The sequence below is a fragment of the Papaver somniferum genome, chromosome 2 (genome assembly GCF_003573695.1).
Source record: "Papaver somniferum cultivar HN1 chromosome 2, ASM357369v1, whole genome shotgun sequence".
In the NCBI taxonomy this organism is placed as follows: Eukaryota; Viridiplantae; Streptophyta; class Magnoliopsida; order Ranunculales; family Papaveraceae; genus Papaver; species Papaver somniferum.
The window spans coordinates 88,712,436-88,784,524 of record NC_039359.1 but is presented as its reverse complement, the minus strand read 5'-3'; the positions used below and the strand labels follow the sequence as shown (position 1 = coordinate 88,784,524).

The 72,089-nt window shown below is 36.2% G+C and overlaps 4 protein-coding genes and 2 long non-coding RNA genes across 15 annotated transcripts; 3 read left to right on the top strand and 3 right to left on the bottom strand.

The window, feature by feature from the left end:
* Nucleotides 1-2,753: 2,753 nt before the first annotated feature.
* LOC113348336 lies at nucleotides 2,754-5,183 on the bottom strand. Of its 2 annotated transcripts, none has more exons than XR_003359578.1 (5): nucleotides 5,028-5,183; nucleotides 4,581-4,788; nucleotides 4,185-4,448; nucleotides 3,679-3,907; nucleotides 2,754-3,399 (listed from the first exon to the last, which is right to left on the bottom strand). It is a non-coding gene; the product is annotated as an uncharacterized LOC113348336 (long non-coding RNA). The 2 variants fall into 2 exon arrangements; XR_003359579.1 differs by having other exon boundaries at nucleotides 2,754-3,153.
* A 435-nt stretch (nucleotides 5,184-5,618) lies between these two features.
* Nucleotides 5,619-6,350, top strand: LOC113353684 (late embryogenesis abundant protein 7-like). The gene is made up of 2 exons (XM_026597208.1): nucleotides 5,619-5,738; nucleotides 5,851-6,350. Exons 1-2 carry the CDS (start codon nucleotides 5,679-5,681, stop codon nucleotides 6,196-6,198), a joined length of 408 nt encoding a protein of 135 aa, XP_026452993.1. The 5' UTR covers nucleotides 5,619-5,678; the 3' UTR covers nucleotides 6,199-6,350.
* Nucleotides 6,351-29,850: 23,500 nt separating this feature from the next.
* Nucleotides 29,851-34,175, top strand: LOC113348335. 9 transcript variants are annotated; one of them, XR_003359577.1, is made up of 14 exons: nucleotides 29,851-30,149; nucleotides 30,289-30,365; nucleotides 30,480-30,535; nucleotides 30,690-30,740; nucleotides 30,905-31,025; nucleotides 31,120-31,203; nucleotides 31,307-31,454; nucleotides 31,770-32,166; nucleotides 32,504-32,620; nucleotides 32,803-32,909; nucleotides 33,112-33,206; nucleotides 33,286-33,333; nucleotides 33,586-33,657; nucleotides 33,893-34,175. It is a non-coding gene; the product is annotated as an uncharacterized LOC113348335 (long non-coding RNA). The 9 variants fall into 9 exon arrangements; XR_003359573.1 differs by having other exon boundaries at nucleotides 30,905-31,028; XR_003359574.1 differs by having other exon boundaries at nucleotides 30,905-31,203; nucleotides 31,770-31,968; nucleotides 32,507-32,620.
* A 20,188-nt stretch (nucleotides 34,176-54,363) lies between these two features.
* LOC113351580 lies at nucleotides 54,364-56,549 on the bottom strand. The gene is made up of 4 exons (XM_026595536.1): nucleotides 56,531-56,549; nucleotides 55,586-55,669; nucleotides 55,265-55,329; nucleotides 54,364-54,588 (listed from the first exon to the last, which is right to left on the bottom strand). The coding sequence occupies exons 1-4, from the start codon at nucleotides 56,547-56,549 to the stop codon at nucleotides 54,439-54,441; spliced, it is 318 nt and encodes a 105-aa protein (XP_026451321.1). The 3' UTR covers nucleotides 54,364-54,438.
* Nucleotides 56,550-60,611: 4,062 nt separating this feature from the next.
* Nucleotides 60,612-61,376, top strand: LOC113353683 (late embryogenesis abundant protein 7-like). Its single transcript, XM_026597207.1, has 2 exons — nucleotides 60,612-60,770; nucleotides 60,875-61,376. The coding sequence occupies exons 1-2, from the start codon at nucleotides 60,711-60,713 to the stop codon at nucleotides 61,277-61,279; spliced, it is 465 nt and encodes a 154-aa protein (XP_026452992.1). The 5' UTR covers nucleotides 60,612-60,710; the 3' UTR covers nucleotides 61,280-61,376.
* Nucleotides 61,377-61,829: 453 nt separating this feature from the next.
* Nucleotides 61,830-68,731, bottom strand: LOC113348334 (kinetochore protein NUF2 homolog). Its single transcript, XM_026592058.1, has 11 exons — nucleotides 68,503-68,731; nucleotides 68,200-68,418; nucleotides 67,821-67,911; nucleotides 67,554-67,733; nucleotides 66,462-66,551; nucleotides 64,896-65,003; nucleotides 63,932-63,985; nucleotides 63,384-63,498; nucleotides 63,116-63,273; nucleotides 62,924-63,019; nucleotides 61,830-62,144 (listed from the first exon to the last, which is right to left on the bottom strand). Exons 1-11 carry the CDS (start codon nucleotides 68,673-68,675, stop codon nucleotides 62,091-62,093), a joined length of 1,338 nt encoding a protein of 445 aa, XP_026447843.1. The 5' UTR covers nucleotides 68,676-68,731; the 3' UTR covers nucleotides 61,830-62,090.
* Nucleotides 68,732-72,089: the final 3,358 nt, after the last annotated feature.

The following is a 72,089-nucleotide window of genomic DNA, read 5'->3' as shown; positions in this document are numbered from 1 at the left end:
CTGAGATTATAAATTTCAGTAAGCATTGTTGATTGCAGCAAGTACCACTCGGGAGAGTTGGAACTTCAGTTATATCAAGGTACTACAAAACAAGCGAAACAGGCATTATGTACATGTTATGAAAGACAAGTTTGAACCACAACGATTCCCCGTTTAAAATGCTACGACTAAGATACTTTCAGCTACTAATACTAGTCATAAATCTGTAAATTACACACATTACATGTACATTTCCATCGGTCTGCTTCAAGCTAGAAATACTGGAAATCTGGAATTCTATCTACATGAATGAGATACCAGCATAAATATCGCAGCTCCTAAAAACCTGCGTGAGCGTAGCAGTAGTTGAATTGAACAAATATCCACTGATAAAACTTAATAACTTGAATAGTATCTATTATTAACCACAGGTATTTGTCAGGAACTTAACAGTAGATACTAAATAAATGTCAGGAACCAGATTTGAACTGGTGACACGAGGACTTTTAGTCCCCTGCTCTACCAACTGAGCTATCCAAACCCTTATTGAGGCACCATCCCCATCCTACTAGAAGCCTTGGGTATATGTCATATCAAGAAAATCGAAAAGCATTTCAAAATCTTGCCCAGGCCCTGGAATTTCCGGAATCTTCAGCTGATGAATATTACCTGATCGAAGTCGAATAATAGGATGCACAAACTAACTAATCGAATGCATAATATTTTGCTGCTTTTCCTCCCATGATTACCCATCCTGCAGGAGATTTTCCTATATTTGATTTTAAGTATTCTTGAAATTCACCGGTACCTTCATATACACCACATATAGTTACTCCTCCTTGAGGAATGAAGGATTTCAGAGAGAGGATGTTCTCCACTTGAGCGTGCAGCTGATAATCCATGTACGGGCACTGAATATTATCATCCTCGCCAATTCCACAGCCTGCGGAGATCCCTTTCTTCTTAGATTCAAAATATCCTGGATTTTCTTAGAAATGGAGAGGGAGCCTTTTACAACCTTGATATGACTCATTCTGGGGTTCCAGTATATAAGACAATCCCCATCAAACCAATACACTAACACATTATCTGACAAACCCAAATATACGTGTAGGAGGGGTAGTAGTCATTGTAGCCTCGAAGAAACTACTGTAGGGGGGTGGTAGTAAGGCTTCCTTCTTGAGAGTTACCATGAATCTAGACTCTTTGACCCATACTTGCTTGACCTTGTCCTCCAACAAATACAGATGTACCTTGAATATACAACAACAAAAATCACCTTGATCATTATCACAGTCACGGTGTCGATGATGATACTTTTTGTTTACTAATATCTTCTCAGAACGTGCAACACAAGGATATCCTTTAAACTCCAGAAGATGATGATCCAATAATGTTATACGGTGACGATCAGTCGATACGGGTGTAGTTTATCTAGTTGGTAACTGAATGAACTGTATCTTCTCGTTGTGCATGTCAAACGAAAGAAACATTTCCTCAATCTCATTATTATTATCATTAGGAACTCCATTCATATTACCACCACCATTAGGAGGAACTCCATTAAGAACTACATTACCACCGCCGTTATCATCAGGATATCCATTCATATTGCCAGCACCGGCATCACCTTGTTCTCCTCCTCCTTGTTTATAGTTCGTTATCCTCCACAAAAGGTCATTCCCACAAAGGGTGGCTGATCTTTGATCTTTTTTCCAAGCTTTTGTTACCATTCTCCTAGGAAAAGGAGAAGAACCAGGTGGTGGTGAGATATTAGAATTTCTAGTAACTTTCGTTCTCCATGAATTAGTTCCCAATGTAATAATCATGCAAACAAACACCTGCTCCTCTTCTTCCTGTGAGTTACAGGTAGTATAGATTATTACAATCTTATATTCTTTCGATAATGAATCAAAACCAAAACCATGACACAGATATTCAGTACCAGTACGAGGAATGAAACAAGTGAGGGAAAGCGTTTCACCCCTAACAGGGTTAACGACATTTACTCCACCATATCCCTTATCTCCACCATTACAGTAACCTACCAGTTCGGTTGCTATGGAGAAATTTATGCCCTTCAGTAATTCAATATCAATAAACACATTATCATCCTTGTAATTGTCTAGTAAATCGAAAAAACAAACACTTACCCCACCATCAATATCAACATTAAGGAGATTGAATACGAGATTCTTACTTTTCTTAAGAGCAAAGTGTCGTGCAGCAAATCTTGTATCATTGAAAATAGAATTGCACCATAACTTACTTACAGTGCTGCATCTGACAAGCGCCCAAGCTGGTAATCTCGTCAAAACCTCATCGATTATTAATTACTCGGGAAGAGGATTTTTACCTGGAAGAAGAGGAGTAGATTGTGATAAATTTTTGAAATCTCTCTTCATCTTCTTCTTCTTGTACTTTTCTTCATCATCAATTATGCTGGTAGATTTGTGCTTCTTTACTACCTCCATAACTTACAAAAAAATAAAATAATAATAATATTTCAGCCAAATTCAGATTCAGGAAGCTATACAGACCAGAAAGAAACCCTAAAACTAAACTTATATCTCTGTTGCTTTTGCAACTTCTAAGACTATTTGGTTTAAGAAACCGCAGAATATCAGTAGAAAAGCCTGTTACCAACCAGCTTGCTGATAACTACGGCAGAAGGGATTTGGTCTTGCAAGGTTGTGAACAGCAGGACTCTCAAGGTTGCCAAGTTTGGTGTTCAGAACAGGAACAGCCGACACCTAAAAGACTGCCAACAGGAAGTAAAGAAGGTCTCATATTAAATTTTGTTCAGTTTAAAGACAGTTAATACTTCTCAACATGTTATGGGTTCTGACATATTTGCCTTGGAGTTTCAATATTCAAACTAGGTTTATCTTGGAGGAGCATGCTGCCTTTTAAAGAAAGAAAAAATTCTATAAATTGTAGTATTGTACAATGCTCAGGAGAGTATGGAAGACGATCAGACCCCTAAGACCCATTAGGCACAAACTCAGAACATTGATGTTAAAGCAACGTAACGCTCTAATGCCTGACCAAAGGATAAAACCTGACATTTACAAAGACACGTTTGAACAAGAATGATTCTACTTTCCTAATAATCCCAATTACAGTAATGCGGAGTTAGAGGCTGTGGTCTTGAACTTCTTCATGAATGCACCTCTGAAAAATATGAAGCACATGGGATATATTAGTATATATGAAAAACATCAAACAAAATACAGACACAAAATCTCTTGTCCAAACAAGTGGAGAATCTAGAAACATTACAAAGAGCCAGTCTAACCAAAACTTGGCATCAAGCTGCAGAAGAGAGACACGGAGGGAAAGAGGATATTTCTACCCATATTCTATGATCTCAGCTGGTGGAAGTCAGCTTTTCGAGCATCTACTATCCACAATAACGGGCTGCAAATCCCACAAATAATTATGGAGCATAACAATCGAATGAGAAAAGATAAAGACTCTAGTGGATCTCGATACCGACTCTCCATACACTGTTCAAAAAGAGGTGCCTCCTCTATCAATGTGAGTCAGAAACAAGTGAAAATTCTGGAGAATAGGTACACAAGTAAGGAAGAACAGATATAACTCTGCATAGAGCAAGCTCCTCTGTTGCAGCAGGTTTTCTGTTTGTCACTCCACGTCTTTATGCATTGAGAAGATTGGCAAAGCTGAAGTACTCACCTATGAAATCTTCGACATCCTCAAACCTATTAGCTTCAGGTTTCTTTCTTCTTCTTTTTTTATGACTTGCAGCATTGGCCTTAACACCAGCAGTTCTCGTGCAATAACTGTTCCTTGTAACCTGCTGGCAGCACTTGTAACCCCACTGATGATCTTTCCTCCAGGAACCCCAAACGGTTGTATGGTTTCTAGCTTCTTCTTTATACTTACCCCCGGGAATGGCCATCTCCTGCAAAAGTTATAACAGTATGCTTATGTTAAACATTTGGAAACCATTCCAGTTGGCTGCTACATATGCAAAAAGACGGACAATTATCAATTGTGATAAGTAACAAGGTCATCTACAAGCTGTATTGACCATTGATTCGACTGGAATACATTCATAATCTGTTTTCCCAATTGACAATTGCATGAATGGCTCATCTCATCTTTCCCAATTAACCATTGCGTGAATGGCTCATCTCATCTATCAGCTATTTGAGAAATCTCAAAAAGTAACAACTTACAGAAAGATATAGTCCATATCACTGTACGTGAAAAACTTTTTATTGGGATCGGCGTGCATGAATAAAGTGCTTATGCATAGCTCATTATTTCTGAGAAGCCCTAACTAAAAACAACTCAGCGTTTTGCCATTCTTGTAATTCCCCACAGACAGAGTGCATGGACCAAGTTCCTGAGGAGAAAAATCTTCCTCTTCCTCTCCCGCCTCATACATATTACTTAAACCTCTTCTCTTGCGGGACTTTGAAATCCAAACTTCCTCTTCACTAATACAAAGAATATATAGTACGAATTAATAAAAGCAAATGCAAAGATCAATTTGCATAAATAACAGCAATATATAGTACTAATTAATCGATGACAATAGAGAATGAAATTAAGAAAGAATATATACATACCTATCAGAGTCTTCTTCCATATGTGGATCATGTGGTGGAAAATCAATATATACATGCCTAACAGAGTCTTCTTCCGTATGTGGATTATGCGGTGGAAAATCTAGAAATTTTTCCTCTAGCTCAAGTTCACGCATCTTTTCGGTCACACGAGATGAATTTTCCATTGCGGAATTCAATCAAACACCTTTGGCTTCTTCAAACACAAAACCTAAATTCAGACACGAAATTTTATACTTTAAAAGCGGTAAACACCACAGCAGAACTTAAGCTAATCGGCACTGAGAATGAATAAGAAATCAGAAGCCCTAAATTCAAAATCTTCAGAAGAAAAAAACAAAAACAAAAAATCCCTAAAAATCAAAGCAAGACGACCAGACCCTAATTTTGATGACTTGGTTGTTGAAGATTAAATTAGTTAGATTAGAAGAAAACTTAATAATCCCATACCTGTTGGTTTGTGGTTGCGACGCTAGTTTCGAGTAGGGTACGTCTATTCAAAGGTTTCTCGCGCGACCGAGAAAGGGTCATGATGGGAGCGGGAAAGTGTTTTAATACGAGGAATATGATACGGTAAGGTTGAGCGGGGTGAAGAGTCTCTAGGTTGCCGAGTATGGTGTTAAAAAGAGAATCGTATTGTTGGGGTTGTAAGGATGGGACCTTGGGGGCTTAAATTAGCAGATGGGACCTAAATGTTGTATGGGAAAATTAGATTTATGTAAAAATTCAAAAATATCCTTAATTATTTTAATTTATTATCCTTCCACCGTCACATTAACTATTTAATCTAATAAAAAAAGAAAACGGAAGTTTAATTTTTTGAAATGAAGCATATGGGTACTGAGATGCACCCGAGTGGCAAAAGCTGAAACAAAACTTTGATAGTCATTACGGAGCCTTCTACGTGTTGACAAGTAGCAGACACGTGTTGACTTTTAGGACACGTGTTATCAGTCAGCTCATTTAGCTGAATTATAAATATGTAGAGGGAAACACCGGTTTCTCACACATTCTTTCTAATAATTCACAGTTTACTATCTAATTTAATAATTTGTTCCTGCTCACAGTCTACTTCGGTGATCTTCAAGAAGATTAACAAAAATGGATTCCCATGGTCAATCTCAAAGCTACAAAGCTGGTGAAACCAAAGGCCGCACTCAGGTTATCTATCTCTCCATCTCCTTTTTGTGCAATATTGATAAGTATCTTATACGAACGATGTTGTTCATGGATTTTCCGTTTGTATTTTAACATATGATGGATTGATATGCAGGAAAAGACGGAACATGCAATGGACGCAGTGAAGGATAAAGCTAGCCAAGCAAAGGACAAGGCGTCAGAGACTGCTCAGGCTGCCCGAGGCCATGCTCAACAGACAAAGGACAGTACCGCGCAAAAGACATCTGACACTGCCCAGGCTGCCAAAGAACGTGCTGGCGAGGCGAAAGACAGTACTGGCAGTTACTTGCAAGAGAAAACTGGAGCTGCGAAAGAGAAGGCTTCGGATGCCGCTCAGTATGCCAAAGAAACTACCCAAGCTGGTGCGCAAAAGACTGGTGTACTTTCGGTATGGCTGGTGCCGGTGATGATCCCACAGCTGATAGGGATTAGAATCCGGTAAAAAACAATCTACTCTATTTATGTCATTGGGGCTTTTGTGTTGTGTTTGTATTTCTGTTATCCTCGCATCTGCTCATTTTGAGCATGTTATGTTTGTGTCGAGTAGTTTTAGTAATGGAGCCTAGTTAGGGAGCTGTTTGTTTATGTTAACAGCCGTAACTAGGTGGTGGAACTTCAAAAATTCACACTTTGTTTTCGGGGATGTGAACATTTCGTTGTTAATAAAATCCTAAACTTCATTTGAACTTTAAATATTGAAATATATCGAAGTATCAGTTGTTTGATTTAATAATCAAAAATAAGGAAAAATCAAATAATCAAAAGTTATTGAGACTTGGCTCCTTTATAATGGAAGTGATCGGTTTGATGAAACGAACGAGCTTCTCATATCTCCACAACAGCAACAAGACAAAAATTTGGAAAAACGGAGTGAGTTACGTGTTCAACATGTTGCCCTTAAAACATTGGTGCCCGATTACATTCAAGAGTGATGTTATAGCCCTCACAGGACAGATATCTCCAGGACAAAACATCCTTACTACACCTACTACTAGCATATGTGGTAGATGCTCAACTTGAGCTTGGCAACTCCGAAAAAATCGTGAAGGAAAATCGCGAACTTTTAAGAAACCCTATATAATATTTTTCCTTAAGGGTCCCTCTGAATATAGATCAATTCTTTTCCCATAGATTTTACAAAATATTTTCTCTTAGGGGTCCCTCTAAAATATAGATCAACACCTTTCCCATAGATTTTACAAAAATAGTGAATTTGTTTATATAATTGACAAATACAACTTAAGAAGAAAAACTCCCCGATGTGGGACTAAAAGGTTTATATAGTTTATTAAAACTACTAAAAATTAGAAACTCCACGATGTGGGACTAAAAAGTTTCATTCACAAAATAAAACAATAAATTATAAATTTTTATTAAAATTTAAAAAATATATTTTTTTATTAATTGTTTTCCAACAATCCCCACATGAATGAAAACTCAATAAAACATGAAAACACAGATAGATCTTGGTAAATCAACATCCCAACCTCACGATCCAAACAGACTGATCGTGCAAGTGTTGAAATCATACTACTAGTCATTTCTACGTCCTCTCCCTCACACAAAAGTGTGTTGACCCCAGGGTCATACTATGGATTGCATAAATCATAATAGTATTGAGAGCTTTCATCTTTAGTTCTCACATGGTGAGACTATATGTATCTTTCACCAAAGTGAAAAAGCATGAACTAGTGAACCCTTAGTGACCTTTAGGTCCTAAGTTCCAGTAATACCAAAACCATCAAAACGAAAATCATATACAAAGCGCAGGAAATACCATTTTAGGCAGAGGTGTCCATGATGTCTTGAACCTTTGCTTAGTGAGATATTACCGGAATTATTTGCTAGAGACAGTGAACTATGTCTTGAACTGCTAACATTTGATGTAATTCGTGATAACAACCACGGGTGATATCTCCAAGATTGCTGCCAAGCTCGTGTCGTTTTGTCCAATTTGGCCCTGGACATATCTTGTTTCTCAGAATGCTCTAGAGAATCAAATCTCATATTCTCATAGGAAGCGGCTCACTTCCTCATTCAGATAGTGAGTTTCCAAAAAGAGTGTTACTGCTACACCCCACTTCAATCTTAAATTGAAACTATAGAACTCATTAAGACTTCTCAAAAGTCATCCTTCACATGCAGTCACACTATCACGTCTACACCATAGGGAAGGGATAGAGAATAAAATTCTCTGATAGTGTTTACCTTTATCCACCACAAATTAGTTGTCTCATTCGAAACCTTGATCTTGGGATCTCCATTCAGCAAGGTTGAGTATCCTTCATGGCAATTTTAATTTATGAGCTTAAGCCCCTTCCCCCTCGATGCATTTCTAACTATCTCTTGGGATAAACCTTTCGTCAAAGATTGCGCGATATTCTCCTTGGACTTTATCCAATCAATGGAAATAACGCCGATTGAGATTAGTTATTTTCAGCTTTAGCTATTATATCTTGGCTAACACAATGTATAGATATAGCTGGCACAGGCCTATGCCAGAGAGGAATGTCTTCTAAAAAACATCTTAGGAACTCGGCCCCCTCTCGTGCTTTATGTAACTCAATACTCTCAGATTCCATAATGAATTGAGCAATATATGTTTGTTTGTAAATCTTCCAAAAACAAACCCTGATGCTAGAGTGAAACATATCCACTCGTAGACTTAGACTCCTCTGAGTCAACTATCCAGTTTACATCACAAAGTCCCTCAAGGACAGCAAGATACCTTTGATAAATCAAATAAAAGGTAATAGAGTATTTTAGGTACCATAATACTCTACTCAGTGCATCTGAATGCTATTGCTCTGGACTATAATTATATCTACTTAACTTACTCACAATATAGGCAATGTTTGGACTCTTACAGTTCATTAAATTCATCAGACATCCTATAACTCTTGAGTATTCAAGTTAAGATACTCCGTTACCCTTTTTTCTTGAGTCTACATGAATAATCGTACGGAGTACAAGCATGCTTAAAATCACACTGATTGTATCTCTTAAGCACAAATTCAAAATATGAGAATGACAAAGACGACATATGTTAGATTATTTTCTAATCCTCATCCCTAAGATTGCATCAACAGGGCCTAAGTCTTTCAAGTCAACGTTCTCATTCAGCGCATGTTTTTAGTGGAATTAATCACATCTATGTTTGTATCAAGTATAAGCATATCATCAACATACAAGCATACAATCACACAGGCATCCTTAACAAGTTACTTGTAAATATACTTGTCAGATTCATTAACTTAAATCCACTACACATTATCACATGATCAAATTTTCCATGTCACTGTTTACGTGCTTATTTTATAAACCATACAAAATTTTGTTCAACTTACAAACTTTGTCATCATAACCTTTCACTACAAAGTCCTCAGGTTGGTCTATGTAAATTTCTTTATCTAATTCACGATTTTAGAAAAGCTGTCTTAACATCCATCTGATGTATCTCTAATTTGTTTATGACAGCAATAACAATTAGCATCTCAACGTAAGTAAATCTCGTCACATGTGAATAAGAATCAAGGAAATATACACCTTCTTTTAGTTTATAGCCTTTAGCTACCAACTTAGCCTAATATTTTTCTACAGTTCCATATACCTAATGTTTCCTCTTAAAGACTCATTTACATCTCATGGTCTTACTCTCTGGAGGTAAACTATAAACCTCCCAAGTCAGGTTCCGACGGACTGAGTCCATTTCACTAAATGAAGCTTCTTACCAGAATGGGGTTTCAGTAGATATCAAGGCTTCTTTACAAGTCCGGGCTTAGACTGCGTAGGCATGTTATGAAGTCGGCTTCATAAGAAGTCTCAAGTCTAATTGTTTTACTTCTCTTAGGCTCAACCTTAACTTCATCTTCCTTTAAGATAAGTTCTGACTATTTGAAAATAAATCTAGGGGATCAACAACACATCTCTAATGAGGTACAGGTTTAAGAATAAACATGTTCAAAGAACTCAGCATCCCTAGATTATGTAATAGTATTCACAACAAAGTCAGAAAAATCACACCAAAGTATGAAAAATCAGAACACACAACCAAAAATCTATATGTAGAAGTATACTCAGCATACCTTATATGAAGACACAATCACATTTTTGGTTTCTATCTAGTTCTTTAGGAAGAGGAATGACAATCTTAGTCAAACACCCCCACACTTTGACATATTCATAAGAAGGTCATCTACCTTTCCATAAATCATATGGAGTTTCATCTGATCCTTAGGGTACTATATAGGATATATACTAGTTAAGAGGACTGCCTCCTCCACAAGACCGCAGAAATCCTGAACTAATCACATGGCAATTATTATCTCCTGAAGATACAATTATTATTTCAAGGCTTCTAATTGGTTTTCAACTTCAAGTTATACATCTTAAGGCTCTAGGCATCAATCCTTATCCCTAAGCAAGTATATAAGAATACCTCGTACAATCATCTACGGAGTTATAAACCATCTTTTACCATAGTGGTTTTGGGTTGAACTCATTCAACTAGGCCTAACTGAATTAATTCTAAGGGATTAGAATACTAGAACATTTTGCTAAAAGATTTTATTGCAAATTCATTTCACTTTGTGTTCAAGATCCAAACTAAATTTGGGTACGAAGTCTATGCTAGGCAGTTTATGCATTGACTTATAATTTTACGGTTCCAAGTCTACCATGCAAAACATTCAAAAACACACGAAAGCACAAGAATCAACTATGTTTCACTTCATCAATTTTCCTTTAAACTTATATACCCTAAGTCCTATAATTGTTGCCTAAAAAATCAATACCCTTAGTTATAACAAGTTTTCCACATTTAAGATCTTCAATCTTTTACCATCTTCAAGGAACAAGATACAAATTTATTCATATGCTCGGAACATGAAAACTTCATTCAGTGTGAGAATAACAGATATGAGCTTATGCTCGACCTTTCCCTTTTATGCAACCTCTGTCGCAGATGAGTTACTCATATAGAGTTTCTCTCGACATCCCTTATCCTCTGATAAGAGGTGAACAGGTCTTTGTTTTAACAAACATACTTAATGGCTCCAGAGTCCACCCACCAGTCTCTCATATTGGTTATTAAAATACTTCCGACATCATGTCAAGAAACGTAATTCTAAATTTTTCAACTAAATTAGAATTAACTTTCTACTAATTAAGGTTTTTATGTTGTCTACACTTTACTGCCGTATGGCCAGGAATTTTACAAACATAACAATCACCCTTAATTAAAGTAATGCCGAATTCAGTTTTACGAAACATACCTTTATTATAAAGACTATGCTTAGAGTTGTGTTTGATGTTCTTGACTTTGTCAGCTTTGGAAGACTTATGTTCATCCACATGCGCCTGGTAGCCATGTTCCTTTTCAATTTCATGTCACAAACTTCGTTTATACTCTGACCGCGGACACGGTAATTTCCCAATCACCTAATACACCATATCTCACAAACCTTAGTTCAGATAAAATATGAGTTTTGAAGATAATATCTAGATTTATAAACTTCGTTTGAACCACCATATCAAAAATCTCATGGTTACCCCATAAAAACTACTTTAGTTAACAACAAAATTCTGCCCATCAGAATTTTTCAGGAACGTTTCTCAGTTTTGTAAAATATCAAAAAAAATACTTTTACAACTACAAAATTTCTGAAATTTTACGTGGGTAACTATCAGGATGTCTACTACGTTGTGTCAAAAGGGTTCATCGAAATTCCTTCTTGGTTAAGATATAATCTCGAAACTCTACAGCTGACCAAAAAATTATTTTTGTTTTTCACTCCACAATTAACATCCATGATTCACAAACCAACCAACCATTTTCGATTATTACAAATCATAATGTCTTAAGATTGTTGGATGCAATAATAAAAAATAAGGAAAAATCAAATAAGAAAAAGTTATTGATACTTAGCTCCTTTATAATGGTAGTGATCGATTTGATGAAACTAATGAGCTTCTCATATCTCCACAACAGCAACAAGGCAAAACTTTGGAAAAACGGAGTGAGTCACGTGTTCAACACGTTTCCCTTAAGACATTAGCGCTCGGCTACACTCAAGAGTGATGTTATAGCCCTCACAGGACGGATATCTCCAGGATAAAACACCCTACTACACCTACTACTAGCATATGTAGTAGATGCTCAACTTGAGCTTGGCAACTCCGAAAAAACCGTTAAGGAAAATCGTGAATTCTTAAGAAACGCTATATAATATTTTCCCTTAGGGGTCCCTCTAAAATATAGATCAACCCCTTTCCCATAGATTTTACAAAAATAGTGAATTTTTTTATATAATTGACAAATACAACTTAAGAAGAAAAACTCCTCGATGTGGGACTAAAAGGTTTATATAGTTTCTTAAAACTACTAAAAATTAGAAACTCCACGATGTGGGACTAAAAAGTTTCATTCACAAAATAAAACAATAAATTATAATTTTTTATTAAAACTTTAAAAAAATATTTTTTTATTAATCGTTTTCCAACATCAGTAACTTCCATCACAGCAGGGGCCATACCCTAGGATGTTTGCGAACAGTCGAATTTCCTCGTTGCACATCGAGGATGTTGGCTGCAACAACTTGTCACCGAGGAGGTTTTACGTACAATAATGACTATAGTCATAACTTATTCAACATAAGATAACTTTTATTCAGGAAGTACTCACACGTTCGTTTTGAATCTCCGGCGAAACGAAAATTTTCGGAAACAGCAAATCCTAACGCTCGAATGCTGCACTTTCTTCCGACTCTTGTGCAGCTGGGCTAGCGTCCGCCTCTCGATTGCTTGAGATTCCTTGAGCATCCACTGTAATTCCTGTGCCATCAATCGGTTTTGGCTTTCAAGATCAGGGAAAAGAAACTACTCCCTCCAGTTTCTTCTAAGTATTATTTTGACTTTTCCAATTTGGCCTATTTCATTAGGGAAAAAAAAACCCGTAAATATCAGGAAAAGGTAAGAATATTGTTTTTTCTGAAACGGATATAGTATGGTTTGTCTTCATGTTCGTGTTTTTTTAATAAGAAAGATAAAAAATTTATTGCAAAAAAAATGGTTACATTCTCGTAACTTTCTGGAGACACAGAGTTATCCAGGAAGGAAAGTCTCAACCACTCTTCCTCATTAGTAAGATTTCTTGTTATCCATGATGGAAAGTCTCAACCACTCTTCCACATTAGTAAGATTTCTTGCATATTTTGCCAGAGAATCTGCTATGTGATTAATATCACGGTGCATGTAAGTGCAAATCCAAATATTCAAAAGAAACTATAAACTTAAAAACAATCCAAAATAATGTTTTTAGTAGTCCATTTTAGTGAACTCAAACTACCATTTAAAGCTCTTATCACATTCGAACAGTCCCCCTCAAGATGCAACTTCCTAATGCCCTTCCTTCTTTGTCCATCGTACTTCCTCCATGAGATCCTTAGTTCCAGCTTCTTCTGGATCTAGAGCTCTTGTGTGCCAGCATCTAGCTCCATCATAATTACCTGAAAAATTTCTCATTATTAATCCCACCCCAACATCCTTTGTGAGTTCTTTGAATGACGCATCAAAGTTTATTTTAATGAAATCAACTGAAGGATAATTTCATTGTCTAATAATGGGAGCAATAGATACAACAGTATTGTCTCTGCTAGTCAGTCTGTGCCATTCGGAAAAATTAGTTTTTATTAACAGAACCACCTGCGATATTGATAGTTATGACAATATCAAAAACAGTCTTGCATCTTGAGTTACTTTCATCAACTTTACGAAGTTGGTAGTAGTCTTTGTACATCGGCTTAATTTTGAGAGTACTCAAAACTGGGATATGTCCCGGGATTTTTATGCATTTGTGGTTTCTTCATTAACAAAATATTGTATGTTGGTGATTTACTTTTCTTCCGGATTTTATATTGATTTGTTTTCATCATAAAGTAAATCACCAGTACGCTAATCAAATACTTGGGTTGATCCCATAGTTGGTTCATTTTCGGGTTATGACTATATACAAAGTGTGTATCTTGTGTATCTTCTTAATAGATATTGTCTGCACAAGGTGTATCTTGAATAGGTTGATACCAAAAATATTATGATGGAATCATGATAAGATGGTACCCTCGTCATTTCAATTGGTATCAGAACATGCAAATGATCGGTTGTCAACTGTCAAATATAATTTCACTTTCTTACTTAACTACAATAATACAGTAAGTGGTATGAATGAGTTCATATCCACAGAGAGGCTTTTGTTGTTATGTAATTTTCAGTTTCTAAGATAACCAATGGGGATTTTTGTTTTAGCAAATATAATAAAGTAAAGCAAAGCAAAGCAAATAGTTGGAATAATCAATAAGGAAAAGATATTGGTCACGGGATAGTATCATTCACAAAAATGTATTTTCATCAATGACTAGAATTGATATTTTAATCTCGCATTTATTAAAAGTCCTAGGGTACCTTGATCGCAAGAATATCCCACTAATTCCCTAATTTCATCACAACCACATAAAAAGATGCATATGTGAATTCTTCCTAAAAAGCAACACAAAGTGTAAAAGCAAAATTAAGTTTAACTCCCTAAAAGCTTTAAGATTTATGGAATAAGACTAATCAAAGCAAACAAACATGTAAAAGCACTAATTCGTTTTAACCAAGGTTATGATTCATATGTGACTAGTAGGATATATCACTACAAAGCACTACCCACAATTATGCTACTTAAAATCAGGGACAAACAACTTTTTCGTATTGAAAACCCTAATATAGCTCTAGATATGAAAGCAAATCGGATTGATTCCGAACTCAACCAATCAAACAATCAAATCAAATGATAAAATAAACCATGAGTCGTAAACAATAAAGTTGAGACAAAACTAATTCATAGAATCAAATAACATGCTTGAGAGATCAACTTTTATCCCATAACCAATAATTATATTTAATTACTCATAATAATGGAGTTCATCATAGTCATAATCAATAAAATAAAGAAGATGAAAACAACCGAAAGCAATCCCTAGAAGAAGTTCTCTCCAAAGCCCCAAATAGAAAATAATACGTGATATCCAAAGTTGTAGAAAACTTTTTCTTTTTGTAGCTTTTCTCCCTTCCAAAACTAGGTCAAAACTTCAAATCCCATTAGATGAAAGTCCACGTGGCCCAAAAACGAGATAAACCCATGCAGAAACTCTGCCAAATCGTCCCCAAAAAGTGGATGGAAGTTGGCCGGAGGTCGCCGGAAATTGGGCTCAGGTGACTTGCAAAGTCCCCCCGGTCACCGGTCAAATGGGTCAAAGCAAGACCAGTCAACTGAGTCACAACCGAGTCATCTGGTCAACTCAGTCTAGGATGAGTCAGCTGCTAGTCAGATAAGTAATGTCTGAGTCAGAGGCTAACTCAGCTAGGTCAATGCCATCTTGCACAGGCTGGTTCATTCATGCGCCATGTTGATGCTTCATTCTTGCATTTCAGCTCTGCAACTTGAGCACTGCACACAACCACTTCTGCATTTCTGTAACAGCATCCTTTCAACACAACACCATTTCTTTCCCTGTAATGAACAACATTCTTCTTTGTAATTTCCCAGCCACGGCACCTGCAAATTACTTCCATAAACTACAAAGGACACAGATCAAATCTTCAATCCGTTGCTTGTAGCTTCACCAGCACTACAACTGCAACACAGACTTGTTCTTCTTCCTTGTTTAATTACACATCTCTACCATATCAAGCTCCACTTGTAATCCAAGTTCTGCTCAAAAATCCACCAGTGCCTTCACTTCAGCTGCAATTCAGTCAAGCAGCAAACCCAACTGCAACAACAGTTCACCACAGACCACCTGCAACTCCATGACCAGCTGCGCATTCACCATATCCTGCATCTTTTCAGCTCTCCACTTTTCTTGCCATCACTGCCTATAGTAACACAGCATCATTCTGAACTGCAGCTACCACTTCCGTTGGCTCTGCCAATCCATTCAACAGCTGCACATGGTACCAGTCCATGCCTGCAACCTAACATACATCTAGATTCATTCTTGAGACAACACACAGCACCAATAGTATCAGCATCTCAGCCAATACCATATCTGCATTTCAATCTCATCTTCACAGCACCAACAAAGTATCTATCTCAGTCTTGTCCACCACCAAATTACTCCCTCCTGCAATTGCTCAACAGCAACAGCTCCATCATTAACTACAACAACTACTGCATCCATTTGGGTTCAATACAAATCTGTCAAACTGCCAGATTCATCATTCACAGAATCACAAACTCTTGAAACATCACCAACATCAAACAGCATCCTCAGTCCTTCCTTAGCGATTCCATTTGACATCACCAGAATAATGGTTTGCTTCCATCTCTTCCCTACATTCTCAACCTGCACCTGCAACTGTTGTACTGCTCTATACATTCATCTAAACAGTTCCATACACCCTGTAATAACATCGTTCAGTTTTACGAGCATCCATTCTGCACCGGAAACTCCACCAGAACCTTTGTCATTACTTGTATGTGTTGATTGCTCTCAACTCCTGCGAAATACACTCACCAATTTCATTGTAGCAGCAACATTTCCTGTGACTGGATGGCAGGCGAGAAACCCATAAAAACCAGCTTCAAATCGAACCCATATTTTCTCCATTCAAACCAACAAAACCCATATGAACTCAGCTACTAAACAACTCATTCTCATCCCCAAATGCGAGCTCAAAACTACCAGAACTCGTCTAGTTAACAGCTTATGACCGATCCTTGGATGTGGTTGTCACCTATTGCTCACAGCGGCTAGTTGAGCTGATGACAGACTCGATCTGACCTCCATGAAACGCATCAAACCCATGGTTGGATCGACTGCAATCTCGACTGATTTAGGCCCAAAATTTGACCCACACTCTGCCTATAAACTTGAGCTATAATCTCCTCATAAAACTGAGCCACTAATTAATCCAGATACCCAACAAAATCCGCGACTTCAACAGCTCAATTTCCTCCCTGTTTTCTCAACTGAACACAAACTCAAAACCCCATCTGGATGCAACAACATCTTCAATCTTTTATCTGTGTTGTTTAAGAATCAATTACAGCACAAATTCTTGAGATTAAGCACACACCCAAGCTTTATCAACCCTTGAATCAATCATTAACATCACCAGATTCTTAAATCGATCGTCTTCAACAAAACCCTAACTTCCTCTTCATCTTGTTCTTGACTGCAACAGATTCAAAACCCCCACCATTTTCTTCATCGATCCTCTGATTTCTGCATCTCACACTCTCATCTTCCATCGAATCTGAACTCAGTAGTTCCTTCCATCCTCTCTCAAGCCGCAGCCATTTTGGGTTTCAGGTGAAGAAATAAAAACCAATGATTTTGTTATCTCTGAAATTTAGGTTTCTGTAGTAAAATGAAAGTGCATATAGCCACTTAGGTGAACTAGATAAGGGGTACTCAGGATAGACAGCACCCACTCATTAGATAAGGGCCAACAAAGATGTCCGCCCCTTGCTTCTCTAAACTAAGCTGCAGTAGTTGTCTCCTATCGTTGGTTTGGCTCGGCCCTGCTCTGCTCCCAGTAGAAATTGCACATGAGAATTGACGCTTTTGCTCTTCTTCGAAGCCTTTCACCAACATCAGCCGCCTCTTACATCTCAGACCCACTTCTTCTCTACAATCTCTTCATCACTAAAGCAGTCGTGCTTTTCAGACATATATTTGCATCACTAAACCCGACATGCTTTTCAGACAGAAGAAATAAAAGAAAATAATGAGAAATAATCCGCCTTGCCCTTTTTGCTCCAAATGGGTACTTTCTTTTTCTTTTGCTCTGAATGACTCCAAAGTACCTAAATACTCAAAAGCAACCATAAGATACATAATTTACAAGAAAATAACAAAGAAAGCATAAAATACTAGTTATAAAATTAGGTGTTTTAAACACCTATCAAATTCCCCCACACTTAGACTTTACTAGTCCTCAAGCAAATCAAAAAAAAGAATTCTAAAACATACATACAACTCCGTCTCATTGAGCCTACGGTCACTTTTAGCATAAATAACAAGCCTTTGAACCCCTAGATGTCCTTAGTGGATGAGTATAGTCTCGTGAAGGTTTACAAGAGGTTTGCCTACAAAACCTATTTTTCCAACTCCATCTACCTGTAACAAATCCATGAATGAATCCAAAATGGTTGCAAGAGGAGGTACCTTGTTATGAATCCAAATTAATATATATAAATAAGCTCTGTTAAGAAAGTCGAACAAGCCACAATCTCGGAAACTAACAAACCACAATCACAAATGAAGAGATAAAGAAGATGGAAATAGATATAGATGGTTGCGATGTTTACTAAAGTGATCAATGTTTCCCATATCTGTCTGAAGGTCACTGCCAAGATGAACCTATGCATCCTAATTAATTGAGATACTGGTCTGAATTCTAATATCAACACAACTGGCATATACAAGGGAACCAGCGGTCGACAAAGTTAATTCTAGATCAATTCACTGGCATATACAAGGGAACCAGTGATCGATTTTATTCAACACAATAAAATAATTTTTTTTCTTTTTTTTTTCCAATTTTTTTTTCATTAACATCATGATTGGATCTTGTGGATCCAAGCGCATGTTTCTTGTCAGCAGATTACATGATAGTTCCCTTGGATCCTGCACTCCACACTTGCTTAAGCGACGGAGACAGGGAGACACATATATATTGCTTTATCCAAGTGTCAAATTTATTCTGTTTGGTCAATTGGTCGGTCTCTTTTGTTTTTTGTTTTTTTTTTCTTTTTGGTAGTGACTCAATCACACTATTTCATCCTAACAGCAATAACAAGTCGATGTTAATGACCCACCAAATCACATAGATATAACATAAAGGTTGCAAAAGTAAAAACAGAAAGTGGTATGGTGATATTCCGAGCTATGGTAACAACTTTCATATTATTTCTAACACTTGAATAATTATGTCTCTTGTAGTTAATGGGTTCCTCAACACCCGTAACCAAAACGGTTTCATCCACATCGGTTATTAGTGTCATCCTAAAGGCACATATTTCTATGTTTTGGAGTATCATTTTTGTTTTTTGTTTTTTGTTTTTTTTTTTTGCTAAAAGGCATCAAACTCTAAAAACATATAAATGCTCCCCCACACTTAAACGTTACATTGTCCTCAATGTAAATTAACTCATCCAAAGTGAAGTTCAAGGTGGAAAATTACGCAAATAATATGCAAAAATGAAGAAAAAAATACTTAAAAAATAAAAAGATAAAGGTAAAGATACAAAACCGGTGGGTTGCCTCCCACTTAGCGCTTGGTTTAAAGTCGTCAGCCCGACTATATCCTTGCTTTCTATGACTCCTCCAGAGGGATTGCATCCACAAAATTAACTCCTTCCACCACTTCGGAAGAGAAGGTCTCATAGTCTGGTTTCTGCCGGTGCCCATTAACTTTAAATTCCTTGCCTGTAGCTATGTTACGAATTTCGACTGCACCATGAGAAAACACATTAGTAACAATGAAAGGTCCAATCGAACGTGACCTTAATTTACCCGAAAATAATTGCAAGCGAGAATTAAACAAAAGCACTTTCTGCCCAACACAAAATTGTTTTCTAGAAATCATAGTATCATGAAATGCCTTCGTTTTCTCCTTGTAAATGCGTGAGCTTTCAAATGCATCATTGCGAAGCTCCTCTAGCTCTTGGAGTTGTAACTTCCTTTGCTTTCCAGCACCATCCATCTCCATATTGCATTGCTTAATATCCCAAAACGTCTTATGCTCAATCTCCACGGGTAAGTGACAAGGTTTACCATACACAAGCCTAAAGGGGTACATCCCAATAGGTGTCTTGTATGCGGTTTTATAAGCCCACAAAGCATCATTAAGTCGCATGCTCCGATCCTTCCTTGTTGGATTCACCGTCTTCTCAAGTATGGATTTCACCTCTCGGTTGGAAACCTCGGCTTGTCCATTTGTTTGGGGATGATAAGGTGTTGCAATCTTGTGCGACACATTGTACTTCTTCAACAAGTTTTGTAAGAACCTGTTTTTGAAGTGAGAACCCCCATCGCTAATTATGGCTCTTGGAGTTTCAAACCTTGCAAAAATATTAGCTTGCACAAAATCTGAAACGACTTTAGAATCATTAGTTGGAGTGGCCTTAGCTTCCACCCATTTAGAGACATAATCAACAACAAGTAAGATATAAAAATTCCCATGGGAGTTGACAAAAGGACCCATAAAATCAATACCCCATACATCGAAAACTTCAATAAATTGAATAAAAGTTTATGGCATTTGTTTTCGAGCACCTAGATTGCCTATTCTTTGGCACCTATCACAAGTTGTACAAAATATATATATGCATCCTTAAACAAGGTTGGCTAGTAGAAACCGCTTTCAAGCACCTTGTGAGCGGTTCTCTTACTCCCAAAATGTCCTCCGCAAGCATAAGAGTGACAAAAATACAATATAGAATTAAATTCACATTCGGGAACGCACCTTCTTATTACTTGGTCGCTGCAATGTTTCCACAAGTATGGATCATCCCATATATATTGGTTTCCCAACTTCTTAAGTTTGTCCCTCTCAGCACGAGACAATTTCTTTGGGATTTGTTTATACACCAAGTAATTAACAATATCGGCATATCATGGTTCTCCAAAGGCAATTGAGAATAGTTGCTCATACTGGAAGCTTTCATGCAATGGGATAACTTCCTTGTCCACAGTAAGACGGCTCAAGTGATCCGCAACGGTGTTCTCAATTCCGTTCTTGTCTTTGATTTCAATATCAAACTCTTGCAAGAGTAAAATCCATCGTATGAGCCTCGGTTTCGCTTCTTTCTTCATTAGCAAGTACCTAAGTGCTGCATGATCAGAAAAGACAACAACTTTTGTACCAATTAGATAAGAGCAAAACTTTTCCAAAGAAAAAACAATGACTAACAACTCTTTTTCAGTGGTTTGTAGTTTTGTTGGGCCTCATTTAATGTTCTAGAAGCATAGTAAATAGCATGAGGTATCTTCCCCACACGCTGCCCAAGCACTGCACCAACCGCATAGTCACTTGCATCACACATGATCTCAAAAGTCTTGCTCCAATCCGGTGGTTTAATGATAGGGGTTGAAATCAAAAGTCTTTCAAGCGATTGAATGCCTCCACACACTTTTCATCAAAGTTAAAAACCACATCTTTTTGTAATAAATTACAAAGTGGTGACGCTATCTTGGAAAAGTCCTTGATAAACCTACGATAAAAACATGCGTGTCCAAGAAAAGAACGTATCTCCCTCACCGTAGTGGGAGGGGTTAGAGCACGAATAAGGTCAATCTTAGATTTATCAACTTCCAAGCCTTTAGAAGATATTATATGGCCTAAAACTATGCCATGAGTTACCATAAAATGACACTTCTCCCAATTCAGCACAAGATTTGTTTCAACACATCGTTCAAGGATTAGTGACAAATTGTTCAAGCAAAGGTCAAATGAATCACCAAAGACACTAAAGTCGTCCATGAACACTTCGATAATGTTTTCAACATATTCTGAAAAGATACTTATCATACACCTTTGAAAGGTAGCTGGAGCATTGCACAAGCCAAAAGGCATCCTTCTATAAGAAAAAGTACCGAACGGAAAAGTGAAAGTAGTTTTCTCTTGATCCTCCGGTGCGATCACAATCTGATTATAACCTGAATAGCCATCAAGGAAGCAATAGTAAGAGTGTCCAGCTAAACGTTCAAGCATTTGATCGATAAAAGATAATGGAAAATGATCTTTCCTAGTGGTGGCATTCAGTTTTCTATAATCAATAAAAACCCTCCAACCGGTTTGCACACGAGTTGGGACAAATTCATTCTTATCATTTTCCACCACCGTCACACCTGATTTCTTTGGTACCACTTGCACCGGGCCTACCCACTTGCTATCAGATATGGGGTATATAACACCCACTTCCAAAAGCTTGAGTATCTCCTTTTTCACAACTTCCATCATGGGAGGATTCAAACGATGTTGCGCTTCCCTTATAGGATTTGCATCGTCCTCCAAACGAATCTTATGCATACAAACGGCAGGGCTTATACCCTTGATATCAATGATTGTCCATCTAATAGCCGTCTTGTACTTCCTAAGCACCCTTAGAAGTTTGTGCTCATGTAATTCACTAAGATCGTTAGAAACAATCACATGTAACTCTTCCTTGTCACCCAAGTACAAGTACTTTAAGTGACTTGGGAGAGGTTTCAATTCTAATTTTGGAGATTTAACAATAGATGGTAAAAGTTTTTCATCGTTGCATGGTAAAGAAATAAAAGAGATATTATGAGTTTTCGGGCATCCTTGTAGTGAATTAAGATCACCAAGGGCTTCCTTGACTTCATTACCACACTCTACACCATTATCCATGGATGTGGTTAAAATGGTTTCCAAGGCATCATCATCATTCAATTCGAACACTTGTTGTGCCAATGTATCCATAACATCAGTGGAGAAACAAGAGTGGACATCACTAGGATATCTCATCGTCTCGAAAATATTGAAACGTATTATTTCTCCATCAAACTCCATAGTCAACGCTCCCTTGTCCACATCAATAATGGTTTTCGCCGTTTTCATGAAGGGACGCCCAAGTAGCAATGGAAGAGACGAGTCCGGTGAACCTTTATTCATCTCTAACACGCAAAAGTCAGCTGGAAATACAAGTTGATTAACCTGCACAAGAACATCCTCAACAATACCCATTGGGTAAACATTAGATCGATCGGTTAATTGCAACACAATTCCAGACTTTTTAAGAGGACCTAACTCAAGTGAATTATACATGGACACAGGCATAACATTAACGGATGCACCTAAATCCAACATAGCTTTGTTAAATGTAGTGTTACCAATTGTGACGGGAATATCAAAGCACCCGGATCCTTGCATTTCAGTGGAAGTTTGTGTTGTAAGATTGTCGAAGCATTCTCCCCCACACTTAGCACTTCATTGTCTTTGAGTCTTTTCTTGTTGGTACACAAGTCCTTCAACACCTTTTCATACTTTGGCATTTTCTTTATAGCATCTACGAGCGGTATGTTCACATGAATCTTTCTTAGAACGTCTAAAATCTCCTTTTCTAGTTCCTCCATCTTGGACTTTGCGAAACTGCGAGGGAAAGGTAAAGGAGGAACATAAGTAGAAACCGGAGTTTTAGAGTTAGGAATAGGTACCTCAGAAGTTTGGGGAGAATCCTCATTCTTCTCCTCCAAAATAGGTTCCTTTGGTGTTTCCACCTTGCCCGAATCAGTAACTTCGGGTTGCACAAGTTGTGTACCACTTCTCAACGTAATAGCATTCACATCCCCTTTTGGGTTAATAGGTTGAGAAGGGAGTTTCCCACTATTTTGTGCCTTTAATTGATTCAACTCAATGGCCATAGAACCAACTTGAGTTTGCAACTCCTTAACCGTGCTCTCCGTCCTTTGCATAAAAGATTTCATCAACTCTTCCATACTTGACCCCAGATTTTGAGGTTGTTGTTGTTGTGGTGGTGGGTGAAATTGTTGACGCGGCTGGAATTGTTGTTGTTGAGGTTGAAATCCACTCGGATGGTTGAAATTAGGTTGTTGAACCGCTCCTTGCTTGTTCGCATAGTTAAAATTGGGGTGATCTCTCCATCCCGGATTGTAAGTGTTGGAGTAGGGATCATACGGTCTTTGCTGATTTGGGAAGATCACATTAGCTTGTTCATTGGAGTCTTCATACCCTTGAGAAGAACTTGGTATCACCGCGGCTGCAACTTGTTGCATCATAGCTGTCATGTTACCCATTTGTTGACGAAGTTCCTCCACCTCGCTCACTTCATTTACTCTCCTAAGAAGCACATTCGAACCACGACTCAAGAACTGTTGGGAGTTTTCTGCCATGTTTTCAATCAATTCTCTAGCTTGTGCCACCGTTTTGCTCACTAGTGCACTACCACCCGCAGCATCAAGAAGATTCATATTGCTTGATTGGAGTCCTTCATAGAAGTATTGAATAATCATCGCGTCGCTGAATTGATGGTGAGGGCAGCTTGCCACCAATCTCTTGTATCGTTCTCAATATTCATATAAAGATTCTCCCACATTTTGGTTCATCCCGCAAATTTCCTTGCGAATTTGAGTAGCCTTTGATGCAGGAAAATACCTCTTTAAAAAGAGTTTCTTCAACCCATTCCATGTTGTGATACTTCCGGGAGGTAAATAACACAACCAATCCTTAGCACTATCCATCAACGAGAATCGAAAAACTTTCAACATTGCACCATCCGCTGGAAGCATGGACGTGACAATGGCGTGGAAGTCCATAAGATGCTTGTTTGGGTCTTCATTCACCATGCCATGGAACTTTGGTAATTCCTTAAGCAACCCCGGCTTGATCTCAAAAGTAGAGTTTGTTTGAATACACCCTTGTTGTGTATCCAACTTGTGAGATGCCAAGTCCTTGAGTATACAATGTGCATCACCCGTTGCTGCTTCTTTTTCTTCAAAAGGTGGTTCTCGTTCAACCGGTTCCTCTTGTTCTATAACTTCTTGTTGTAACTCTTCTTCCACTTCTAACTGTTGTTCTTCCGCTGTACCTTGACTTGGTTGGAGTATTGTGCCTCTTTGAGTGGCTATTCTGCACCTTGGATAGTTCCAATCTTTAGAAGCCAGGGATTAGGTACCTGAAAAAAATTCTCGCAAACAAGTGAGAAACAAGACAAGAAACAAAAAGCAAATATAGAAGCGGAAGTAATGATAAGAAACTAAAAACTTAATAACAAGCTGTATGCCTCCCCGACAGCGACGCCAAAATTTGATCGGTTGTCAACCGTCAAATAGAATTTCACTTTCTTACTTAACTACAATAACATAGTAAGTGGTAGGAAAGAGTTTGTATCCACAGAGAGGCTTTTGTTGTTATGTAATTTTCAGTTTCTAAGATAACCAAGGGGGATTTTTGTTTTAGCAATTATAATAAAATAAAGTAAAGCAAAGCAAATAGTTGGAATAATCAATAAGGAGAAGATATTAGTCACGGGATAGTATCATTCACAAACATGTATTTTCATCAATGACTAGAATGATATTTTAATCTCGCATTCATTAAAAGTCCTAGGGTACCTTGATCGCAAGAATATCCCGCTAATTTCCTAATTTCATCACAACCACATTAAAAGATGCATATGTGAATTCTTCCTAGAAAGCAACCCAAAGTATAAAAGCACAATTAAGTTTAACTCCCTAAAAGCTTTACGATTTATGGAATAAGACTAATCAAAGCAAACAAACGTGTAAAAGCACTAATTCGTTTTAACCAAGGTTATGATTCATATGTGACTAGTAGGATATATCACTACAAGCACTACCCACAATTATGCTACTTAAAATCAGGGACAAACAACTTTTTCCTATTGAAAACCCTAATATAGCTCTAGATATGAAAGCAAATCGGATTGATTCCGGACTCAACCAATCAAACAATCAAATCAAATGATAAAATAAACCATGAATGATAAACAATAAAGTTGAGACAAAACTAATTCATAGAATCAAATAACATGCTTGAGAAATCAACTTTTATTCCATAACCAATAATTGTGTTTAGTAACTCATAATAATGGAGTTCATCATAGTCATAATCAATAAAATAAAGAAGATGATAACAACCGAAAGCAAACCCTAGAAGAAGTTCTCTCCAAAGCTCCAAGTAGAAAATAATACTTGATATCCAAAGTTGTAGAAATTTTTTTCTTTTTGTAGTTTTTCTCCCTTCCAAAACTAGGTCAAAACTTCAAAGCCCATTATATGAAAGTCCACGTGGCCCAAAAGCGAGATAAACCCATGTAGAAACTCTGCCAAATCGCCGCCTAAAAGTGTTCGGAAGTTGGCCGGAGAATCGCCGGAAATTGGGCTCAGGTGACCGGCAAAGTCCACCCGATCACCGGTTAAATGGGTCAAAGCAAGACCAGTCAACTAAGTCACAACCGAGTCATCTGGTCAACTCAGTCTAGGATGAGTCAACTGCTAGTCAGATAAGTAATGTCTGAGTCAGAGGCTAACCCAGCTAGGCCAATGCCATCTTGCACAGGCTGGTTCATTCATGCGCCATGTTGATGCTTCATTCTTGCATTTCAGCTCTGCAACTTGAGCACTGCATACAACCACTTCTGCATTTCTGTAACAGCATCCTTTCAACACAACACCATTCCTTTCCCTGTAATGAACAACATTCTTCTTTGTAATTTCCCAGCCATGGCACCTGCAAATCACTTCCATACACTACAACGGACACAGATCAAATCTTCAATCTGTTGCATGTAGCTTCACCAGAACTACAACTGTAACACAGACTTGTTCTTCTTCCCTGTTTAATTACACGGCTCTACCATATCAAGCTCCACTTGTAATCCAAGTTCTGATCAAATCCACCAGTGCCTTCACTTCAGCTGCAATTCAGTCAAGCAGCAAACCCAACTGCAACAGCAGTTCACCACAGACCACCTGCAAATCCATGACCAGCTGCGCATTCACCATATCCTGCATCTTCTCAGCTCTCCACTTCTCTTGCCATCACTGCCTATAGTAACACAGAATCATTCTAAACTGCAGCTACCACTTCCCTTGGCTCTGCCAATCCATTCAACAGCTGCACATGGTACCAGTTCATGCCTGCAACCTAACATACATCTAGCTTCATTCTTGAGCCAACACACAACACCAATAGCATCAGCATCTCAGCCAACACCATATCTGCATTTCAATCTCAGCTTCACTGCACCAACAAAGTATCTATCTCAGTCTTGTCCACCACCAAATAACTCCCTCCTGCAATTGCTCAACAGCAACACCTCCATCATTAACTACAACAGCTACTGCATCCATTTGGGTTCCATACAAATCTGTCAAACTGCCAGATTCATCATTCACAGAATCACAAACTCTTGAAACACCACCAACATCAGACAGCATCCTCAGTCCTTCCTTAGCGATTCCATTTGACACCACCAGAATAATGGTTTGCTTCCATCTCTTCTCGACATTCTCAACCTGCACCTGCAACTGCTGTACTGCCCTAGACATTCATCTAAACAGTTCCATACACCCTGTAATAATATCGTTCAGTTGTACGAGCATCCATTCTGCACCAGAAACTCCACCAGAACCTTTGTCATTACTTGTATGTGTTGATTGCTCTCAACTCCTGCGAAATACACTCACCAGTTTCATTGTAGCAGCAACATTTCCTGTGACTGGATGGCAGGCGAGAAACCCATAAAAACCAGCTTCAAATCAAACCCATATCTTCTCCATTCAAACCAACAAAACCCATATGAACTCAGCTACTAAACAACTCATTCTCATCCCCAAATGCGAGATCAAAACTACCAGAACTCGTTTAATTAACAGCTTATGACCGATCCTTGGTTGTGGTTGTCACCTATTGCTCACAGCGGCTAGTTGAGCTGATGACAGACTCGATCTGACCTCCATGAAACCCATCAAACCCATGGTTGGATCGGCTGCAATCTCGACTGATTTATGCCCAAAATTTGACCCACACTTTGCCTGTAAACTTGAGCTATAATCTCCTCATAAAACCGAGCCACTAATTAATCCAGATACCCAACAAAATCCGCGACTTCAACAGCTCAATTTCCTCCCTGTTTTCTCAACTGAACACAAACTCAAAACCCCATCTGTATGCAACAGCATCTTCAATCTTTTATCTGTGTTGTTTAAGAATCAATTACAGCACAAATTCTTGAGATTAAGCACACACCCAAGCTTTATCAACCCTTGAATCAATCATTAACATCACCAGGTTCTTAAATCGATCGTCTTCAACAAAACCCTAACTTCCTCTTCATCTTGTTCTTGACTGCAACAGATTCAAAACCCCCATCAGTTTCTTCATCGATCCTCTGATTTCTGCATCTCACACTCTCATCTTCCATCGAATCTGAACTCAGTAGTTCCTTCCGTCCTCTCTCAAGCCGCAGCCATTTTGGGTTTCAGGTGAAGAAATAAAAACCAATGATTTTGTTATCTCTGAAATTTAGGTTTCTGTAGTAAAATGAAAGTGCATATAGCCACTTAGGTGAACTAGATAAGGGGTACTCAGGATAGACAGCACCCACTCATTAGATAAGGGCCAACAAAGATGTCCGTCCCTTGCTTCTCTAGACTAAGTTGCAGTAGTTGTCTCCTATCGCTGGTTTGACTCGGCCCTGCTCTGCTCCCAATAGCAATTGCACATGAGAATTGACGCTTTTGCTTTTCTTCGAATCCTTTCACCAACATCAGCCACCTCTTACATCTCAGACCCACTTCTTCTCTATAGTTTCTCTTCATCACTAAAGTAATCGTGCTTTTCAGATATATATTTGCATCACTAAAGCCGACATGCTTTAAAGATAAAAATTAAGAAATAGAAGCAAATAATGAGAAATAATCCGCCTTGCCCTTTTTGCTCCAAATGGGCACTTTCTTTTTCTTTTGCTCCGAATGACTCCAAAGTACCTAAATACTCAAAAGCAACCATAAGATACATAATTTACAAGAAATTAGCATAGAAAGCATAAAATACTAGCTATGAAATTAGGTGTTTTAAACACCTATCAGCAACACATGATATGATCTACCAATTTGTGTTTGGTGCAATCTAACCTATAAAGGCAATGAACTCGGGTTTACATGAATCGAGTTCCGTTAACGTACCGCCAAGATTTGGTGGTACCAACTATCTGTGGTGGAAATATGCTATGAGGTATTTTCCTCAATCACGTTATTTCAATACTTGGATATTAGTAGTTGATGGATACGAACCTTCGAAAATGATAAATTCAAAAATTTCTTTTTAAAAGCTTAGCTTCATACACTAGTGAAGAGGAGGCTCTCGCCAAGCAGAATTCGGATGGTTTGAATATTATAATATACGTAGTAAGCCGAGATTCTCAACATCATGTTTATACATGTGGAACCTCTAAAGTAACGTAGGATAATCTTAAGACTGTATTTGAAAGTAACTCTTTAGAAAAGGAAGCTAGAATTCAAACTTTTACTTCTGATTGGGAAAATCTTCGTATGGAAAAATATACAAATTGTTCCACAACTTTGGTATATTGAGTTACGAAATATAACGCTTATCTTTTGAACTTTGCAATAGACACTATCTTTGAAACTTGTTACTAGATTGTGTTATGAACTTAGGATTGATTGCATACCTAGAAAACTATGTTTACCTACATGACTTTAAGGAAGTAGACTTGCTAAATTTGTTCCATAGTTGAAAGGAATCAATTGGATTGGTTGTCTGATTCCTATTGGGAATTTATAGAAGGACTAATCCTTGTTGGGATCTCTAGCAGGACCGATCCCCATAGCAAAGTTATATTTCTGATTCATGTATTCTCTAGGGTTTGTGTGATATTCGAAATAGGGTTTGTGTGATATTCGAAATATAGGTTTGCTATTTAGGAAAGTTCAAGATGTTGACATAGTGAGTTATTTGGACACGTATAAAATCTTATCTTTTATTGTACAAAGATATTCCTTCATACTCAAGGTGAGATCCCAAACCGATGTTTGAAAATATTTGTTAAGATTTTCGGATTTATATGTTTTATTTTTCTAGCAAGTAAATATCTTGAATGTATATTAGTTGAGGAAAATATATTTTTCTAGCTGAGTAATTGTTCCTCGGAGTGAGCATTTGTTTCGATAGATTAGAGAAATAGAATTGAATATCTGTACACCAAATTCCCGGATTCGTAACAGGAATTCGTAACGGGTTTATGGCTCTTACAAAATTTTGAAAACTTCGTAACAGAGATCAGCCGTTATGAAAAAAAATTTAGGCGTGCCAGCCACATGCTTCGTCACACCTGGGTCGTAACACTTGGAGTCTGTGAGTGTGCCATTCACACGCGTACCATTGTGTTTCCACCCAAGATGAATAACATTAGAGGATATTTCCTCCCACGCGTGTGCGATTCACATGCATGATTTCTGTATACCCTAATGAAACCAGATCGAAAATTTCATTTTTCATTTCTCTTTTTTCTCTCTATTTCTCTCAGCCTCTCTTCTATTTCTCTCAGCCGATGAAACCAGATGAGTTTCTCTCAGCCTCTCTTCTCTTCCTCTCAGCCGATGAACTAGATTGAGTTTGATGAATCAGTTTCAATTCAGTTTGTTCATCATCTGTAATAGGATTTTTAGGACTTCGTAAATTGATTTTAGGGTTTCTGTCTATATTATGATTCATTTTTTCGATTTTAATTTGTTCGTCGAAGTTCGAACTTGGAAGAACTGATCTTCACTCTCAGCTAATCGTGAGAAAGCATCTGTTCTACTTTGTTTAATTTAGGTATATATTTTTGGTTTTGACGATTTATTTTCACCCAGATTTATGTTTTTGTTTTAAGGTTTATAAATGATAATTGATTTAGGGTTTTTTGTTCAATCGATTATGAGATTTGGGTTTCTGATTTCAGATTTCTTTTCAGATGCAGATGGGAATGAAGTTGAGAAGTTGACTGAGAAGCTACAAAGGGGTTAGCATAAGGAGAAGCTTCTTAAGCTTGTATATTTTCAATTTTGAATGAGTTTGAGTGAATATTTATGTTCTAATGTGATTTACTCTAGGTTTGGTAGTATTAATCAACGAGTTTTGTTGTATATCTACGGCAAATTTCAGGTGGTTTCTCAATCAACTGTCACTGGTTGGAGCGGCACATTGTATTGCTGTTTCTGGTAATATTGTTTCGAATTGAATTTGCATATTAAATCGAAGATGTCCATACAATATTGATTTTGAATATCTGTTCGTTGAGTATCGAAGATGTCCACACAGTATTGAATTTGTATTGAATTTGAATGTTTGTTCGAACTGAAACTCTTGATGCAGATGCGGTTGATGTCGGTGATAGAGCTGAGGATGAAGATGAGGAAGACGATGGTACATTTTCTAAGGGTTTTTCCTGTAATTTGGTTATTCATGCAAGTTTTTTTTATCATTTGCAGTTAAGGTTTCTTGGGTTTGTGCCGTTATTTTAAAAAAGTTAGGGTTAGTTATTATTTGTTCTGGGTGTAACGAGGTTTACATTGTTTGTAATTGTGTAGAGGAAGGGGAAGATGAGTATGAGAAAGGTGGGGTTATAATAGACGATGTTGATGTAGAAGATCAGGATAAAGAAGAGAATAGGGAAAGTAGTGATGAGGATAAACAAAAGGAGAGGAAAAAGTGGTTGATTTTCTGTCCACAAATTCTTTAAGGCTTTCATTTATATATTTCATTGTTTTATCCCTGAAGATCTGGTTACTATTATGAATGTAAGGAATCTGAGAAGAATTATGTCTTAGCTGAGGATGATTAAGAGTTACTGCAGGATTACAATGCGGGCTTTCACCGTCCTGCACCAGTGAGTATTCTTGTTCTTGACCCAGTGTTTGCTTATATCTTTGAAAAGCTACTTAGGTTGAAGACAGAATTTGATGGTAATGCATGATTGGAAATATGACTAGGGAAGTAAAAAGTTCAAGCGACTAAAGAAAGCGGGGAGGGGTAATTATTTGGAGGAGCATACTGGTCTATCTGACAATGATGCAGCGTATAGAAGTGGTTTTAAGGGAATAAGTGCTGAAGAAAGCGGGAAGGGGTAATTATTTGGAGGTATGGCAGAGTTTGATACTTTATTAGTTCATCTTTGATGGGTTGCTGCAGATATTGCCGAAACTTGAGTTTGCTGGCTGGCGCTGCTTGTGCCTGTTTGCTTCCAACCCTGAACTTTATTTTAAGCATGTAGTTCATCTTTGAGACCGACATATTTGAATACATTCACATGTTGTCGAATCTTGAGTTTGCTGGCTGGCGCTGCTTGTGCCTATTTGCTTAAAACCCTGAACTCTATTTGACCGTCAATTCAGAATGCACTGATGACATTGAAGGTTTAATATTGAGTGAACTTTTTATTGATGTTAACTGCAGGCTCAGAAGATAGGTTTTGACTATATGGATGTGGAGGGTATGAAGAAGCTTACCAAGAACAAGAAATTGGTCAAGAAGCTTGCTAAGGAATACCATGTATCTGAAGCCGTTATTAAGCAAGTTCCTCGTCTTCTTGGACCTGGTCTCAACAAGGAAGGAAAGTGTATTTCCTTGAACCAAAAATCTCTATCGGGATAAGGTATACTGAGTGTAGAGTTATTTAGTCTTTTGTCTTTGTCTGATGTACCTTTTATCACGCTCTAGGCAAGTTATGTTGTATTTGTTCTGGTTGACACATGAGCAAGGGATAAAGGTTCTTGTTAATGCTATCCAAGCTTGCACTGAAACAATAGATAGCCACAAGGATAAACTGGTAGTAAAGGAGGCACCAAGAGTGGTGAGTATTAACTTTCTTGCAATCAATGTTAAAACCTTGTGCAACATATACCTTAAGAGCTATGTAACATGTTGTTATGTAAACATTTCTATTCAATCTTCCTCGTAATTTTTAAATCAAGCTGCAGAGATGATGTTGTTGCTAAGCAAGTGATATTTATAAATATATCAACTGCTTAATCTAGTTAGTGAATCTTACTCTTTAGACTCAATTCGGATGACTTCAATGCGAAGAATATCCTCCACTAATTGAATTTTCTTGTTAAGCTAAAAACTTAAATGATTGCATATTGGTACCATGGTAAAATTAGCTCAGAAACATGCACTTCTTTCTGCAGCAGATTCTCATTAGCGTTAACGATTGTTACGACTAAAACAACATCGAACAGTGGTCGGGTTGAAGATGCTCCTGAAGTTCCTGAATCCGATATAAGACTTCAATGATACCTATAACAGTTAGGTGTTGTTCAACTTCAAACTATTGCAACTAATTTTTAGTAAATCTTCAGAATTCATGACAAACTCTATGTTGGTGTAGCTGGACTTGCAACTGATGCTCAAACTTTATTCATTAATTCCAGTCTTTGCAGGATCTTTTTCTGATTTATTTTGTGTTTTGCTTTGTTGTATTTTGAAGGCATCGAAGACTTATCTTTCGACACAGTTATATCAGCTTAGAGAAGAGAGAGACATGAATCCTGAAACTTTTTCTAGTCTTGTTTCTGCTATTCTCTACGAGAAAAGGTTTGATTTTCAGGACTTATTTTCTTAATTGTATTTGGATTTCTCTCAAAATTTAGCTATACCTCTGAAATATCTATACACACATTGTAATTAATGAGAATATAACAATGACTGATTGGGTTTACAATATATGAAGTTGAATTTTAGGGTTTACAAGTGAAGATTATATAATAGAAATAGTGTCTATTTATTATTTTTGTAGGTTTGGTCCACATTTCTGTCAGCCTGTCCTGCCATTGCTGGTTTAGGAGAAGATAATAAGCCCTTTATCTGCACAATGGATTCAATTGGTGCCAAGTATGTCGAAATTTCTTTGTCATTTGTCCTTGATTTATTGTAGCTGCAAATTTATATATTACGAAGTGAAAATGTGCAGAGAATTTGAGGTGTGGGGCTTACTATACACGAAGAAATTACTGGACAGGTATAATTTGTGATTGTCATTCTATTTTCTTGTTTGTTGGAAATTGAAGATACTAGATTGATGAAGCCACACTATTGTTGTCTGGAATTAGAGAGTTGGATTTTCTCAAAGGAAACCGTCTCTTAGGATTGTCTTCTCCTGCAGTAGCAAGTCTTGTTAACTCGACACATTGCAAGTCTAAAGAGCCTGGATAATTTTTGTATTCTCCCAGAAAAGTTTCTCTAAGCTAACTTATTTATGTTTTGATTGCAGGGATCTTTGGAGCAATAATTTTTCGGGACAGGTGCCATCTTCTATTGCTGATCTAGAGCATCCGCTTATCTTGTAAGTAAAACTGCCTTGCTCTGAAGAGTTGGTTCAGTTTCCTAATATCAACTCCTTATAAGGCCCGGATTTTTATTTGTGTTGCGAAAACTATTGTTGAATACTGAAGAGTTCTAGACCTCGGTATTCTATCTCAATTAATTACAACATTTAAGTATACAGTTTATTGTGTGTGTCATCTCTTCCAGTTTTTGCTTCCTTCCGACATCTAAGTATAGAAATTTTGTGTCAGCAGGTTATATGAATGATGCGTTTTCTGATCGAAAGGCTGGAGAATAAAGCAGCGCAAGTTTTGTAAGTTTATTTGTAGGAAGTTATTAAGTTTCTATATATTCCATTAGAAATTTGGAACTTAGTTTCTATAGAATTTGATACTTAACAAAAAATTGGTACTTAGAAGAATTTATGTACTTGCCAAAAAAAAATTATACTTGGAAGAATTTGTGTTCTTTTTTGGCATGAATTGGTTGAATGTGATGTGAATTGATTGCTGAATGTAATATGAATTGATCGTTGAATGTGGATGATGGATGGAATTAACGGTGGATGCAGGTTAATAGAAAATCCGGCTTATTTCCGGCAGAAAAAGAACTGCCAGTCACTATTGACCAGGTCAAGGTTGACTGGCAGTAATTTTTTTGCAGTTACAAAAAACTTCGTTACGGCTAAAACCTATTACGATCTTGTTGTTACAAAAACTTTGTAACGGCCCTCAGCTGTTACTACGTGTCATTTCGTAATGGCCTCCAGCTGTTCTGACGCCGTTACAACCGAAAATTCGTAACGGCTCCATTGCCATTACGAAAAAAATGTGACACCCACTTTTGAAACAGGCGAAGGCCGTTACACCCCGATTCGTAACGGCATATTCTATTACGAATCCCAGAATTTGGTGTAGTATAATAAGAGTTCCAGATGAAATCAGTCACCGCATTAATTTTTTTTATGAAGTCCTCATTGATGTCTTCGTTTGATCTTCAATCTTCAAGGGTTGTTCAATGATATATAATACTCAACTACCAACCTCTAAACCTAATCTGAGACTTGACTTTAGTAGACTAGAAATCAAGATATAGTTTTGTGCAACTGACATTGACAACAAACTTGAGATATAAAAACTTGCCAGTTCGACTGGGCAGTGCTCTAACAATTGCGGAGTGCAAGAAATAGATCCACCCAAAAAAAAAAAACATAAACCTTGATTTTTTTTTAGTAATGGGAGAGCGAGAGACTTCCATATAAGTTAGTTATCGTCTTTCAAATTTATAGGAATTATGTTTCAGACTTGATTTAATAGAATTTTAGATGTTAAGCTTTCGTAATGAGTTGTTGATACAGATATAAAAAATAAAATAAGAATTAAATGAAGCTTTTAATGAAATGAATGAAGAAAAAACATACTAAGAAATCGTTATTTATGGTGAGTTGCAGCAGAAATGAAGATCTCTCAGGACGTCATTATACAATGATAGAGTTCCTTTACTCAGTATTATTATTAAAGATAATGGTCAATAAACTTATATAAACCTTTACCCTCTTACATTATTTATAAAAACATACGTCTTATATTCAAGAAAATAGAACATTCTTACAAGTGATACTTTGTATCTATATGTTATTTTTTCTAATAATCTTCACTAAAGTGTTGTTAAAATTTTCTCTAAGAAACATAAAGAATTTAATAGTCATGTTTATACTCATTGTTTAGGTTTTTTCTAGGAAAGTTCTAGTCATGTCGTATTTATAAATATCGGTAAATATGTTAATTCGAAATTTTAAATCATATGGGTGATAACGAAAATACACAAAAATGTTATTCTTTTTTATGTTTCCTTGAAAATTGTGCAAATACCAAACGAAATTACTTATTTGTGGGACAATGAGTACAAGAGCGTGAGAGACGTCTAATAGAAAACAGAAACACCAATGGTTAACAGATACGTGTGGATCATACAGATAAGTAAGTTCGTTTGGTAAGGGATTGTAACAGCGACGTAAGACTCACTCGAGGTTATCATAATCTCTAGAACAAAACCTTCTGCGTTTGGGTGATGATTTAATGAAAATTTGGGTTATATTATCATATCCCAGTCCTAACGACATGTGTATATAATTTGGATTTTAGTGACGAGTCACTCACACTCCACTTTGCCAGGTTGTATGGAAACAGAGAGAGGGGGAACAAAGTTATAGAAAAAAAAATTGTGGAGCTCTATCAGTGGTTGATGGAGGAGAAACCAAGTTCCAAATTGTGTAAAACTAGTGATGATTCGTCTTCAGAAACTTCACAGAAGCCTCAAGGAGGTGATGAGGAAGAAATTTTCTTATTGATTTTTCTGAGTTTTTTTTCCTTCTGTTATCCTTTTTTGTTAGGATTCTTCTAAATATTTACTAAAATGAGCTTGTTAACTCTTCATTTTAGGTCAATTTGAACTAGAAAATAAATTGGAACTTGTTGTAGTTGCATTGAAAGAGTTCAGCAGTGAAATTCAGGAACTAAAATCTTGTGGAATTGCATATCAACAAGAAATGAAAGCGCTAATGACTATAAATGAAGATTTACTACATGCAGTTGAGGTTCGGTTTCTATTCTTACTAGGGATTTGATTTGTGTTGGGCCATTTATTACCTTCAGTAAACTTGGATGTGTGCTTAGAAGCAGAAAAAATGTCAATCTTAGAGTGAGATTGAATAAATGTAAATGTGTGTCGCACATGAGTCTGTAAACGTGTGTTTTACACATGTATGTGTCTGAGAAAGTAATACAGCTGTTATAACAGATTTTGTCTAAATATGCTATTTCTAAATAAATACTATCTGCTACTGTCCTTGTATTTTTTTAATCAAAATCATTCAATAAAAAACTTTTAACCCTTTTAATATGAAAATCTATCATGATATCAGATATTCAAAGAAGATCTTAATTCTTCTATCATTTTTTGATCCATCATTCCGTAAAATTTCCCGCTGCAGCTACTACTTCTCAAAATTTCTATAACCACATTATACAATCACTCAAAATAACTATGATTCTTCTTTTCATCTTCTGTTTTTTAATTTCTTCATTCCTGTTTTTCACTTCTTGAAATCTTGAATTGATTTTCATCATATCTTTTATCTTTTAAAAATCTTGTTCTCACATTGTTTTTCCTCATCAAAATTATCTATCAATTTCTTATCAGATCTCGGATTTCTCAATCATGTCTACTTCTTCAGCATTTTTTTTCATAATATCACAATCTTTGTTTCAGTTAAACTTAAAGATGATGGTTCAAATTACTTAATCTGGGAAAACCAATTTGAGTTCATTCTGATTACTACAGATGTTGAAGTATTTATTGATGGATCCAGTAATTGTCTAATGGAATTTGCAGATTTTGATGGTGCTTAGATTTTAAATACATTGTTTACTCATTTGCGCAAAATGAACACGTTCATGATGTCTTGTCTGATGCAACTTTTGATGACTCAATTTCTAGAGGAGTTATTGGTGTTACTGCAGCAAGAGAGATTTGGATTTACTTGCAGTGGAAATTTATTCACAATTCTCGGCCAAAAAATCTTTTCTCAAGAGTCAACTTTATTCTATTGAAAGAGGTAACAAATTTATCTTATTTTGATGAGTTAAATACTGTCACTGATTCATTATAATACATTGGTGATAGAATAGATGAGTCAGATATTGTCATGTATGCACTTATGGGCTTACGAAAACAATACATGTTGTTTGTTATCACTCCATAGAGTAAGGAAACTGAATTTTCGCTTAGTGATGTTATTTCTAGACTTCTCCATCATGAGCAATGGTTAAAGGCAGAAGATATTGAAAATGTCACAGTTATTGAATCACATAATTCTTCTTTTTATAGTAATAGCTCATCACATACTTTTACTTCTAAATCTCATAAAAATACCAAGAACAAGAATCAACCTAATGATTTTAGTCAGATTGAGTGTCAGATTTGTAAGAATCTGGGTCATATATCTAATATGTGTCATTTTAGATATATACCAAATAAAAATTCTAGTACATCACATACTTCTACTACATATAAATCATCTAGTGGGGAAGGTGCTTCTAATTCTCTTCAACAAGATTTTCAAGCCATTCAAGCAAATTATGTTTCTGTTTCTGATCTTAATGTTGCTTTTGTGTGGTTGCCTGATTCTGGTGCAACTAGTCATATGACTAAAGATAAGAATTTACTAGTTGATTCAAAAAACTATAATGGTTCTGACAAATTAATGATTGGTGATGGCATTATGCTTAGAAAGATCAGGCAATGTTATTCTTGACACAAATAACAGTCAGTTTCTTTTAGATAATGTGTTATATGTTCCTACAATCAAACATAATATTTTGTCACTTGCTAAGTTCACTAAGGATAATAGAACATCTATTGATTTTTTTGATAGGGGATCGAGATTAAGTGTGTTCGAAATAGAAGAGTACTTGCTGAGGGTAATATTCAGAATGATTTGTAATGCATGGTCTTACTTCTTTGGCAAAAAATATTAGGATACACTTCTGATATGATTCTAGGAAAGATTGCTTGTACTTCTTTCATTCAGTTGAATTCAGAATCTACTTCTTTTTTATGTGAAGCATGTCAGATGGGTAAGAATCACAAGCTACAATTTACACACCTTTTTATTTGGTACATTCTGATATTTGGGGACCAACACCAATTTCAAGTTCTATTGTGTTCAAATATTACATTATAATCATTGATGATTATTCAAGATATCATTGGATTTATCCTATGAAGTGTTGGTCGGAAAGTCTTGTATGTTTTCAGTACTTCAAAAATACTTTAATTAAATTCTTTTAGTGTTAAAGTGCACTTGAACTTGTACGAGGACAGTTCAAGACTTTTATAGATGAGAAAGGTTGGCTGAGTGAAAACATAGACATATAACATAAGTGGAAAATATTTGGTTTTTTCAAGCTAATTTTCCTAAGTCTTTTTGATACGAATCTTTGTTAACTGCTACTTATATCATAAACAGATTACTGTCCAAGGTTCCGCACTTCTCATCTCCTTATGAAATGCTACTCAATTCCTTGTCTGATTATTTTTTCATGAGAGTGTTTAGTTGTTGTCGCTTTCCAAACTTAGAAACTTTTAGAAAAGAAAAGTTAAGTCCAAGGTCTACAAAATGTATTTTTCTAGGCTATAGTCCACTTCATAAAGGATACAAGTATTATGATTTGACCACAAACAAGATTTATATTTTTGTTAGTGTGAACTTTGATGAACTCAATTTTCCTTATTAGACCAACTCAAGTAATTTTATTACTTCTTCTCGAGATACTTCTTGTGGTCTTTAAAATACTTCAATGGTTTCTCATAGTTATTTTGTCTCTGTTATTGAAAAAGCGGGGTCTAACAACCACACCCAATATTTTGTTCGGAAATATGTATGGATTAATTCCAATATAATTCCAGGAGACAGAAAGACTCAATCAAGAAAATATATCTAAGAGCTATATCTCAATTTCTCAATACAATCTGCAATCGAATAGATAGAGATCTGTGAGCCTGATTGATATGAGAAATAACTTGAACGGTACCAAAGACCAATGTTCAAGTTTCAATCAACAACCAAAGATTGGATTTACCAATTGATTGAACTATGCACAACCTGTGATATTTCAATTATACAAACAAATATAATGCGAAAAATAAATAACACGGACACCAGAAGTTTTATTAACGAGGAAACCGAAAATGCAGAAAAACCGCGGGACCAAGTCCAGAATTGAATATTCTCAGAATTAAGCCGCTATAGAAAGTTTAAACCAACTTTGTATAGTTGAGCCCAAGCAACCAAACCTATTTCACTTACTTTATTCAGTATCCATGCGCTTCCGACATTCAATAAGTGCACGCACTGGAACAATTCCTTTGGATCGTATTCCACACAGTTAAGGAACAACAAATCTGTTTGGTAATTCTTTCAGATGAAGATATCTCAAATCATATACAAAGGCTCTTTCTTTTAACAAATAAACTCCTTTGCCTGGTTAGATCAATCCAATCTTCAACTACCGAAGTAATAAGATTCGGATTTGTAACAATCAAAATAGTCTCAAGAGAACTATTAGGTGTTACCGATCTTATGCAACTAATTAATCGAATAAATCCGATTCTAGTTGGATCCCAACCGATCAAGGTTTGTGTACACCCAAAGATATAGAAACCAAATAAGAAATCTTCTTTGTCTTCAAATATTCTTTAATCTTCAATAAACACCTGCATAACATTACTTGAATCTCTTGTAATCAATCACACACAGAACGGAGTCAGTTAACAACGGATTATCACAATATGTCTTTAGATCTACAAACAATTCAAAATATCTCGTCGACACTTTGATCTAGTTTGAGTGAATCTTATATCAGAAGAGAAGATTCTCAAGGATAAACAAACTAGGTGCAATCAAAGTTCAACAACCGTTAGTCAATCAAACCAATCGAAAACTAAAATAAACTGCAATTATCTAGTTTCCCACCAACGGTACTCGTAGAGCTTCATGATCCCACAGAAGTCTTTAAACGAGCGGTCGTAAGAGATTTCGCCTAATTAAGGTACTTTCCTCTCCAGATAGATAGCTCCACCAGAAAAAACAAAAAGATGAAGTTTTCCTAGCTCTTAGGATAGTTTGCTAGAAATGAAAACTTGGGTATTTATAGACCAAGGATGTTTGGACACCAAGGAATTTCTAAAACCGAATATTCTCAAGATATGCAATAAATGCCCAAAATCGGTTTTCATAATTACTAGAAATGCTTTGTCCAATATTTCCGAAATCTCTCAAGAAAATCTCCAATTAGTAAATGCACATTACCAATTTTTATTTTCTAGAGATATGCATTTAATTGCTGGTAATTAAAGCATATAAAACTAACAACCTAATTAAAAGATTCTTAATTTATTTCGGACAGGATCTCCTTGAGTAATTAAGGAGTAACTTTGAACAATAAAAGATAAGAGTTATTGTTCGTGTTCAAAGTACTTGTTGCCATCTTTTATTTGTAAATCCTCTTTCATATTTACAATCTTGGAATCGATTATACCACACTTCCAAATAAGTTTAGAATTGGTTCATATGTATTCCAAGACAATTATGTGATTGATCAAATATCAATTCACTAATCATGGGTTCACGGTTTTACCAAACACAAGGATCGGTTATACCTTAATATGGTTTTCTTGTGATCGAACACACAAGTTACTAGGACCGGTTACATCAGTTACCAGGATCGGTTACGTCAATTACCAGGATCGGTTACCATATACTCATGGTATTACTTGTAATCGGTTACACAAGTCACTAGGATCGGTTACACCAATTACTAGGACCGGTTAAAAAATTACAAGGATCGATTACACAACTCTTTTGTGATCGGTCACACCATATATCGATCATACCATCTCAGGGGATTACTTAGGATCGGTTCCACTAATAAAAGTCATACCAAATTATAAGTCAGACATTGTGATTAGTTATACCAAGATACATAACAAGTAATTATCGGTTCTACTAACTCACACATATTGGTAATCTAAAGATATGCAATGAATAACAATACCAATAAGCCTAGCGATTTCCCTTTCGATTCATAAAACAAGTTCATGAATATACTTTCTTTAAACAAATGTAAACATTGTTTCCTGTGATGAAATCTTCACCTTTACCCATACACATAATCACAATAGCATTCATACGATTATGTTGATGTCATATATACAAAGTTAAAAAGATAATTAATAATTATACTTCGTATCCTAATTCCTTAACACTATGATCATGTGATCATGTCTCACTACTAGAGTATAATCATTCACATTTTCGCAGTTATGTTTTCCATATAGCACGACCTGAAAGACATATTAGGAATGAAACAGTTCAATTTAATATTACTAACCTCAAGAGGAAGGATGATGGCGTCTTGTATGTCTCATAATCCTAGACTTTCTAGTCTAACATATACGAAGTTGTCTCTAGTACATAATCAAGCGACTCTTAGATGAGTTTTGATTCACTAAAATATGACAACCAAACTTGACATATCAACGCTTGGTGGGTTGAACCGATCTATGCTCTAACATTGGCAATTAAGAACTCTCCCCCATAAATTGTCATTCCCGAGAGAACAACAAGAGCGACCTTACTTTTGCAAGAAAAGAAGGATTTCTTTGGATATCAACAAATTACATGATACATGAATTTGTATCCAGAAAACTCAATTAAATTAACCACAAGAGAACCCATGATTAATATAATCGTAAATTCTTTACATAAGAGAACTTCCGGAGCCGCACAGTACTTTCGCATAGAAGTGGATCATGGAAAGATCAATATTGCTGAATATACAAAGGTTCATTCTATTTTCATCAATATTTTCATAATGATAAAAGTTCATTCTATTTTCCATCAGTATTTGCATAAACACATAAAATAGACTTAACTTTTGATTCATATTGGACAATCATAGTTCACGGACGTAAACACACATATCCCATAAAATTATTTTTGCAATACATAAAAAAAATAAAGATTAATATTGCAAAATCATCTTTCAAATAAATTTTAGAATTTAAATAAATAAATCTAAAAACATTGCAAGATGAAAATCGTTGGTAATTGCTATGTGTACTCACAATAATTGCTATTCCAAACCTAGTTCTCCTTCTTAAACAACAAGAATAAATTCTCATAAGAAGTTTCCTTGACATTAAGACCTTTGAAAAATTCTTTATCGTCCCCGAACTCCTTGTCGTCAACAGCCATTGGAACATAGGGTTCATGAAGATATGAGTCAATTTCAACAAACCTTCTTGACTGATGCCGAACCAGGGCCTTCTGAATTTCAAGTTTCCTAAAAATAATAGCCTTTATTTGCTGCATCTCCTTTCTTGTTTCTTTCAACCCTTCAAGAACACCAGAAAACTTCTGAAGATTTGAAGGGACAACCCTTGGTTTCCTCACATTCCTTTTTTTTATGAGGGTAACGGAGATTTATCTTTTTCCTTCATGATTGATGGTTTAACAATCATATTAACCTATTTTCCATCAGAAGTCATAATGCTTGGAGTCTCCATACAAATATGGGTTTGTGAGAGAAATTCACAAAGCAAGCTCTACAAGCAAACTTGTGATAAAAAGAGTTTCAGGGAAGGAAAAAGGAATGTAGGGTTACAAAAAATTTATACAAAATAAGAAGATTCACGTGCGCACAACTCACAATCCTAAAGAAGGTAGAATTTTCAATTTTACCCCTCTTTTAATGAACAAACATGGAAACCTCTTTTCAATACCAATCTAGGATATCAAAAGATCAACTGAAACCCAAACAAAAAACAAAAAAACAAACAAATTTGTTTTCTTCTTTTTCTTAAGACCTGAAAGTGCTTAACTCTTGTCTCTTTGGGATCAGGAACTTGAGACAAGATGCACAACCAACACAATTAAGTTGTGTTGTGGTGAATAATAATCTGTCCACCATGAACTTTTTGGAAAGAGTTCCTAAAATCCCATTTCACAGAATGTTCAGACCATGTTCTTTTCTATAGTGGTCTAACTTTTTCTTTAGAAATTAACTTCTTTGGAGAAGAGTCGAGTTTAAACAACTCAGCCGACTTCTGAACAAGTTTAAGCTTGTTTTCTAATCGATTTGCTCTCCGCTGAAGTTTGTTGACATATCTTACTTTATGCTTGTACTTGAAACAACTAGAGAGTCTGTGACCCTTAATAGTAAAGTAAGAACATATCAAAGTGGGGGATCGTTCGGACATCATAACGGAGCAAGCTTCCAGGCAATATGTAGTACCTGAAACATTAGAAATAGAATTTCCAGTAAACAGAGAAAAATCCATTTTATCCTCCAAAATAGTTGAAGAAGTTTCTCCAAGAAAAATATCAAGATTGACGTGAGTATTGCTACAATTATCAAAATTAATATTTTCAGCAAGGAGAGTAACACTTGATTTTTCATCTTCATTTGAATCATAGTGATCAGACATTTCATCAAGAGTTGCAGCAAGACCTTTGTTCCTAGTGTATTTTCTACGATTTGGACACTCATAGGCAAAATGACCAAAACCTTTACACTTGAAGCACTGAGGCATATCCTCATCATTAGTATCGATTGTATCCCTGTTTTTAGGAGGAATACGGTCATGAGGTTTAATTGATGATCTAGGTTTATCTCTAACGAACCGTTTACTTCTCTTCAAAAGAAGATCTCTAAACTGTCTTGTGATCAAAGAAACTGAGTTATCAAGATCTTCGTTTGACGAATCAGTATCAATAGGATCATCCATAGAGTTGCCAACGCATTTACTTTTTTCAAGCAATTTTACGTTATTTTCTGCTTTCAAAGCAATATCCTTTCCATATTTAGATGAATGCTCATGATCCAAGATATTTAAATTCTCAAAAGAGTATTTCTGGATTAAGTATTAAGGTTATTTACTTCAACGATGGAATGTTTCTTAGAGTCGTATTTGGCTGGTAATGATCTGAGAATTTTCATCACAATGTCCTTTTCAGGAATAGTCTTACCCAATGCAAAAGATGCATTAACAATTTCAGACACTTTGTGATTAAACTCATCAAATGAATGTTCATCAGTCATACGAAGGTTTTCCCAATCAGAATTTAGATTTTGAAGCCTAGCTTCCTTTTCAGAGGTATTCCCTTCGAATACAGTTTTAAGATATCCCAAGCATCTTTAGACCGAGTGCACGTAGTCACGTGGTGCTGAAGATCTGGGGTAGTAGCATAAACGATAGCATTTAAACTGTCAGAATTTTGCTTTGCAGCGAGAATCTCGTTTGGTTCATATCTACCAATATCCTTTGCAATAGATGCACTGTCTACTCTAACCATTAGAGGATTGCAACCATTACCAACAAAAACCCATGATTGAAAATCACGCGCTTGAAGAAAGGCACGCATATCAATTTTCTAGTAATTTAATCCATCGAAGACTGGTGATACGTTTACTGAGATATCACTTATGTACATAGAGTCAGATTGCTAAAAATACAGACTTATGAGGTCTTAAACGTATTTGCCTGCTCTGATACCAATTGAAAATACGGGGGGCTAACAACCACACCCAATATTTCGTTTAGGCAATCTGTATGAAAAACTCCAATATAACTCCAAGAGAATCAACTAGACAGTCAGACTCAATCAATGGAAATATATCCAAGAGTTGTATTTTTGTTTCACAATGCAATCAGCAAATCAAACAGATAGAAATCCGCGAGCCTGATTATTATGTGAAACAAGTTAAACAGTACCAAAGCCCAATGTTCAATAATCAATCAATTTATATCAACAACCAAAGGTTGGATTATCTTTCTTTTTATAATGCAAAACCATAAAATTTTATTGCTTAATGTGCTGGGGGTGCAAAATATGCATCCTCCCAGATTACACTGGCAATGAAAGATGGTGGAAAATCTTGCCAAGTCTTACAAACTTTAAAGATTCTAGCGTGGTTAACCAGAAAGTATGCTGGCTTATTACATTTTCTTCTAATAAACTTGCACCTTCATAGTGGATGGTTGCTAAGTATGTTTCTAATCTCTAAGATAATTGAAAAATTCTCCCAAGACGCTTTCTCCAGATCTTGAGTTACTGCCTCCACTACAATTTGTGTGTCTAACTAAAAAATTACTTATTGTAAGTTGAGTTCTTCAGCCCACTTCATAGCTTGAAGCAATCCCTCGCACTCAGTTTGTTCCACGTTCAAGTATCTGTCTGCATAGGCATACTTTGCCTGCTCGAATTTTCCTGCAAAATTACGCAGTATTAGTCCGATGCCTGAGTGATTTTTATCTGTTATTTAAAAGCTGCATCACAACAAGTTGAAAAGTATGGAGTGTTAGGTGGTGTCCAACGAGTTTGGACTGAGTTGTTTCTAGCGACTGTGCTGCTGTGAACTGGTTCTTTCTTGTTTTTCATCTTCTTTCATGTTACCAGGTTCAATTGTTGAATGGTATTGATTACATGTATTGGGTTTGATTTAATATTCTCAAACACAAACTTATAGCGTGCTTTCCAGATTTCCCACACTGAGTTTGCCATTTTTTCTACCCAGTCTTCATCTAGTTTGTTCATATCATCTTTAAACCAACTTCTGATCCAAGCACTAACAGAGTTGTTGTTTATTTGTACACTTCTACTAGCTCCTGGGATAGATAATAGAACTCCTATTGAGAAATGGCATTCCCACTGGATATGAGATGTTGTTTCTATGCCTTGGTTGCATATCTTGCATTTTTCACCCCTGCATTGCATGGGTATTGCCAATTTTTCATTACTTGGAACTAGATCACTAAAATACTTCCATATAAAGTGTCTGACTCTTGGTAGATTATTCATTCCCCAGATTTTCTTGTACACTGTCGCTGTGTCTGCATCATATATCTCCGGCATGTTTGTTTTGATATACACCAACTTGTTATATGTTGATTTTACAGTGAATTTTCCATTGCTTGTTAGAGTCCAAACCATTCTGTCAGAGTTTGTCTCAATTCTAGTGTGAAGAATTCTTTTTGCATCAGATGATGTAAAAAGTCTTCGTATTAGGTCGACTTTCCAGTGTTTGATTTGATGATCTATTAGATCACTGACTTTAGAAAATCTCTTTGCCTCATCATCACTAAAAGCTGGTATTGGTGGGTTGAGTATACCCTGTATCCAATTATCTCTCCAGATTTGAATATTTGTTCCATTACCCACAATCCAGAAACTGTGTTTCTTGAAAAACTCCATGCTACTTTGTATACTTTTCCATGCCCAGGTAGAATCATTCTTATTCCTTGCGTACAGTGCTGATGTAGATGAGTGCAGAAGCCCAAAGATGATCTTAATGCTGACACAGTCGCCATGCAACTTTTGCCAACAAATCTTGATTAAAACAAGCCATATCCCTGAAACCCATACCACCTGTAGCCTTGTCTCTACTGATTCTAGGCCAACCTGCAATATATAAACCTTCACTCTCTTGTTTGTTCCACAAGTAATCTCTTTGCACCTTACTTATTTCCTTGATGGTCGTACTGGGAATCTTAAACACTCACATGTTTTGATATGGAAGAGAGTTTAAAACATGCTTTATTATTACAGATCTGCCAGGTTGATCTATAAATTTCCCATGATACCTCTTGAGACGATTCTTTACATTATTGACAAGTGAAAAGAAAGAGATTGTCTTCTTTCTTTTTAGATATAGCGGAATGCCCAAGTATTTCTCCTCTAAACTCATCTTCTTCATCCGTAGTCTTCTTAAGAGTAATCTGCAATGCCTTGATGGGAAGTGTTTTGAGAAACAAACAGCTGATTTCTCAAAATTGATCTGCTAGCCTGATATTTTACTGAGCATGTTTATAACTTGAAGTAGGTTATTGACATTGTGCATATCCGCCTTTGACGAAGATCAAACAGTCGTGTGCAAAAAGTAAATGTGACACTTGTGGAGCATGCTTTGTAATTTTGATACCTTGTATATCACCTGAGTATTCTGCTTGTGCTAGGGACCTTGTAAACACTTCTATAGTAATCAAGAACAGATAGGGTGACAATGGATCACCCTGTCGAATACCCCTTGTTGGTTTAAAAGGTCGGAAAGGTGATCCATTCAAAAGTACTTGAATTTCTGTAGTTGACAAACATTCGTGAACAAGTTCACACCATTTGTTGTTGAAGCCGAGTTTTAGCATGATGTCATGTAGAAAACTCCATTCTACCCGATCAAATTCTTTTCTCATATCTAACTTCATAGCCAAGTAATGCTTTTTATTCTTTTTCTTCTTGATATAATGAATTAACTCATGTGTGAGTATGATGTTATCAGTTATTTGACTTCCCGGAACATACGCAGCTTGCATTGGAGAGATGAATTTATCAAGATGAATCTTCAATCTTGTTTCCATTATCTTTGTGATCATCTTGTATGTGGAGTTACACAATGCAATTGGTTTGTAGTCTCCCGGCTTGTGTTGAAGGTTTGTTTTAGGAATAAGAGATAAGTTTATCTTGTCCATTTTCTTCAAGAGTCTCCTAGAGTTAAAGAAATATTGTACCATGTTAATTACATCTTCTTTGACTACTGACCATTGTGATTGAAAGAACCCCGAATGGAAACCATTTGGGCCCAATGCTTTCCATGGTTGCATGCACTTTAGAGTTGATAGAATTTATGCTTCATCTGGGACCTTCGTAAGTGCAATGTTATCAGCATCAGAGATACATTGTGGCAATAGATTCAGCAGATCGGAATCAGTTGGAGGGATAGTTGTGTTCATGATATTTTTGATATGTGAAGTTAAGATGTCCTCAAGATTGTGTCATCCCGTACACCAGCTACTATTCGGCTTTTGAAGAGTCTCTATTCTATTTCTTGCTCTTATCTTGTTTTCTTGCAGGTGAAAATGCTTGGTATTTTGATCAAGTTCATGAAACAAAATCTCTCTAGATTTCTACCTGTAGAATTCTTATTCTCGAGCATGCCATTCTTCAATATCCCTTTCAACTTCTATAACTTATTGTATGTTGTCCCTACTTTGATGTGGTTGTTGCATATCAGAAAGTTGTTATTGTAGACCCTTGAGTTTCTCTTGAATATTTCCAAAAGTTTCTCTATTCCATAGAGATAGTGTCCTTCTAGTCTCAGACAGTCTTCTATCCAATGTATAAGAAGTAGATACATTGAAACTTCTTGACCTAGATTTGTGTATCTCGGTTTTCTACCTTGCATCTCTTAACCAGCATTCAAAGAATTTCCAACTTTTGGAACTGTGAATATCATTAGGAGATAAATCCAATGGTATAGGACAATGGTCTGATCCTAGGAAAGGTAGATATTTGAAACAGGATTCTGGGAAAGAAATTATCCAATCTGGGTTTACTAGGGTTCTATCTAACCTTGTTCTAATTTTTCTCGTGTTGTGTTTATTACTAGTCCAAGTGAAAGGGTTCCCATGAAAACCTAAATCACTAAGGCCCGTATCATACACATCTTGAGATATATATAGTTGAAGCATGCAAAGATGATCCATTTACTATTAGTCCTCTCATTATCATGCAAAATTAATATTAAGTCTCCTATAATATCCCATGGAGCATTAATATCAAAGTTTTCACAAATGGAGTTTAGAAAAGTCCATTGTTCTTTTCTCTCTTGAGGGTATGGGGATCCATAAACACAAGACAAAAGCCATTTTGGTTTGGATGGGTTACTATTGACAAGACAGTGAATCATATTGTTGTCATGGTAAATAATGTCTAAATCAAATCCGTCCTTCCACAAGAGATAGACCCCCCTAGACCTTCCTATATAAGGAACATGAAAAGAGTTTGGAAAATTTAATGGTTTTGTAAATCTTAAGATTTTGTATGAGTTTATTTTTGTTTCTTGCAAAAAGAATATATCTGGGTTGAGCATCTTGTTAAAATCATATGCATAATTTCTAGTTTCCTTATTTGCAAAACCATTGCAGTTCCAGGCTATAATTCTCATGACTGAGTCTTGCAGATATGTTGTAATATTTTTACTTTTAAAAGGAAGAAAAAGATAATCTAAAGCAAGCGAGTGCAGAGTAAAATCCAAAAATGTAAATGTAAAACTGAATTTGTTAAAAACTGAGAGAGTTTGTTTGTATACCTGAGCAGTGTCCTCTTGACAGCCATTCAGGGGTTCAGTAAGTTGCGTCCCCATTGCATTGTAAGCCATCTCTTGTGTGGTGATTCATACTAGGTGCAGTTTCAGTTGCTAAGAAATAACACAGACACCAGAAACTTTGTTAACGAGGAAAACGAAAATGCAGAAAAACCCCGGGACCTAGTCCAGATTTGAACACCATACTGTCTTAAGCCGCTACAGACACTAGCCTACTACAAGTTAACTTCGCATTGGAATGTAGTTGAGACTTAACCAATCTCACACTGATTAAGATACATTCGTGTTCCTTACGCTTCTGAATCCCAGCAGGACTCGACGCACTTGATTCCCTTAGCTGATCTCACTCACAACTAAGAATTGCTACGACCCAAAGTCGAAGACTTGATAAACAAATCTGTCTCACACCGAAAAGTATGTTGAATATCTGTCTCCCACATAAATACCTATGAGTTTTGTTCCGTCATTTGTTAAATCAATGTGAACAGGAACCAATTGATACACCAGACTTATACTCCCGAAGAACATCCTAGTAAAATCAATCACCTCACAATAATCTTAATCATATGGTAGCGAAACAAGATATTGTGGAATCACAAAAGATGAGATGAAGATATTTGTGACTACTTTTTATCTTGCATATCGGAGATTAAATCTCGAGCAAATCTTAGAGAATATAATACTCAACACGTTAGAATAAAGCAAGATCAGAACAGGCAACTATAGAGAAAACACTTGGGTCTGGATTCACAATCCCAGTGAAGTCTTGAAGTCGTTAATCTATAATGGTTTTAGAAAAACCTAGGTTAAAGGAGAATCAACTTTAGTCGCAACTAGGATCACAGAGGAGGTGTGGGGATTAGGTTTCCCAGTTACTAGAGTTTTCCCATATATCAGGGTTTGTAATTAATGTTACCTTGGTAACAAAGCATTAAATATTCATCGTTAGATGAAAACCTGATTAGACTCAATCTAATATCTTTCAACTGTTATATCAAATTTATCTTGTTACACACAAATGAAAAGTGACTTTATTTAGATATGGGTAACCGTACCCAAACATGTACACCTTGTTGGCTCAACAATAGTTAAACGAAGTTAGCCATATGAACAGTTTCATGTCAACGTTTCATCTTAACACAACTAGTTCAATGACTCAAATGAAGCTAGTTACAGAGTTGTTCAATTGTTTATATTCTCATATAAGTATACAAGACACAATTGAAGCAAAATCGATTTTGATTCACTCGAATCAATTTATGAATGTTATATCCACGGTTTGCAAAAGATTGCATTCATTAATTTGTAAATGTATTAGTTCATGAGAAAACCGATTTTAGAACATAACCCACTCAAGTATGCAAACGGGTACGCATACCTAAGTAGGCGAACTTGGTCTGGGTTCGCCATTATGCGAATGAGTACACATACTGTCATACACTAACAAACTCAGTTGAATTCCCGGACTTGAACTCACGCCAGTACGCACACAGGTACGCATAATAAGTTCTCGTACTTCAACTAACCAACCAGTGCGTATACGGGTATACATACTATGGTTCCCGGACTTGGAATAACTTGCAACAGTTAGCATACAAGTATGCATACTGCGCTATATCCAATTATGGTTAATTGTTCTAAACTCCCATTTCAATCATTCAAACATTCTTAGAAGAAGACAATAGCTGTCTCACACTAACTATTAGCTACAAAGAAATTTTCAAGTGGCCGATAGATCAATACGAAACATTCTGAGTCTGCATCAAATGAATGTCTCACACAAATCATATAAGATGTTACCATGCGATTTTCACATGATCATCTTTTGACTTTCGTCAAGAATATAAGATAAAACTGGTTAAAGCGAAAGCTTACCAACACATATTTCGAGAAATATGTAAGCGAATTAAACTCATCTTGAAATATCAAATGTGTATGATTGAAGTCTATATAGCTATACGACTTTTGTCTCAAATATGAGATAGAGTAGAAATGGACTTTTGAGTGATAGATGAGTTCAAGTCTCCACATACCTTTTGTTTATGAAGTTCCACAAGCTCCCCTTAGTAGTTCTTCGTCTTCAATCGATGAACGTCGTGGAGTCTAAAGCTCAACTACATTCTATCTTAATCCGAGACTTAGCTATAAGTAGACTAGAAATCAAGACTTATAGTTTTGGAAACTAAACTTGACAAACAAGATTGAGATAGAAACGCTTGTGAGTTCGACCGAGCACTGCTCTAACACATATGTACGTAGTTTGAACTACAAATAATTAACCCCCTTTTGTCAATATAAATTGGCAAAGGTACGAAAACTAGCGGGATCATAATGAAATTCTCAAAGAGATTATTCATGACTAAAAGAGAATGTATCAACTTTGCTTCAATGGTTTCACATAGTAAAAACTTTGTATATTCATCAAGGAGTTTATAAAGATACAAGATAACTCCTACAATATTCCACAGCCGCACTCCCCACAAAGATTTGGCAATTAAGCACAAGTTCAATTAAGAACTCTCCCTAATAAAATGTCATTCCCGAAAGAAAAATAAGAGCGACCTTACTTTTACAAGACAAGAAAGAATTCTTTGGACATTAACAAATCACATGAAACATGAATTTGTATCCAGTAAACTCGAATAAATTAACCACAAGAGAACCTTAATGATTAATTTAATCCGAAAGGCTCAACATAAGAAAACTTACGGATCCATACAGTACTTTCACATAGAAGTGGATCAGGGAAAGATCAATATTGCGGTATATTCAAAAGTTCATTACATTTTTTACCACTATTTGCATAATGATACAATAGACTTAACTTTTGACATATATGAGATAATCATAGTTCACGGACATAAGCACCCATATCCCATAAATGTTTTTGCAATATATAAAACCATAAAGATTAATACTGCAAAATCATCTTTCAAATAACTTAGAGTTTAAATAAATAAATCTAAAATATTGCAAGATGAAAATCGTTGGAAATAGATATGTGTAATCACAATATTTGTTATTCCAAACCCTAGTTATCCTTCTTAAAACAAAAGAATAAGTTCTCATAAGAAGTTCCCTAGACATTAAGATTCCTGAAAAATTCTTTATCGTCCGCCAACTCCTTGTCATCAACATACATTGGAACATATGGTTCATGAAGAAAGAAGTCAATTCCAACGAACCTTCTTGACTGATGTTGAACCAGTGCCTTCTAAATTTCAAGCGTTCTTAGAACTATAGCCTTTATTTGCTGAATCTCCATCCTTGTTTCTTTCAACTCTTTAAGAACACCAGAAAACTTCTGAAGATTTGAGGGATTAGCCCTTGGTTTCTTCATATTGTTCCTTTTTCTCTTTAAAGTGTTGAGGGATGAGATTTACCCTTTTCCTTCATCATTGATGGCTTAACAATCATATTAACATCTTTTCCATCAAAAGACATGATGCTTGAAGTCTCCATCAAGATATGGAAATGTAAAGAAAACACATAAAACTGACTCCACAAGCACCCTTTTGATAAAAAGAGTGTTAGAGAAGGAAAAAAGAATGTAGGGTTACGGAACCTATATACAGAGAAGGACGTAGGACCAACTCTTAACCTTAAAGAAGGTAGAATTTTCGATTTTAACCCTCTTTTAATAAAATAAGGTAAACCTTTTCAATATCAAATATTAACAGAATTCCAGAAACCAAAAGGAAAAATAAAAGTTTTCTTTTCCTAAAACCCGATTATGCATGAATCTTGTCTCTTTTTGAATTCGGGCACATGAGACTGATGCGTGTCATAACCACAACAAATTAGTGAATATTTTCCCACTTAATTAACAAGTAATATGGTGGTATTTAAGTTCGCTCCCACGAGGAGCAAGAGGTTTTAATTGTCTTATAATGTCACAAAGGGGGGTTTTGTTTTAGATTTTAAAAAATAAAAGAAATACACAAAGCAATTGGAAAGATAAAGTTGAAATCAATAAGAGAGATTAGATCAAGGATTCGTCCTTCGTTACAAAAAAATGATTCAAGTTATGTTTTTCATCCACTTTTTATTAGTCACAAATTATCACCAACCGTAGGTATAGTAGCTAGGTCAGTGCTAACCCCTAAATTCCTTGTATCACCGGACATGGAAGTTATCGACTACCGGATTCTATTTACCAAACCATCAAGTAGTAGATCACTCAAGATGTAATTTAATTAAACACATTAATATTTGTGAATTTATTAGGTTGATATTAGTAGTTAGACTCTTAGATCAAGGTCTACTTGCTAACGTTGTTTTCACACACAATTGCTCCACGGAATCCCTCCGCAAGGTCTCGTGTACTTGTGTAAAGAGTCAAGAAACGACTACTTATACCCTAAATTTTACTAGCTTCAGATCAATTAACAAATCAATTTAGTTGTCCACTTAAAAGATCTATCAATCAAGCGTAAACATTCTTATTAGCAAAAACAAGCGATAATCATGTGAAAACTTCAAAGTAGATTTAAAAAAAAAAAAAAAAACTCAATTCATGTTAAGAATTAGGAATTCATCCTCAATCAATAAGAAAATTAGCTACTCATGTTTTTGAAATTCACACAAATAATTAAAAGAAGAATTTTGAAGATCACACAAATAATTAAAATAAGAAAAGATGTGAAAAACAAGAAAAAACACAAGTGTGTATATGATTCAATTTGCTTGCAATTTTCTTAGGATTATGATACTTTTCACATTTAATCACCAAGTCCTTGTCTTTGTAAAATTCCTCCATAGGGCTGGCAATGGATAAATATCCGCCGGATATTGGCCATACCGATAAGGTTAAGGTTAAGGGTTATCGGATATCCGAAAACATCCGACGGATATCAAAAATCCAATTCGATAAGGTTAAGGTTAACCTATCGGATATCGGATTTTTATCCGTTAATATCCGATTTTGTTGGACATAAGAAAAAGCTGAACTTTAACGGAATTTTCAAGTGTTTAACTTAACTGAAAGACAGAAAACCCACACAAACACTACTCCAGTGTCTCAGTCACATCACACATGAAAAAAAAAACTACAAACACCCAACCAAACAGTCTGCAAACTAAAGTACACAACAGCAAAAAAGAAAAAACCATGTCTTCTTGTACACAGACTTAACAATAATGTCAAACAACTTGCTAGTGATGATCTTCCTTGGCTGCCTGGTTACATGTTGCATCATTGCATCAACTTCAGTCGATGACTTCCATATCTGCATTCACAAACAATCAATTAGAAAAGAAAAACAAATAGTCTTAAACATGAGAGACATCTTCTACATTGTAACACCAAAAACTAAATTCAAAAGCAGTGTATATTTAGGTTCTCATATTATTGGTTGTTCCAGTACTGGTCTCTGCGGAGTGTTCATGTGACGGAAATGGGGAAAACGAAACAAAAGAGAAGCTCTGAAATACAAATTAACAGCAATAGCATCAATATTAGTAGCAAGTGGAATTGGTGTTTGTATACGAATTCTGGTAAAAGAGTATCAGCATTAAGACCAGAAACAATATATTCTTTATGATAAAAGCATTTGCAGGTGGAGTTATACTAGCAACAGGGTTTATACATGTTCTGCCAGATGCTTTTGAGAATTTAACATCACCATGTCTGAAAAAAATCCATGGCCCATGGGGTTTCCCATTTACTGGTTTTATAGCTATGATGTATGCTATTGGTACATTAATGGTGGATACATTTTCAACTAGTTATTATAAAAAAAATCCATTACAAGTATTATCCGATAAAAGAAAAATCAACAGATCAAACAGTTGAGCTACATGAATAAACTTGATTGAAAATTTTAACCCAATAACAAACATTCAATCTGAATTAACTTGTAAAAGTTATTAAAATTAAGCAAAACCCACTGTAAGATTTATTACCTTGCAATTATCCAAATCAATCTTCAGAAAAGCAGCTTTGAATATCTCAAAAGATTGTGCAACTTCTGTAAGTTTTGGATCCAGTTAATAGTGATAAAAAATTCAAATCAAACATAATTGAGAACATAATTATCGAAAATAACCACCAAACAAGCAATTCAGTATATCAATTGATTCAATTATAAATCAACATGATGAACCCTAATTTCCAAAAAGCCCCGAGTATTTTTGAATTCATAAACCCTAGTTTTAATTTCGTATCATTCTAATACGTAACATAATAATCAAAGAAGAATAAAGAGAGAATATCATATAAATTACCTATTAAGTTATTTCTTTTACTGGTGTGGTGGTGAACTGGTGATGGTTCATGATTCGGATGTTCTGTTGTGGATCTATGATTGGCTAAATCGAAGAACAAGAAGTAGAAGATGAAGAAGAAGAAGAAGAAGAAGCGAAGAAGGAGAAGAAGGAAAGGTGGTGATTGAGTGGTGCGTTGAGAGAGATGGCGGTGAATATCTTCACTGAGAATCGAGAAAGAAGGAGTAGCCGAGAGAAAATAAAATGGGAAAGAAAGACGGGAAGATAAACATGTAAACTAATAGCCTAAAACGGATGGGTATGATTACAAGTACACCCCTAGGCTATCGGATGTCGGATATTAACCTAACGGAATGACCCCAATCCGATTCCGATTCCGATAAGAGGTATTATCCGATAAGCTATCGGATTCCGATATCCGATATGTCGGATTAAATCCTATAGGATGTCGGATTTTCGGAAACGGATATCGTTCGGTTATCCATTGCCAGCCCTATTCCTCCACTTCTCTTCTAAATTCCATTTCAAGTCAAATTCCACATCTAATTCCAAATCCAAGTCTTCACACCCATGAGAAAAGTTCACACAAAAGTCTGTTATTTTTTGGTTGCCGGAAAAATACTTAGGACCACCGGAATCCGACCAGAAACGGCGCCAGAAAATTTCTACCAATCACTGGTATCTTCTTTAAACCGTGCACAGAATATTCCGTCAGAGTTAACTGCTGACCTAACGATCTTCTGTTGTCCTGGGGTCAAGGGTCAAATCTTAGTCAGCTTGAGTTAGTTGTCTTATTCAGAGTTGAATTGTCTGATTTGGCTGACTCACCGAGTTAGGTTTAGCGAGTCTTGAGTCGACTCAGTTGAAGAAAGAGTCGGACAGAGTTTCCACTGTTTCAGTTGATATCCCGGCCATAATTTTAGGCCATTTTCTTCTGGTCTTCACCTATAACAATTCCTAACATTTATCTAATTCATTTCAAGTATCAACAACACCACCTCCTTCATATCCTTTCAAAACCCATCAATTCTTCTTTCATGTTCTTAATCTGTGATGTGTTCTTCCTCTAACCTATATCACCAGCAACATCAACATAAAATCCATCTGAAAAAACGGGGGTCTAACAACCACACCCAATATTTCGTTCGTCAATCTGAATGGATTAACTCCAATATACTTTCAAGAGAATCAACTAGACAGTCAGACTCAATCTTTAGAAAATACTCAAAGAGTTATATCTCAATTTCTCAGTTCAATCTGCAATCAAACAAATAGGAATTGCGAGCCCGATTGAATAAGAGAAATAACTTGAAAGGTATCACAAACCAATATCCAAGTGTCAATCAATTCAATCAACACCTCAAAGGCCGGATTCAAAAATTGATTGAACTTAACGCACAACCTGTGATATTTCAATTATATAGAAAATATAATGCGGAAAAGAAATAACACATATACCAGAAATTTTGTTGACGAGGAAACCGCAAATGCAGAAAAACCCTGGGATCTAGTCGAGCTTTGAACACCATACTGTATTAAGCCGCTAAAGACACTAGCCTACTACCAATGAACTTCGAACTGGAATTTAGTTGAGCCCTAACCATTCTCACAATGATCAAGGTATAGTTGCACTCCTTACGTCTCTGAACCCTAGCAGGATTCTACGCACTTGATTCCCTTAGCTGATCTCACTCACAACAAACAGTAGCTATGACCCAAAGTCGAAGACTTGATAAACAAATCTGTCTCACACAGAAAAGTCTATTGATATAGATAAATTTGTCTCCCACAGAAATACCTATCAGTTTTGTTCCGTCTTATGATAAATCAAGGTGCACATGAACCAATTGATAAACCGGACTTATATTCTCGAAGAACAGCCAAGTATTATCAATCACCTCACAATAATATTAATCGCATGGAAGCGAAACAAGATATTATGGAATCACAAACGATGAGACGAAGATGTTTGTGACTTCTTTTAATCTTACCTACCGGAGATAAATCTCAAGAAAATCTTAGAAAAGATAATACTCAATCACGATAGTAGAAGTAAGATCAGAACACGCAACTACAAAGAAAATAGTTGGGTCTGACTTCACAATCCCAATGAAGTCTTCAAGTCGTTAACCTACACGGTTTTGGAATAAACCTAAGGTTAACGGAGAATCGACTCTAGTCGCAACTAGTATCACATATGAAATGTGGGGATTAGGTTTCCCAGTTGCTAGAAACCTTATATAGTTTTCAAGTCAGGGTTTGATAGCTTTGGAAAAAAGCAATCAATATTCACCATCAGATGAAACCTGATCTAAGAGCCAAGCAAAGTTTGCTTGAAACCAAAGCAATATCTCTCCACCATTAGATGGAATTAGCTTACACACAAATGAAATGTACCTTCATTTAGTATGGGTAACCGTACCTAAACGTGTACACTAGGTTGGCTCAACAATAGTTAACCGAAGTCAGCCATATGAACACTTTCATATCAACCTTATTCATCTTAAACACAACTAGTTCAAATGACTCAAATAAAACTAGTTATAGAGTTTTTCAATTGCTATATTCTCATAGAAGTATACAAGAACACAATTGAAACAAAATCGGTTTGGTTCACTCGAATCAATTCATGAACATTATAGCCACGGTTTACAAAAGATTGCATTCCTTATTATATAAATGTATTTGTTCATGGCACAACCGATTCTAAAACATAACCCACACAAGTATGCAAACGGGTACGCATACTTAAGTAGCTGGACATGGACTGTGTCCGGCAGTTTGCGAACCTGTACGCATACTATCACACATCCAAAACAACAGTTGAATTAGTACGCGTACAGGTACGCATACAATAGTTCCCGGACTTCAACTGAGTTCACCGGTACGGTATGGGTATGCATACCAAGGCTCCCGGAGTTTACCTGACCTCGCCAGTACGCATATGGGTATGCATACTATACCGGTCTTGGATCAACATATATGCAAGTACACATACTATGTCCATAATCCAATTATTGTTAAGTGTTCTAAACTCTATTTCAATTATTGAAACATTCTTAGAGGATGACAATAGTTGTTTTCACAAACTATTAGCATCAAAGCAATTTTCAAGTTATTGAAATAATCAATACGAAACATTCCAGGTCTACATCAAATGACTGTCTCACGCAAATCATGTAAGATGTTACCAGGCGATTTTCACATGATCATCTTTTGACTTTCGTCAAGAATATACGATGAACTTGGTTAAAGCGAAAGCTTACCAACACATATTTTGAGAAATATGTAAGCGAGTTAAACTCAGCTCGAAATATCAAATGTGTATAATCGAATACTATGTAGCTATACGAATTTTGTCTCAATAAAGGATATTTACGAACAATCAAATTTCCTCGTCGCACATCGAGGCAACAACTTGTCATGTCACCGAAGAGTTTTTGCGGAAAACATAAAGTAGTACAATAATGAGTCAGGGTGAAACTTATTCAAGATAAGATAACTTTTATTCAAGAAGTACTCATCAGTTCGGTTTGAATCTCCTGCAAAACGAAAATTTGGGAAACAACAAGTCCTAACGCTCTAAGGATGCACTTTCTTTCGACCCTGATGGTGCAGCTGGGCTAGCGTCCGCCTCTCGCTTGCCTAAGATTACTTGAGCATCCGCTGTAATTCATGTACCATCAATACATAACCAACGAAGAGGCAATCAAAATATATCCTAGGCGGTAATGGGGTTCCACTCTACATACGTGAGAAGTTTTGTGTTCGGTAAAATAATGTAACTTGTACAACTTTGTGAAGCTTGTAGCTTAAATTGTGCTTTGCTTACAATCCTTAACACGTTTTCAATATTTCAGAGTCAGGGAAGAACAGTGAGTTCGTGAATTTCGTTTGTGTATAGCGAGGTGGTAAATATAGCGAAGTGGTAAATGCCAAATAGCTTAAGCAAAAGAAAGTTCAAAAAGCCGATGTCATATATATCAGTGAGTTGAGTTCGAGGTGGTAAATCTAGCGAAATCGTAAATACCAAATATAGCGAAATGGTAAATACCAAATAGCTTAAGCAAAAGAAAGTTCAAAAAACCGATGTCACATATATCAGTGACTTGAGTTCGAAACTCGCTAGTACCAGATTCTTTACCGATCAAAAAGGAAAAAGAAACAGTATTAAGGAGAGAAAATCTACTCTCTATTTTTGGGAAAGTGCAGATTTTAAATTTTTCAGTTTGGCCAATTTTATAAGGCAAAAATAATAAATAAATAAATAACTGAAAATATCACGAAAAATAAAAATATTGCTTTTTCTAATACGCATATAGTATGATTTGACTGGTAGGGATGTATATTATTACCCGATGCTGCTTATACGCCACACAAGAGTTGAACTGAACATTTCTAACCTCTCTTTGACAGAAAAATCTTAAGCGTAATAGTTCCTAGATCTTTTGGAAACACAAAACAACCTTTTGTGCTTCTTACTCATTCAGCAAGGCACTGCTAGCCTTCTGGCTGGTTTAGGTCAACAGCTATGTGCACTGTAACAAGCTCTACCAAAAACAACGGCAAAAGAATATACAGCTTTGAGCATATTCTGGTGCCAAGTACCTACAAGGCAATGAAATGAGTTAACCTTGCCATCGGTTGCCAAAACTTTAACCTTGGAGTAACGTTTGTGGATACTAGTTTACTGCAGCTTCGGCCAAATGCAACAGGTGTCCCAAAAAAATCAACAGTAAAGATTAGGATTAGGTAGAAGCATGACGCATTAGTTCACAATGCCCAATACTGCAGCCACAACTGTAGTTTAAAGAAAGCCTTCAGAGACACGTGTCAGCTGCAGGGGTGCTTTTCTGCGCCCCAGTCCCCAAACGCTTCTGAAGCGCGCTTTATATGGAGCAATTTAGGTGTTGACAAGTAGCAGACACGTGGTGACTTTCAGGACACGTGTTATCAGTCAGCTGAGTTAGCTGAATTATAAATATGTGGAGCGAAACTCTGGTTTCTCACATCTTTACTAATCAACTCATTCATCACAGTACTATTTTGTTCCTGCTCAAGCGTTTTCTGTTCCCAAAGAAAGTTTCAGATAACTTCAGTGATCTACAAGAAGCGATTAACAAAAATGGATTCCCATGGTCAATCTCAAAGCTACAAAGCTGGTGAAACCAAAGGCCGCACTCAGGTTATCTATCTCCTTTTTGTGCAATATTAATAAGTATCTTATACTGACGATGTTGTTCATGGATTTTCGATTTGTATTTTAACATTTGATGGATTGATATGCAGGAAAAGACCGAACATGCATTGGGTACAGTGAAGGATAAAGCTGGCCAAGCCATGGACAAGGCTTCAGAGACTGCTCAAGCTGCTAGAGGCCATGCTCAGCAGACCAAGGACAGTACGGGGCACAAGACATCTGAGACTGCTCAAGCTGCCAAAGAACGGGCTGGTGAGGCGAAAGATAGCACTGGCAGTTACTTGCAAGAGAAAACTGGAGCTGCAAAGGAGAAGGCATCGGATGCTGCTCAGTATGCCAAAGAAACTACCCAAGCTGGTGCGCAGAAGACTGGTGGCATGCTATCGAGTGCAGCTGAACAAGTAACTGGTGCAGCTAAAGGTGCTGTTGATGCTGTCAAGAATACTTTTGGCATGGCTGGTGCCGGTGATGATACTACAGCTAACAGGGATTAGAATCCGTGTCATTGGGGTTGTTGTTGTATTTCTATTATGCTTACGTCTGCTCATTTTGAGCATGTTTGGTTGTTTGTGTCCAATAGTTTTAGCGAATGGAGCCTAGTTAGTAAGCTGTTTGTGTTATGTTAACGGCTGTAACTAGGTTGTGATACTTCAAAAAATCGCAATTTGTTTTCTTGGTTGTGAATTTTCGGTTGTTAATAAAAATCTAAAACTTCACAAGTTTGCTTGAATGTCTCTGGGATGCTAATGAGACCAACTGATAAAGCAGTAGTTGCATAATCTTGATGCACTCTAGTGAATAGAAGAGGTGCCCGAAAGGCTCTATAAAATGAGAGGAAGACATGTTTCTTGCCCTCGTGGAACTTGCAAGATTTTATAGTTTAGGTAGCTGAGCGGCACGTTACATACCAAATCAAGGAACTCCAACAAATACCCCATCCTTTACCAAATCAAGGCAACATCAAATTAGAGATTACAAGAACAAATCACGCGCAAACTTGATCATATTAGTATTACTACAAAATACAAAAATTGTACAGGTTTACACGTGAAGGATTAAATTAGAAACTGTGATCCAGGACATTTGGTCGAGCCAGCAGGCAAGGAAAAACAACAAATTCACCAACTTCTTTCTAGCAAGAGACATGACTTCCGACATTCTCCACAAAACAACGAATGGATAATCACATAGCAGAATGTACCAAAACTCTATAAAACAACGAATGAATAATCACATAGCAGAATGTACCAAAACTCTATATTCAGAACTTCAAGTATCTACTGTTTAACTGCTGTTGAGCACAAGTTAACACTGCACCCCGTCGAGATAAGACCCGATAGATTGCGAGTAGCTGTGAAACTACACAAATATACATTTCAGGATAGAATTAAACCCAGGAATAGAAGAAAAAATGTAAATGGAACGATATATAATAAAACATGGCAGCAAAAGCTAGTTGTTATGTTCATGTTTCTAATTAGACTTCAGACTAATCATTCTAAGTCTCTACCATTACTCTATGGAAGGGACGATAACTTCACTGAAGTATTCTAACCTTATACTATAGAATACTACAGGTAGATGGAAGATCACATGGGAATCCTTGTACGAACAAATTATGATACTGTAGCATAATCTCATGCATTCTTCCCACTTACAGGGGATGGTTTTACTCTGGTTAACAGCAATGGTTCCATCAGCATCACCTAGAGAAGGCGAAAAGCCACGCCAGCCCAGCTTGCTTTACTATTTTCATCATTTGAGTTCATGGCAATCGGGGCTGGTGGTATTAGACCATGTTCAATAGCATTTGTAGCTGATCAATTTAACAAACCAGAAAACCCTGGAAATGAAGGAGTTTTGCAAACTTTCTTCAACTGGTATAATGCATCTGTTGGAGTTTCAATCATGGTTGCCGTTACTAATATTGTTTATATTCTTTTACAGATACCTAACACAGGAGGGCATTCGAAAATTGGATACCACGAAATCTAGGTAAATTTCCTTCCTGATTATTTGATGATATAAACCCTTCAGATCTCATATTCAGTTGTATTAATTGGTTCAAGCAAGCTAGCAACTAAGTAATAGAAAAAACAAGTAGGAAAAGAAAACATTTTTCATAGTTCAGAACGGACCTCATTAACGATCTCTTCACATTTTTTATACAGTTGATGCTTGGTAGCTGCTCCAGATTCTATTTCTAAATTCTTTCTCTTATTTATGCCATCCCCCTATTATCAAAACACCAAGAGAGATAAAACAACACGTGAGAGTTTAACCTCCTAGTTTCAGTGACGCGTAAGAATAAGTGATCAAAATATTATTACCTCCACAACCAAAGCTTCCACCTTCGCTTTCCTTGCGGCAAAATCATGCGTCTTTGATTCCAGTTCCAACTTCAAAGAGTCTAGATTCTTTGTGACTTCCTCATGTTTCATATTTTTCTCTTTCTCATATGCCTTTTTTAATTCCTCCAGTTGTTCCACTAAATGAATCAAAGTATGTTGTACTTGTGTCAAATTGCATGTTTACAGAACAATAAAACAAAATCAGAAAGAAAAATAAAATCTCTAAACAAAGTTTAAGAAAAATTACCTTTTCCTTGCCGCTCAACAGATTTCGCTTCAAGAGACATGCCCAATAGTCCTTCATCATTTTGCTTAGCCTTGAGAACCTTAACATCTTTCTCAACTGTTTTTGCAGCATCGGCCTGATACAAATTAGAGTCACTAACATATATTGGTCATAAACAGTACCGTTTCGTTGAGTTATTATGGAGGCTTTCGAACTGTTATGCCATTCCTCACCAAATAGCATAGCTCCAAACCTGCTATATTTTCTTAATTTGTGTTTGTCCTGAATAAATTATCTTAATAATAAAACAAATTAACGTCTCTTATGCCCAAGTAATGATGCGGATAATTGTAATTATCTCAAATTATGCGCGCTAGATCTCCCGTGTATCTCAAACGGTTTCGGGAGCATGAGCAGAAAAACTCCAAACTGAAAGTTTTGAAAGTTTTGAATTATCATTAATACACTACACCTAAAAATTAAAATCCGTCGAAACTACTGAGTTTCCGAACCTAGCATTTCAAGAAACAAGAAAAATCAAAAATGCAAGTAAGTTTAATAAACCAAACCTGCTCTTTTGTCCCATGCATTTGAGCAAGCTGCTTGGACATTTTCTTCAAAGCCTGACAAGTAAAATATCACTTATTAGTAAAAGAGATACTTGTACCAAAAAATCAAGATAAGAATATAACATGGGGCATGTGACAAATTCCAGCACAAAATTATTTTGACCGCCCCAAAGGAAAGTGTGGATCAATATCTGACCTAGAAGACTACAGCTTGACAAGTCGGTAATCTTAGGTTTTTATTAAAGAGGGCTCCAGCAGGTTGCTGAAAATGTTATTGTGGTAGCAAAAGCTACATCAAAAAATCAATTACTCTTTTTGTCTAAGGAGTATCTTTTAACTATATGCACTGTGGATGACTGATACATATGTTACACGTCTTTGAATAAAAGAACAGAAAGACTGCAACGGATCGAGGAAATAACGAAGACAATTGGGTTCTTCGGAAACTAAACCCACATCAGTTCTGTTATTAGTATTGAAAGTTTGCCTACCAAGACAATCTGATAACTATATTTTTTGTGTATACTGACTGACGATGGTATTTTGGCTCTATTAGGTCCCCCTAAATTGAAGTCTTTTTCTTGACATATATTTTATGTCCCTGGCCCCCAGCAATCTAGAAAAGATAACATATCAGACTTTACATTTTGCAAACCACAGAACGTAGGAAGTCTAGATTTACATTTTGAAATTAGCAATGTTCTACTCTCATAAGGCAAAAGCTCCCGCTTATATATAGCAGATCATAATGACGGTCTAAGAATATTACCTGTACCTCAAATGTTCTACTGTCAAGCTTAAAGTTTTCAGAAATCTAGAACATACTTAAATTGTCAAAAGGATAGCAAATGAGAAATAGCAAACTGAATAAAGATGTAAATGTTTACTAACTAATACCTTCGTGCTAGGTTAAGAACTAAGAAGGAACCATGGCAGAAAAATACGGTGCAGGAAAATTTTATACCTTTGAGTACACGTCAAGTGTGCAAGACTTCTCTTGGAAAGATTGCATTGCTGATCTTTCGGAGTTCTTAACATCATCTCGGATGGCTTTCTTTTCCTCCAGAGTTCCCTTTCATTTGCAAAGCAGTGTGTTAGAGAAATATATGATCTGGTGGTGTTTACCATGTAGATCAGTTGAAATACTCACGGAAAGGATAATTATCAACAAGTAACGGGTGAAATATCTATTTACCAGCTGTCCCTCCATTTTGATAAATGAAAATTCACTTATCTAAGCCTAATTCAAACCTACTTAATAAGTAAATTTTTATAAGAAAGATATATAAAGGTTATATTTGCCGCTGCTGCTTTCCTTGTTTCCCTGTCTAAATCTTAAGCTACTTAACCAAATTCAAGCCATGAACACGAATTGATCATCTATTGTCTTCACCTTTTTTAAAGTTTGAATATGCTTCATCATATCAGGAATCACTTTAGGAAAGACAACGAAAATCTCAACTATCTTTCTCTTTAAAAATAGGTTCTTCCACCTCCAAAGTGTTCTTCCTGATATATTGGTACTGATAGCTATGTGTTCTACTATTCTTTGAGGTTATCTTATAGGCCATGTTACTTGGGCTCCCCATCCTGTGCATGCACATCTGCCCAAACTGACATTTCCTACAAGGCTACAATAACTTCGATCTCCTTAATACTCCAAAAAAAATGACCGCGATATAAACTCCGTGAGTCTGGGTGTGGGTCAGCGTGTGTGTGTGTGTGGGTGTAGGTGTGGGTGTGTGATAGAGAGAAAGAGACTCATACATTAATGTTCTTCCATCCATTGGTACTAACAAAGAAGTATTCTACACTCTTCTCTGTACTTCCCATCCTGTTCATGCACATCTGGCCAACATGTTGGTCCAAAATGACAATTCCTTCAATAACTCTCATCTCCTCAATAACCCTACAAAATGGCCGAACTACGATGTGTGTGTGTGGGAGTGGTGGTGGTGGTGTGTGTGTCTCTGTTGTGAGTGATGTTACATATTCATCACTATCGTCCTGTTAGCCGTTGACGGCTTGACGCTACAATGTCTTAGTTGAGGACACGCTCATCAGTGGGACAAAGGAGGCTTCATTAGTGGGACAAAAGAAGCTTCACCAACTTCATCATTGTACATTTTGTATGGCTTATTCAGTTATAGTAGAAGAAAATACTTCAGTAACTTTTAACAATCAGCAATTAAAATGTATAGCATGGGCATCCTGTGTGGTGGTCCATTAGGTCGAGAAAGGAATACAGTACAACCACATAAGCTATAGACCTATATGTAACTTATCCACGTGATAACATCTGAACAAGCAGAATTGACAACTCACGGAAAGTCGGGCAGCGTAAGACCAAGAATACTAAATGGTAAATCAACAAAAAGGTGTGCTTTTTCCCAACACACCTAGTAAAATAGAGGAAACTGAATAACTATATAAGTAACAACATTAGCATTAATAGATGGAGTTCCCCATAATTTAGTGAATGTGGGGCTAACTTGAAACTATCCACAATATGATGAGATTAAGAGCGTACTTGTAGCTTGTCTGGAGACTGAACAATTCTGGATAGCAGTTTCGCATTCTCTTGTGCACTTTGAATCAAGGTAAACTCAGCACTAGAAATCTACAAGAAAAAGTAACATGGTATGAGTAGAGTATACACAATCTTGAGGATCTAAACTGCATCACATCTAAGGAGTGACTCTGAAGTTATAGATGACACCTATCTACCAAAAAAAATTGATGGGTCAGGCACATAACATAGCATTGGTTTTAACTCTATAACACGCCAAGAGATAGCAATGAAAAGATTATAAGAAGCCAATTAGTTACATAAGCTGCATATAAATTAGTAAGACGAGACAGACGCATGCCTGATTCTTTCAACAAAAAAGTTGATTCTGAAGTAAAAGTTTTAACTTTCTCAGTTTCCATCAGAATGGAATAGTCTCCAAGTGATGCAGACCAGAGCATGTACTGAGAACCAACACGGGTTGTTAATCTTGCAAGAAAATTTATCTCCGCTTAAAAAGATAGTGTTGAGCGGATACTTGGTACTTTGAGAGAATGTGGGATAAGGTTAATTACCCTTCTATTGTAAACTCTGACACTGCAAACTTGTAACCCAGGCCATTAGAGCCCATATATGAAGGCTCAACCTCTCTTTGCATGATTATTAAGTTTTGAGATAGTGAACTAACTCTCATCCTTCAACCTTTTGGTTGAATGAAAACCTCAAGTTTACTCCTCAGACTCAGAGAACCTTGACTGAAGCATCCCCGTTCGATTTAGTATAAAAGACAACCTCAAGCAAGTTTTCAAAAACTAGACGATGTCTTCTCAGCATGACATGAACATTAACACTAATTGAGGTGCAGAATAGATGGTTCACTGGAACAATAGAAAATATAAATAAACCAAGCAAATCTTTAGGATATGAGATGGAACATGTATGCTTGAAATAAACTACACACTTATGACAATGGAGCACAGAATGAATCTTTCACCCTTAGGACAGGTTACTAAATACAACACAGTATAGACTAACCTGTAGAAATACATTAAGCATGATAACAATGAGAATCAACACTTATTTCTTGCAATTCAAGAAGTCTGACGACCGTACCTTCTCATCAATCTCAGTGGCTCGACCCTTCACTGCTAATAAAGAAGTTTTCACCAACATTTGATGATTGTTGAGTTCCTGAATAGTCTGGCGTAGCTCCTTAACTTTACCATCCACCTCCGCAATAAATGGCTGCTCCCTTTCATTCGCTTCATTGAGATTAGACATCTCCATGTGTAACTGCAAAGCGAACACATTAGACATTTCACCAAAACATTCAAACATCATACCACTTGTCTGTGACATAAATCTTTTCCATAAACATACCTCTGAGATCCTTGACTCTAACTCATTCCGCTGCTCTTCGTGGATATTTACTTGATCAACGAATGGTTGCAGAAGAACCAATTTAGTTTCCCTGCAAAAATGTTTAACCTATTGTCATATAGTGTAACAAAAGAAACCCTCTAATCATTTAACACAAGATTACTGATCCCACAGATGAAGGTAAAATTCGGTGCTTATACATTTGAACAATCTTGTACAATAACAACACACAGCCCAGTTTCAGGTTCAAACATCCTTTTATGTTGAAAAAACAAAATGTTATACTTACGCGCAAAATGATGCTCATGTAAATCAGATAACAAACGATGATTCGACAACGAAATCGTTATAAAGCAAAGCAAAAATTATTGTATCATACCTGTGAAGACAGAAATTGAGGATGGCACTAAGAAAAAGTCCATTCCTATGTGTATCAGGTTTAGCCAAATCTCTTAAAAGAAAGTCAGTTGGACAACTAACCGAAGCCATAACTTCATTAATCTTACGACACAAATTCACCAACCGAACCGAATCAGCATGAAGATCTGGATTTTCAAGTTGCCCTAATGCATTAAAATCAGCCTGTCTATGATCATCCCTGAAAAAAAACAAAAAAAAAAAAAGTTAACAAAAATGAAACTAAAAAAAGTTAGGGTTTCAAAAGTGTTATTTTATACTTAACTGAAGAGGATCGAGATAAATTAAGAGGTTAGTGTAAATAGATACAACGACATCAGAAGTTGGATTGACAAGATGTTCTTCTTTTATGTTTGCGATTTGTGATTCAAATAGAATTGCTACTATGTCTTTGCGCGGTAACACTGGGAATGAGAATGTCGACGCCATTTTTCTCATTCTCTATCTTCTTCCCGCCTGGGAAACTCAACTTTTTTCTTTGTTTTAGTACTTCCAAAATGTAAGGGTGTGTTTGGATACCTCGCAGGAGTAGTTTCCAACTTAAACTTAGTCGAAAAGTCAAAAAATCAAAAATTAGTTTGAAACCAAGACAAAAAGTACATCTTTCGTGAAGCAAAAAGAAATGAGATTTTGACTTTTCAAAACCATTTCTGCTTCCGGTGGATGTTGCTTGTTTGGATAATATGCCGCAAGGCTAAATTGGGGCCTGGAAAAATAATTGGGACCTCCTAGCTACAGGATAAAAAAAGTCATGAAATAGTAATTGGGTGTTTTCCCTTATCCCAACTTTTTTAAATGGCTAAACTACCCCAAATCATTAGTGGTGATTAAGTTAATTAATTGTTAATTAGTTTAATTAGATTGAAATCAGATTTAGGGGTAAAATTTTGATAAAAGAAAGATTGTGTTTTTGTGTTGTGGAGAGGAAGAAGTTGAGTTTTGGGGGGATTCCAGTAGAGGAATCATATTGCTCAAAATGAAGGAACCAATACTCAAAATGAAGAACCCGAAGCTCAAAACAATCAGGTAAACTTCCTATACTCTTCAAATTGTATGAATGACGCCCCAAGTGGTCGATTCATGTACACTATGCAACTACTCAGAGTGAGGGTCGTTAAGTCGAGAGGGTAATAAACAAACGACTCTAAGGAGTGGTCAATTACTTGACACAACCTTTGACGACTCCAACCTGCAACTTTTGCAGGTTATGAAAAATCGTCAACCAAGTGTGATATAATTGACGACTCCAGCTAGTTAGGTCATATAGAGTCGTTAACTTAATATGTCTAGAATCCAACGACTCTAAAACTTTTTACTCTCTGAAGACGTTACTCTTAGGGTCGTTAATTAGGCACTCCTATATGCTGACGACCCTAGCGAGCCATTTCATACATCAAGGGTCGGCAGGCAAAATTTATAAAACCAAACGACCCTTCAACATCGTTAACGACTTCAAAAATTTGACATGACGACCCCTCAACATAGTTAACGACTACAACCATTTGACATGACGACCCTTCCTATTTTTTAAACAGGGAACAAATTTTGTATCATATAGAGTCGTTAGTTTCATAAAGGGGTCGTCAAAAAAAGAATCGTTAATGCTTTAGAAATATATTGACGACCCTGTCACTATTTGGGACAGAGAGGTGGTTCTGCATAAGACAGAGTCGTTCGTATTTAAAAGGGGTCGTCGAGAAGAATCGTTAACGATTTAGAAATCCCTAGACGACACTATTCTAGGACAGAAAATCAGGTTTAGGGCCGTTATCTACTACACCCTAATGGTTAACGATTTTTCATCAATTCAACATGCATATCAAAAATCGTTAAGCAATAAAAACCGTGGTTAACGACCCTGGAACTGTAACTGCAATTTTGCAGTTGAAAACCTAATTTTTCAATCAACAAATCAAATTAAAACGCAAACCCAACTTAGATTAAGGGGTTTTAGTTCACTTATGACGATGAATTGGTGAGATTTTTTTTTCTCACAAGTCGTTAATGGAATGGGAGACAGTGGGAGAGAGGGAGCAGAGGAGAAGAAGAATGGGAGGAGAAGAAGTTATTAGAGAAGGTTAAAATAGTTATTTCATCATCATTTTGGAAGCCCCATATATCTTTTGGTGTGGGTATAAAATGTGTCCTGGTCCCCAATTAGTTTCCATGACCCCCAATTCAGCCTTGATATGCAGAAGTAACTTTTTGTTTTCTAAGTCAAGAAGCAAGTAGTTAGTTTGGGTGTAAAATTTTAGAGCGACTTATATAGCGCGTTTGGATGCACATGTAGAAGTAACTTTTAAACTTCTAGAGTCAAAAAGCAAGACGTCAGTTTGTGGGGCAAAAACAATTTGCTTCTGATTTCCGGTTTTGGTATCCAAACGAGCTATTAAAATCAAAAAAAAATTAACTTTTCGAGAAACAAAATATCTTTGCTTTTGACTTCTGTTTTTGAAAGACTAGGTTTACGACTTAAACTTAATTGAAAACTCAAAAATTAGTTTTAAAAACCAAGGCAAAAAAAAATATTTCTCAAAGCAAAAATCTTCATTTTCTGACTTTTCAAAACTGCTTGGTTTCTGGAGGATGCTGCACACACACTTATCCAAAAGTAGGTCAAAATTAGTTTGAGTGTAAAATTTCCGCTTCTGGTATCCAGACCGCTTGTACAAGCACATTACAGTAAAACTTTTTTAAAATAATACTCGATAATATAATACTCTCGCTAAAATAATAAAATTTTCCAGTCCTAACTCGGGCCTTTAGTGATAAAATAATAAATTCGATAAAATTATAATATAATACATTTCAAAAGTTCCCCTAAGCATTGATAGGTCCCAAATATATAAAATAATAATTTCATTAGAAAATAAAAAATAATTCTCATACACATTAAATTTCTCAAAATATGATTCAATATTGGTTTTTTTGTGACTAAATTGAATTGTAAATTGTAGGTTAAGTACAAAAATTTTTTGTATAAAAATATTTTTTCAAGGAGATTAATAAGATTTATTACTTCAAAAATAAGTGTCGTTCTAAAAATATTTCCGTTAATGTTTTTCTATTCTTTTTCTATATTTTCCACTTTTCAAAATCTATTTCGGTATTTATCCTAAGATACTTTATTTTTATTTTTTTGATATGGAATTCTTGTTTTCTCCAAAGAAATTTTTTAAATTAATATATTACTATTAATTATTTTATCGGTTAAGTAATACTATCTCTTTAAAATAATAGGATTTGGGTGGTCCCAAGCCTATTATTTTACACTCCCTCCGTCCCTATTATATAGGCAGAGAAGTAAAAAAATGTAGTCCCTATATATAGGCGGACATGTATTTCCAATGTGATTTCTTCCTTATATACCCTTATTAAAAAATATGATATTCACAAATTTAGTTAATGTCTTTGGTAATTCGCAAGACCAATTATATTTTTTAAATATTTTGGTGGATAAAAACTTTTAATAAACGGTCCGCGGGTTATAACCCCAAAGGGGTTATAACCCATCCAAACAAAAGTGATACAAAAACCCCAAATATCATAAACTGTCTAAACTACCCTCCCCTAATTCAACCCAAAAGAAACTGAAAAAGAAAACGACCCACTAATTTATTACTTTACAACCTGCGTAACGGAAAAAATTTCTTAAAACCTCCGCTCCTGTTCGTTCAAAATCAATATGTTCGTTCAAAAATAAATCCGCTCCTGTATTCGTTCAAAATCAATTTGCTTATCCCTAAGCCAAAATCGTTCAAAATCAATCTGTATTCGTCATCATCTTCTCGATTTTACCTTCTTCTCTTATTCTATGGTTGCGTACTTCAACCACTGCTACGAAATCTGACC

Excerpts from the sequence above, each read along its gene's own strand:
- LOC113351580 (XM_026595536.1), bottom strand. Across the intron at positions 55,330-55,585 it reads TAAAAGAAATAACTTAATAG|AAGTTGCACAATCTTTTGAG; the intron begins GTAATTTATATG and ends CAAAACTTACAG. Across the intron at positions 54,589-55,264 it reads TTGATTTGGATAATTGCAAG|ATATGGAAGTCATCGACTGA; the intron begins GTAATAAATCTT and ends TTGTGAATGCAG.
- LOC113353683 (XM_026597207.1), top strand. The coding sequence starts at position 60,711 with ATGGATTCCCATGGTCAATCTCAAAGCTACAAAGCTGGTGAAACCAAA. Across the intron at positions 60,771-60,874 it reads AAACCAAAGGCCGCACTCAG|GAAAAGACCGAACATGCATT; the intron begins GTTATCTATCTC and ends ATTGATATGCAG.
- LOC113348334 (XM_026592058.1), bottom strand. The coding sequence starts at position 68,675 with ATGAGAAAAATGGCGTCGACATTCTCATTCCCAGTGTTACCGCGCAAA. Across the intron at positions 67,912-68,199 it reads CTCAATTTCTGTCTTCACAG|GGAAACTAAATTGGTTCTTC; the intron begins GTATGATACAAT and ends ACATTTTTGCAG. Across the intron at positions 63,020-63,115 it reads TGGAAGCTTTGGTTGTGGAG|GGGGATGGCATAAATAAGAG; the intron begins GTAATAATATTT and ends TTTTGATAATAG.
- LOC113353684 (XM_026597208.1), top strand. The coding sequence starts at position 5,679 with ATGGATTCCCATGGTCAATCTCAAAGCTACAAAGCTGGTGAAACCAAA. Across the intron at positions 5,739-5,850 it reads AAACCAAAGGCCGCACTCAG|GAAAAGACGGAACATGCAAT; the intron begins GTTATCTATCTC and ends ATTGATATGCAG.